Source organism: Haplochromis burtoni, unplaced genomic scaffold (genome assembly GCF_018398535.1).
Source record: "Haplochromis burtoni strain Fernald_Lab_line unplaced genomic scaffold, NCSU_Asbu1 Contig_209, whole genome shotgun sequence".
NCBI lineage: Eukaryota > Metazoa > Chordata > Actinopteri > Cichliformes > Cichlidae > Haplochromis > Haplochromis burtoni.
The window spans coordinates 351,780-414,293 of record NW_024582570.1 but is presented as its reverse complement, the minus strand read 5'-3'; the positions used below and the strand labels follow the sequence as shown (position 1 = coordinate 414,293).

At 41.9% G+C, this 62,514-nt stretch overlaps 4 protein-coding genes across 10 annotated transcripts in view; all 4 read left to right on the top strand.

The window, feature by feature from the left end:
• Nucleotides 1–6,575: 6,575 nt before the first annotated feature.
• LOC102311098 (galectin-3-binding protein A) lies at nucleotides 6,576–11,217 on the top strand. Of its 2 annotated transcripts, XM_042226373.1 has the most exons (7): nucleotides 6,576–6,677; nucleotides 8,176–8,244; nucleotides 8,422–8,526; nucleotides 8,743–8,946; nucleotides 9,112–9,246; nucleotides 9,368–9,659; nucleotides 9,785–11,217. In XM_042226373.1, exons 3-7 carry the CDS (start codon nucleotides 8,442–8,444, stop codon nucleotides 10,839–10,841), a joined length of 1,773 nt encoding a protein of 590 aa, XP_042082307.1. In that variant the 5' UTR covers nucleotides 6,576–6,677; nucleotides 8,176–8,244; nucleotides 8,422–8,441; the 3' UTR covers nucleotides 10,842–11,217. The 2 variants fall into 2 exon arrangements, with proteins under 2 accessions (XP_042082307.1, XP_005936233.1); XM_005936171.3 differs by lacking the exon at nucleotides 6,576–6,677 and having other exon boundaries at nucleotides 7,898–8,244.
• A 6,969-nt stretch (nucleotides 11,218–18,186) lies between these two features.
• Nucleotides 18,187–25,716, top strand: timp2b (TIMP metallopeptidase inhibitor 2b). The gene is made up of 5 exons (XM_005936170.3): nucleotides 18,187–18,549; nucleotides 23,616–23,716; nucleotides 23,806–23,914; nucleotides 24,038–24,162; nucleotides 24,309–25,716. The coding sequence occupies exons 1-5, from the start codon at nucleotides 18,420–18,422 to the stop codon at nucleotides 24,504–24,506; spliced, it is 663 nt and encodes a 220-aa protein (XP_005936232.1). The 5' UTR covers nucleotides 18,187–18,419; the 3' UTR covers nucleotides 24,507–25,716.
• A 653-nt stretch (nucleotides 25,717–26,369) lies between these two features.
• Nucleotides 26,370–41,929, top strand: usp36 (ubiquitin specific peptidase 36). 2 transcript variants are annotated; one of them, XM_005936169.2, is made up of 20 exons: nucleotides 26,370–26,506; nucleotides 30,222–30,487; nucleotides 30,642–30,863; nucleotides 31,306–31,416; nucleotides 33,754–33,856; nucleotides 33,934–34,001; nucleotides 34,609–34,679; nucleotides 34,787–34,869; nucleotides 35,420–35,531; nucleotides 35,629–35,769; nucleotides 36,290–36,390; nucleotides 36,488–36,626; nucleotides 36,737–37,099; nucleotides 37,390–37,614; nucleotides 38,074–38,189; nucleotides 38,351–39,046; nucleotides 39,323–39,531; nucleotides 39,763–39,948; nucleotides 40,045–40,160; nucleotides 40,628–41,929. In XM_005936169.2, the coding sequence occupies exons 2-20, from the start codon at nucleotides 30,235–30,237 to the stop codon at nucleotides 40,757–40,759; spliced, it is 3,447 nt and encodes a 1,148-aa protein (XP_005936231.1). In that variant the 5' UTR covers nucleotides 26,370–26,506; nucleotides 30,222–30,234; the 3' UTR covers nucleotides 40,760–41,929. The 2 variants fall into 2 exon arrangements, with proteins under 2 accessions (XP_005936231.1, XP_005936230.1); XM_005936168.2 differs by having other exon boundaries at nucleotides 39,320–39,531.
• A 3,158-nt stretch (nucleotides 41,930–45,087) lies between these two features.
• cyth1a (cytohesin 1a) overlaps nucleotides 45,088–62,514 on the top strand; it is a 40,337-nt gene continuing 22,910 nt past the window's right edge. Inside the window, exon 1 of one of the 5 annotated variants that reach the window (XM_014338033.2) lies at nucleotides 45,088–45,358. In XM_014338033.2, coding sequence (XP_014193519.1) covers nucleotides 45,340–45,358 — 19 coding nt within the window. In that variant the 5' untranslated portion in view covers nucleotides 45,088–45,339. Of the gene's footprint in view, nucleotides 45,359–49,988; nucleotides 50,505–58,245; nucleotides 60,347–62,350 lie in introns of those variants that run through there. The other 4 variants (XM_042226375.1, XM_005936165.3, XM_014338032.2 and 1 more) reach the window with 4 other exon arrangements.

Sequence of the window (62,514 nt, the reverse complement as noted above, 5' to 3'; positions counted from 1 at the left end):
ATCTGAAGCCCTCCTGGACACCGGAGCCGCTGAGAACTTCATCGATCAGAAACTGGCCTCTCGGCTTCGCATTCCGTTGACTTCCGTCGACCGATTCCTCCCGGTGACCTCAGTAGACGGGCGACCACTCCAACCCTACCCGATCCAGTTCCAGACCCAGCCAGTCCGCATGTCTGTCGGGGATCATCAGGAGGAGATCCGGTTTTTAGTAGTCTCGGCCACTTCCTCTCCTCTCATCCTCGGATACCCCTGGTTCCGTCAACATGACCCCCACGTCTCCTGGTCTTCCTGCCAGATCCTGGACTGGGGTCCCCAGTGTTCACGCCGCTGCCTTCTCTTCCGGACTGGAAAGGACTCAAAGTCAGAAGAGGCGTCACCCCCGGAGCCCATTGATCTGGATAAGATCCCTCCGGCTTACCATGACCTATCTGAGGTCTTCAGTAAGAGGCGAGCCTCTGCTCTCCCTCCTCATCGCTCCTACGACATGGCCATCGAGCTCCTCCCGGGAGCGGTCCCTCCTCGTGGTCGCGTGCTGAGCAGGCTGCTCGAGTACCAGCTGTTCTGCAAACTGGAGAAGTGTGCCTTCCATCAGCGGTCCACCACCTTCCTGGGCTTCACCATCTCCTCCAATGGCCTGACCATGGACCCGCAAAAGGTCCAAGCCGTGACCCAGTGGCCTCAGCCCTCCAGCCTTAAGCAGCTACAGAGCTTCCTGGGCTTTGCCAATTTCTATCGGCGCTTTATCCGCAATTTCAGCACCATTGTCGCCCCACTGACATCCCTCACCAAACCAGCTAACCTGCCCAAGCCCTTCTGCCTCCCCCCTGGTGCGAAACAGGCATTCCGAGACCTTATCCGCCGGTTTGCTACGGCTCCCGTCCTGCTCCACCCTGATCCTGCCGGAGATTTTGTGGTGGAGGTGGATGCCTCCGATGTTGGCGCTGGCGCCGTCCTCTCTCAACACGGCCCGGATGGGAAACTTCACCCGTGCTGCTATTTCTCGAGGAAATTCTCTGACACGCAGCGACGGTACGGTGTCGGCGACCGGGAACTCCTGGCCATCAAGTGGGCCTTGGAAGAGTGGCGGCATTGGCTCCTGGGAGCGAAAGAACCATTTCTGATCTGGACTGATCACCAGAACCTGATCCATATTCGTTCTGCCAAGCAGCTCAACCCAAGGCAGGCCCGTTGGGCCTTATTCTTCGAACCGTACAACTTCCACCTCGCCTACCGCCCTGGCTCCAAGAACACCAAGGCAGACGCCCTCTCCAGGCAGTTCGCCCAGGACGGCCTCACGTCAGACCCTGGACCTATCCTACCGTCTCATTGTTTCGCTGCCCCCCTTCGGTGGCCCTTGGAGGACTCTATCCGGGATGCCCTGACCGCCGAACCGCCTCCGCCTGACACCCCGGCTGGGAGGCTCTATGTGCCATCCCGGTGCCGTCAGGAGGCCTTGCTCTGGGCTCACTCCTCCCCGCTCTCTGGTCACCCAGGGCCCGACAGGACCCTCCAGCTCCTCCGTCGTGCCTTCTGGTGGCCCTCCATGACTCGGGACGTCCATGACTTCGTTTCCGCCTGTGACACCTGTGCTCGGGCCAAGTCCTCCACCCAGCCGCCCGCTGGCGACCTTCACCCTCTCCCTGTGCCGAGACGTCCCTGGTCCCATGTCGGCCTTGACTTTGTTACCGGCCTCCCATCTGTGGACGGTCTTGACACCATCCTCACCTTTGTGGACCGGTTTTCTAAGGCGGTGCACCTGGTCGCCCTGGCCGGCCTCCCCTCCGCCAAACGGACGGCCGAGCTCCTCCTGGACCATGTCGTCCGGCTTCACGGATTCCCCAAGGACATAGTCTCCGATCGGGGGCCCCAGTTCACCGCCAGGTTCTGGAAGGCCTTCTGCCGCCTGATTGGAGCGTCTCCCAGCCTCTCGTCCGGCTATCACCCTCAGACCAATGGGCAGGTTGAACGGACCAATCAACAGTTGGGGCGCTTCTTACGGTGCTTCGTCTCCGCCCAACCGTCGCTTTGGCCTCGTTACCTGGTGTGGGCTGAGTTGTCTCATAACCTTCACGTCTCTTCCGCCACCGGTCTCTCGCCCTTTGAGGTCTGTCATGGTTTTCATCCTCCTATCTTCAGCCATCAGGAAGCGGAGGTCGACGTGCCTGCTGCTGAACGGATGGTCCGCCGCTGTCGTCAGGCCTGGATCAAGGCGCGGGCTGCCATTTCCCGGGCCAACGCTCTGTACACCCGGCAGCATCGTCGCCGCCACCGCCCGGGTCACCCCTTCCAGCCGGGGGACCGCGTCTGGCTCTCCACAAAGCACCTGCGGCTGCGCGGTGAGTCCAAGAAGCTCACTCCCCGGTTCGTCGGCCCGTACGAAGTCACTGCCCGGCTCAACCCCGTGGCTTACCGTCTCCGGCTTCCGCCCGCCATGAAGGTCCATCCGGTTTTCCACGTCTCGCAGCTCAAGCGGCACGTCGCTTCCCCGCTGGCGCCCCCCTCCCGGGCCCCGCCCCCGCCCAGGATCGTCGATGGGGGTCCTGTCTACACTGTCCGTCGGATCTTGGACTCCCGTCCCCGGGGCCGGGGGGTCCAGTATTTGGTGGACTGGGCTGGCTACGGCCCTGATGAGCGCTCCTGGGTGCCGTCCCGCTTCATCTTGGATCCTTCCCTCATCTCGGATTTCCGTCGCCGCCGTCCTGGCCCGTCGGGTGCCGGTCCTCGAGGGGGGGGTCCTGTCAGCCGGTGATCGGCTGTGATCAGCTGATCACGGGGCCGGGGTTAAACAATTCAATTCAATTCAATTCAATTTTATTTATATAGCGCCAAATCACAACATAAGTCACCTCAAGGCGCTTCATAGATACAGAGAAAAACCCAACAATCATATGACCCCCTATGAGCAAGCACTTTGGCAACAGTGGGAAGGAAAAACTCCCTTTTAACAGGAAGAAACCTCCGGCAGAACCAGGCTCAGGGAGGGGCGGCCATCTGCTGCGACCGGTTGGGGTGAGAGAAGGAAGACAGGATAAAAGACATGCTGTGGAAGAGAGACAGAGGTTAATAACAGATATGATTTAATGCAGAGAGGTCTGTTAATACATAGTGAGTGAGAAAGGTGACTGGAAAGGAAAAACTCAATGCATCATGGGAATCCCCCGGCAGCCTATGTCTATTGCAGCATAACTAAGGGAGGATTCAGGGTCACCTGGTCCAGCCCTAACTATATGCTTTAGCAAAAAGGAAAGTTTTAAGCCTAATCTTAAAAGTAGAGATAGTGTCTGTCTCCCGAATCCAAACTGGAAGCTGGTTCCACAGAAGAGGGGCCTGAAAACTGAAGGCTCTCCCTCCCATTCTACTTTTAAATACTCTAGGAACAACAAGTAGGCCTGCAGAGCAAGAGCGAAGTGCTCTAATAGGGTGATATGGTACTACAAGGTCATTAAGATAAGATGGGGCCTGATTATTTAAGACCTTGTATGTGAGGAGCAGGATTTTGAATTCAATTCTGGATTTAACAGGAAGCCAATGAAGGGAAGCCAAAACAGGAGAAATATGCTCTCTCTTTCTAGTCCCTGTCAGTACTCTTGCTGCAGCGTTTTGGATTAGCTGAAGGCTTTTCAGTGAGTTTTTTGGACATCCTGATAATAATGAATTACAGTAGTCCAGCCTGGAAGTAATAAATGCATGAACTAGTTTTTCAGCGTCACTCTGAGACAGGATATTTCTAATTTTAGAGATGTTGCGCAAATGGAAGAACGCAGTCTTACATATTTGTTTAATATGTGCATTGAAGGACATGTCCTGGTCAAAAATGACTCCAAGGTTCCTCACAGCGTTACTGGAGGCCAAGGTAATGCCATCCAGAGTAAGAATCTGGTTAGATACCATATTTCTAGGCTTTTCAGGGCCGAGTACAATAACCTCAGTTTTATCTGAATTAAGAAGCAGAAAGTTAGCGGCCATCCAGGTCTTTATGTCTTTAAGACATTCCTGCAGTTTAACTAATTGGTGTGTGTTATCTGGCTTCATGGACAGATAGAGCTGGGTGTCATCTGCATAGCAGTGAAAATGTATGCTATGTCTTCTAATGATACTGCCTAAGGGAAGCATGTATAATGTAAACAGAATTGGTCCTAGCACTGAACCCTGTGGAACTCCATAATTAACCTCAGTGTGTGAAGAGGACTCTCCATTTACATGCACAAACTGGAGTCTATTAGATAGATATGATACAAACCACTGCAGTGCAGTACCTGTAATACCTACAGCATGTTCTAATCGCTCTAATAGGATATTATGGTCGACAGTATCGAATGCTGCACTGAGGTCTAGCAGGACAAGCACAGAGATGAGTCCACTGTCAGAGGCCATAAGAAGATCATTTGTAACCTTCACTAAAGCTGTTTCTGTGCTGTGATGAGCTCTGAAACCTGACTGAAACTCTTCAAATAAACCATTCCTCTGCAGATGATCTGTTAGCTGTTTGACAACTACTCTTTCAAGGATTTTTGATATGAAAGGAAGGTTGGAGATTGGCCTATAATTAGCTAAGACTGCTGGGTCTAGAGATGGCTTTTTGAGTAAAGGTTTAACTACAGCCAGCTTGAAGGCCTGTGGTACATAGCCGATCATTAGAGATAGGTTGATCATATTTAAGATCGAAGAATTAATTAATGGCAGGACTTCTTTGAGCAGTTTTGTAGGAATGGGGTCTAAAAGACACGTTGATGGTTTGGAGGAAGTAATTATTGAAGTTAACTCAGAAAGATCAATTGGAGAAAAAGAGTCTAACTTAACATCAATGGTACTAAGAGTAGCTGTAGATAATATTACATCTGTGGGATGATTACTGGTAATTTTTTCTCTAATGATAAAAATTTTATTTGTGAAGAAGTTCATGAAGTCATTACTAGTTAACGTTAAAGGGATTGTTGGCTCAAAAGAGCTCTGACTTTTTGTCAGCCTGGCTACAGTGCTGAAGAGAAACCTGGGGTTGTTCTTATTTACTTCAATCAGTGATGAATAGTAAGATGTTCTGGCTTTGCGGAGGGCTTTCTTATAAAGCAGCAAACTATTTCTCCAGGCTAAATGATGATCCTCTAAATTTGTGACACGCCATTTCCTCTCCAGATTACGAGTCATCTGCTTTAGGGTACGTGTTTGAGAATTATACCACGGAGTCAGGTACTTCTGATTAGAGACCTTAGTTTTCACAGGAGCTACAGTATCCAGAGTCGTACGTAGTGAGGAGGTGAAATTATTAACAAGATAATCGACTTCTGTTGGGGTAGCGTTCAGATAGCTGCTCTGCTCTATGTTGGTACAGGGCATTGAAGATGATAACAGTGGGTGGATTATATTCTTAAACTTAGTTACAGCGCTTTCAGAAAGACATCTACTTTGATAAAGTCTACTCTCCACCGCTGTATAATCAATAATTGTAAATGTAAATGTTATCAGGAAATGATCAGACAGGAGAGGGTTTTCAGGAAACACTGTTAAATGTTCAGTTTCTATGCCATATGTTAGAACAAGATCTAGAGTGTGATTAAAGTGGTGGGTGGGTTCTTTTACATTTTGAGAGAAACCAATTGAGTCTAATAACAGATTAAATGCCATGTTGAGGCTGTCATTTTTAGCATCTACATGGATGTTAAAATCACCCACAATAATTATTTTATCTGAGCTGAGAACTAAATCAGATATAAAGTCTGAGAAATCAGACAGAAACTCTGTGTAAGGCCCAGGTGGACGATAGATGATAACAAGTAAGACTGGTTTCTGAGTTTTACAGCTGGGGTGGACGAGGCTAAGCATCAGGCTTTCAAATGAATTAAAAGTCTGTCTTGGTCTTTCATTAATTAATAGGCTGGTGTGAAAAATTGCTGCCACACCGCCCCCTCGGCCTGTGCTTCGAGATTTCTGGTAGTTAGAATGACTCGGGGGTGTTGATTCATTTAAACTAACATAATCATCCTGCTGCAACCAGGTTTCTGTAAGGCAGAGTAAATCAATTTGTTGATCAATTATTAAGTCATGTACTAACAGAGACTTGGAGGAGAGAGACCTAATATTTAATAATCCACATTTCACTGTTTTACTCTTTGGTTCAGATGTGGATACTGTATTGTTCTTTCTTTGTAATTGTTTATGTTTAAGTTGTTTGTTGCTGGTTTTTAGTTTGTTTTGTCTGTTTGGAAGCTGACACAGTCTCTATGGAGATGGGTTTTTGGGGGGGTAGCAGGAGGAGAGAAGCTGCAGAGAGGTGTGTAAGACTGCAACTCTGCTTCCTGGTCCCAACTCTGGATAGTCATATTTTGGGGGGTTTAATAAATTTGTCCATATTTCTAGAAATGAGAGCTGCTCCATCCAAAGTGGGATGGATGCCGTCTCTCCTAACAAGACCAGGTTTCCTCCAGAAGGTTTGCCAATTATCTATGAAGCCCACATCGTTTCTGGGACACCACTCAGACAGCCAGCAATTTAAGGAGAACATGCGGCTAAACATGTCACTCCTGGTCTGATTGGGGAGGGGACCAGAGAAAACTACAGAGTCCGACATTGTTTTGGCAAAAGAGAGACGCCACCCACCTGTTCGCCGCTCAGACATCATTCTCTTCGTGTCAGGAGCTCCGAAACTCTGCCGACGTCAGTCTCCGCCTGATTCAGCAACCGTGAGTGTTTTTCCCTTCAATCCTTTTTCTCTTCCCGGCTCCGCTCGCTCTCTGTCTGTAACGACAGTTCCGAAGCCACGCTTCGTGCACTGATCGTTACTAGAATAACTGCGTGTCTGCTCCAAACCCACCGCTAGCCGTAGCCGCGCTTGGGTCTAGTCAGCACGCTACACCGGCACGCCGAGCTACTGTGCGTAGCTCGCCCCGCCGTGACAATAGGTTTTGGGTCTGGTCTCTGTGTTAGCCAGTCCATGCGTGGAAATGATATCTTATGCTCACTGAACCACTCTCCCATAATCTGAACCTCACATTCTAAAGCACCCCAAAGCCACCAACCTGGGTTGTTCTTGTAGACCCCAGACACGATGGGTGCATCATTTCATCTGCTTGTCTTTCTGACAAGTAGGAAGACAAATTTACTGTGGAACAGGGTAAATTTGGATTAGATGTCCTTTTTTCCATAACTCCAGAGCCCTATCTTTACACTGTGTTGCAAACTGAAGCCTTTAAAAAAAAAGAATCCTCTCTGGCAAGTGATTTTCTTATGGCAACTGTTTAGTCCTGATCCCCAAAACCTAGCCTTGAGTTCTGCTGTTTAATTTGATTTGACCAAAACTCATTTCCAAACACGACCATCAAAGACACAGCCACATTTCTTTCTGGAAGACAAAGTTTCACCACTGTCAGTTTTTGTAGTTTCAGCAGTCTCTTTAGTTGTTCTCTTTATTTAATGCACGCTAATATTTCGACCCTTCTAAAACAGAAAGATGTGTTTTTGCATGGTTGTTTGAGAAATGAGCAGCTACTCACTCCATCAGTTACGTTTAAATAACCTCAAACATTTATCACTGCAGTAAGTCTCCAATGAAGCACTCTTACCTATTTGCATGGTGGTGATTTTTTTGTATTATTATTATTATCGTTTTTCTTTTTTTAATCTACGCACCCCGGTTTGTTTATCTGTTTACTCTTGAAAACTGTAAAACACATGACTCTAACAGTTACAGAAGTGTAGTCCCATTTTATTCTTCACTTGAAAATACATGTCAAATCGGAGAATGCAGGGCTGTATTGCGATGGATCACTTTCTTCACAGGTTAACTGGTGAAAATTAAACATTAGTGTTTCCTTTCTTATACAGATGAATGATTTTTCAGATTATAATTATTTCCTCTAACTTTTGGGGCTTTACAATCTCAAAGTCAGTGGTTGTTTCTTTTCCATTACTTGTCTGTTCTTTCTGCTTTTCTGCTGACATAGGGATCTTTATCCAATCACGAGTTCAAGTAAAGTGCAGACATTTTTATCCGACAAGTTTCAACTTACCCACAAAAAGTTATGCAACCGGTGTGGTCTTCTGCTTTAATGAGAAATGAAACTTAGGAAAGGTGCTTGGAAAAGAGGAGTTTAATGTGAAGTGAAACTCACAGAATCTGGAGGAGTGCACGTTCATTTAGCCCCCTCTTCCCCTCTTTCCTTTGTCACGGGACTTTAAAAGGAGTGAACCTTGGGCAAGACACACTCAGGAGCACATTTGCGGACAGCGCAGCTCGATAACACAAAAAGGGTAATGTGGCTTTATTTTTTGTAAGGTTTTTAGATTTAAGTTTGACTTTTTTTTCATGCACAAATTTGGTCGAGACATTTAATTTGAGTAGATTTTGCAGTGCGCTGTACTGAAAACAAAAGCAGCTGACGGAGCAGATTTCTCACATTATTTCTTTCTTGTTAATCACTGTGTCAGTCCTACACCGGAAGTCGAAAATGCTCACGCATCAAAATCTACGCACTCTTTGGATTCTTCTGCTTCTGCACATGTCTGCAAGGGCTTACAAATTTGACATCTTAAGTGAGTAATCACCAGTTTGCATACGAAGCAGTTCAAATAAATCCTATAGCTGCTATGCAGTAGATATGACTATGTGAGTATGATATGTGAGTATGAAAGTGAATTACAAATAGATTTTGAGAGTGACCAATTAACTTGGAATGAAGGGCTAGAATATGTGGTTTCCATCATCATGGTCTTTGCTCACATAACCTATTTTTATATATATTTCAATAGAAACACACCACGAACCGCAGGAAGGTGATGTGAGGCTGTTTGGCTCTAAGAACGTGTCAGAGGGCCGTGTGGAAATCTACCATGATGGGAAATGGGGAACAGTGTGTGACGACAACTGGGACATGGCTGATGCCCGGGTGTTGTGTCGCCAGCTCAACTTCCCTGGTGCCAAATCTATTGTGACTGGGAAGGACTACGGACAAGGTGGCTTTTATTTCATTTATATAAATGATCCTCCAGCAGAGGGCAGTGCAATGACTGTACAGAAAATAGTTGAGATTAGGCTCAACATAACAACCACTACAAATCACAACTCTGTCATAGCTAGAAATGTAAACAAATTCCCTTCCCTTTAAATTTCCATTGTAGCACCTGGACCTATTTGGCTGGATGACATCAATTGTAAAGGCACAGAAACACATCTCTTCACCTGTGAATTCAAAGGCTGGGGAGAAACTGACTGCACGCACAAAGAGGATGTTGGAGTAGTTTGTGAAACAGGAAGTAGGTATCAAAACTCTTAAAAAACAAACGTTTTGTAGAACCCATAGAAGCATTGGTGCTGAATATGGCTTGATCACCGCTCATTCCCCCTTTGTTCATTACATTAATTATTCTTTTTCAGGCATTAATGTGGACATCAATGATTCTACTCACTCCCTGGACCACAGTATCGGTCTGTCTGACTTTCTCGGCCAAATCTTTGATGATGGAAATAGCTGTGACTTCCTGATCGTAGTGCAGAGTCCTACTGGGAACAAACAGGAGGATGGGACCCCAGAGATAAGTGAGAAAACCATCTGTGCTCACAAAATGATCCTGTCACAAATCCCATTCTTTAATACTTCAGTGTGGATTACTAACATCACAGTCAACCTCAGCTTGCCCTGCCAGCCACATTTCACCTCCTTCATCAGGTATAATGAACGTAATGTTTTGCTGCATTTGCAGTAGATGACTTATTCTTTAAAACATCTAAATGTTTTGCAATCATCTACAAATGTGTACAAATTCTAATATTCGATAATCTGATCTTCATTAGGTACATTTACACCCGTAAGATAGATGTGACCCTCTCCTCTGCACTGTGTCTCCACCAAATGGCTTCTGATTTTGGGTTAAAGCAGCTGATGGAGGACATTGGCCGACTGTTTTCTAAAATCCTCCCAGAAGACTCCACCTTTCACAACCAGGTGTCTTTTTACAAGTATGCAGTGGAGACCAAGGACTTAGTGCTTGAGGAGAACTGTGTCCAGTACATGGCCTGGAACTACCAAAACCTGACCAGGTCTCCAGCTTGGTCCGGCCTCTCAGTGGGGCTTCTTAGGGCTCTTCTTACTCGCTCAGATTTGGTGGCGCCAGATGAATATTTTGTGCTGCAGTCTGTAGAGAGATGGATCAGTGAGAAAGGCGACTCCATCGATTTGGAAACGCAGGCTGATCTGTTGGGACGCATTCGTTTTCCTATGATTCCTGCTGAGAAGCTGTATGTGATAGAGTCCAGCTCTCCGCTCTACAGCACTCACAAGACCGTGTATCGTGATAATATGTTGAAAGCTTTTCAGTTTAATGTGCTCCTCTTCAGTAATCTGACAAAGCAAAAGTTCGGCAAAGAAAATATTGATTACCAGCCCAGGATCTACACTGCTGAGCCCTGGAGCATCGTTTTAGAGGTTTCATCCTCTGAAACCCAGTCCGGACAGTACAACAACCACTATAACAACTATGGCTATAATCCTTACAGTCAAACCAGATCCAAGTCATTTACCACACCTGTCCACAACAGCCTCATCTTCAAGGACACTGTAAAGAGGTGGCAAGCAAATATTCTCATGAACAGGCAGGAATGTTCAAACCATGGTGTGAGATGTGAGTCTTTTCCTGTGGCAAAGCTGACACCCCAAAGCTACATCAGCCAAAGTGAAATCCTCTTTCGTAACCGGATCTTGCTGGTCTGCCAGGGCCAGTATGTTTGTCAAATCCAGGACTTCAAAAGCAATATGGCTTCCGTCTCTGCGAATGCTACTCAGGTCCTTCCTTATCCCTGTGCTGGTGACCAGTTCACCTACCAGATTGTAGTGACACCAGAGTATGTGTGATGCAGCGTCAGGTCCAGGATCTTTGTTTCCTTATTATTTCATGGAGTGAAATCAATTGGCTTCATTATTATCCATGCGAGTCCCAATTGTTTTGATTACTGATATTTCTGACATATATATGAAACATATCTTCTTCACATTTAAGAATCATAGCATCATTTATTAAAAAGGTGAAAAGGGGTTTCTGTGAAAATTGTATGAGTCATCTTCTTTTGAATGATTTGTTCCTGATTAAAAGAAAATCCTGGTGACTTTGTTTCCTTATTATTTAGTGTGTTGCAATAAGATGCTTTCATTACAATCCATGTGAATTTTCTTTTTCTTTTTTATTACTGACAAATATTTTTCTGGCAAATAAACAGTGATTTCCGCATTATTTTTTTTGTGCATTCGTCTTATTTTGAAAGATTTGTTCCTTACAAGAACAAATAAATCATAATGTGGAATGTAATAGGCAGTTTAGCCTGATATGAAACACAAGACAAGTCTAAATGTTACATTAATCACCAAATTGATTCATACGTTCATTCCACCAGACATAATGCATTCCGATTTATTAATATTATAAGTTGTTTCTTCCACAGGTTTTAGCCAAATTCTAGCAAATACATTACAGATCCAGACATGAACACTGCTTAAACGGCATCTGCTGTCAGACAGTTTGTTACAGTCCAGAAGGAGAAGGAAGTATGACACTGATATGAGTAATAAAATGTCTTTACGGCAGATACTGCAGATACTCCAGTTGTTCTTTCCAAAACTAATCAGCAATTTTGTGTCATTTGTCTCACTGAAGCCTCGCCTCCCTGCAAGCTGGTTGTAAATTGTAAAGCTGTAAAGTATATGATGTATACTCTTATATAAGTACATGAGTGATTTATACTAGAAGCTAGTTTGAAAATGCTCAGGAATGACTTTGTCATCATTTTTTAACAAATATCTGAAGATGTATTTGTTCATACAGATGACATGTGAATGCAGTTCTGCACTCCACAACAGACTTTTGGCACATTTCTCAAAAACTGACAATATTTTTAACTGCTCTTCACAGGGGGTGTGCTTGAGCCAATGTACCTGCACAGATAACGGCAAGTAAGATGATACAAGCACCCTCCGCATGAAAAAGGTCAAAGGTCACACTTAAAGGTCTTAAAAGTTAAAATGAATAAAAACAACAGCTGTTAAGCCTGTCAGATTTATCTCCCGGTAGGACACCGAATACAAAACTGTTTACAGGGCTTTGATGAAAGGTTATTGCAGTCTCACGTCATGAATCATGAAATTTTCCCAGGTGATTGTTTTTACCACCCTCCAGACTGTCTTCAAGTCTTCCTGCATTTCATCTTCACACAACTGAGAGTCATTCATGACAGCAGCGCCCCTACATGCCCGGGCAGGTGGGAAAAACAACAAGAGCTGTACCGAACCAGTCGATCAAACTACGCAATCTGCGTGGGCTTTAGATTTAAAGATTACCAAATACTTAATCTTTAGTCTAGTATAAACTCAGAACAACCGTTTGGTTGATAGAAAATAGATCAATTCACAAGTAGCCCCATCCTAAGGCGATTGTTTAATGTACTCTAATATATACTTACAAGAAGGAAAGGTTTGCCTATTTCATCATAAGGGCAGACTTGCTTTGTGAGTAATATCTGGCAGCTTTTTCATTATTGTGTCACTTAACCCACCAAAAAATTAACCCCGCATGTCATGACATATTCTGTTTGTTTGGTCAGCCCCAGAATTTTGAAATTCCACATGGCTTTTATGAACAATGTTCTTCTTACTATGTAATCTTCATCATCTGAACATCCTCCAGAATTTCCCAATTTCCACCGATGTCAGATGCAACTAAGTGTGTCGTTATGGCAAAAGTGCACAACAACATAACAAACCAAGTTGCAAACATGCCGAGAATTAAGCATCACATTAATACTGAAATGTTCCGCAGCAAAGGGTCTCAGTCTCACAGCATCGCGGAGGGTTTTTGCCCCACTTTTCTTTGCAAATGTGAAGGTTCAGCTGTGTAGAAGATAGATTGCGCATCCAAATGCAGGAGTGAGGAGATCAAAACGGCGTTAATGCTAACAGAAATACAGGAAGTTCAAAATGTCACAGAACGGGAACAGGGAAGTGGCAAACACAATGTGACAGAGCTAAAAGAGATGATAGGACAAAGGCACAGAGGTGGCACATGGAGGCACAGAGGTATACAGAGGAGCTCAAGCTGGTTTGAGGTATTTGTGCTAATACGCTGTTTGATTTCACCAAATGTGGCCAAACATCTCCACTTTGTTCCAGAAGTCTCGTGGTTTGTTCAGATGCAATTTTACAAACGCAAGCTGCGTGAAAGAAGACACTTTCTCCTGGCAACCCTCACAACCAACATTTCTTCAGTCTTTTTCTAATTGTTCTGTCACGAACTTTAAAATTTAACCTGCTAACCGAGGCCTGTAGATCCTAAGGTGTAGCTCTCGGGTTTTACACAATTTGTCCGAGGATAGTCTGACCTTAGGGTGAATTTCCTGGAAGATTGCGACATTATATTAACACATAGCTAAATGCCCCAGACCAACAAAGTTCAAAATCTTCTGCTTTTCAAGGAGTGCTCACACTTAGCTGATGCTCAGTTAATTGAGTATATTTTATTAGCAGCACCTGACTGCTACTGACCCTTTTCATTTCTATGGAATAAAGGGTAGCAGTGAAGGTGTTCTTAGCGTTTTAGATGTTTCACGTGACTTTTTAAGAAAAAAAAGAACTATGCTAACAACTACTGGAATACTGAAAACACATTTCTGATTTCCTCTGAGTCTGTTGGATGTAGCTCAGAACGTAGCAGCTCATTTACTAATGAGAAGGTTGGTAGTTTGATACTTGGCTGCTCCAGTCTCTGATGTGTTCCTCACAGTATGAATGTGTTTGAATGTTAGATAGAAAGGTGTAGTCACTATATTCGAACCAGTCCCATGTCCCAATTCCCATGTGTAAGAGGAAACAGCTTTCTAGTGGATTTGGATTTCTGTGGGAATTAGCAGGTTAAAAAAAATTGCACAACATCTATTCCCCTCTTTAAGTTGCTCATCATTTAAGGAGCTGCCCACAGTACCAAAGTCACGAAATGGTAGTGCCTTTGTCTGCAGAGGAAATGACTGTACATTTTGTACAAACTTGATATTTTACAAGTCTGTGCCTGTTAGGTAAAAGTGAAAGTTCCTGTAAACACACTCACCGTAGTTACCCAGAGAGGCACCACTTATTAAAATGCACTGAAGAGACTAAGAAAGCTTTTTGGATATTATCAGCAGACTCATGGTGACTAACATCTCAGTTGCTAACCATCTGTGGATGTGGACATTTGACCTCAGAGTGCGTGGAACTTCAAACAGATGTTTTCTTCCACATCGGTGTCCCTGAAGCAGTTTCCTAATGCTGATTCACTGTCTTCCATTGTCACCGGTGAATTGCGAATAGCTGCAATGATGGATGGAAAGTTATTGGAAATACCCCGTGGGTTGTGGCTGGGGGTTAAAAGAGGGGCTGGACAGTTGGAAATCCGCGTGGCGGTCAGGTCATGTGCAATGTGTGCAGATAACAGGCGAGGGGTCTGTTTGGGAGTCAGAGGATGTGGGTCAGTGCCACAGCACCCACCAGTACCCACAATGAAAACCTCTTTTTTATGCCTTACTGGGCACTTCCTTTTGAGAGTATTCCTGGCCTTGCAAGTCTGTAATTTAGGGAATGGAGGTTCAGGCCATTTTTAAGCCCCTTTTGGCATTTGTAGCTGGTAATGTACACAGAGGGGGCTGCTTACATTGCACTTCTTTGACAAATCCGCCCTCTTTCAACGAATTAAAACCAAATGTTGATACAATCATCCAGATCTCGACTGGTGGATAAAACTCTGTTCTAAAGAGAGAGTCGTAGTGCGGGAAATCGCTCAGAATATACCCAGGAGCTCAGGACAAGGGTGTGATATGTGAGCAGAGCGTATCACATCAGTCAGCATATGAGTGTAAAGGAAGCAGACTGTTTGGACAGGAGGCAGCAGGCCTTGCCTTAAAGAAGGCATCTGGTGTTCCCCAGTGCCCCTGGTAAACAGTTGTATTAAACAGAAGCATATTTCTGGCAACTCTGTCTCAGATGTGTCACTTCCTTTTGTATGTTTGTCTTGATTTTTCTCACACCCATCTTCTGTGGTATTGTCCCTCTAAGGTCTATTGTTTCTGGTAAACTGCACTCTGTTTACGAGTCATAACGACTTACCAGAGTTCAAACAGTTTGGGAATTTTTCTTATCTAATTGGTGGTGATCTCACTCCAAAGGTACATGTAAATACAACGGTAAAATAAATGTCTGAATTTAACAAAGGTAATGAGTTACGCAGATGACACCAATTTTGTCATGGTTGGCTGTGTGGCAGGCGGGCAAGCAGGAGTGGTGGATCCAAAATGCAGGACTCAGACACAGAAGTTCAACTTAAAGCGCAGCTTTATTGCTGGAAAACCTCTAACTAAACTCACCAAAAGACAAACAAAAACGCTGGTGGACTAAAACACTGAAGCAGAAATACTGAACTGGAACTAGAGCTGGAAACAAAACACTGGTAACACAGAGGCGAAACACACACAGCTTGTTGAGGGTACGACGCAACACTGACACAGAGAAACACAGGGTCTAAATACACTGGGAAGTAACGAGGAGAATGAGACACAGAAGGAGAGCACAGCTGGGGGAAATTAGAACTGACGAGACAAGCAAAGCAGGACACATTCACATAAGTCACGGACCTTCAAAGTAAAACAGGAAGGATCACACAGAGACGCGAACTTAACACAGTGGAGACAGCAACTAAGAAACACAGAGACATAAACCATAAGGCAGAGGACTCTGAGAACCGAGAGACACAGAGGGGAACTCAAACATGCAGACACAGACTTACACAGAACAGAGGGGACATAGAGAAACATGAAGGGCAAGGGATTGAAACTAGAAACCATAGAAACTCACATCAAGTACAATAACACAAAACCCACAAAGAACTAAAACGCTGGGTCAGGAGACCCAGGACCCTGACAAATTTGGTTGTACCATTTTGCTTTCTTCCTCTCCCGCCTGTGTTTTTTTTTTAAATTTTCTTTAACACAGCCATCAAGTAAAAGACCTGTGGAAAAGAAAAACATGCAAAAATTGTTCAGCCATGAAAAACAGTGGAAATATTTGCCGGAGTGGCCAGAGGACTCACAGTCAGTGGCCAAATATGATGTCAGGGAGCGAGGCAGCCACAGCAGATCCAGTCCCCTCTCTGGCATTCTTCTTCATTCATCATCAGCTCTAATCGCTGAATACTGTACATCATGCCCTCGCTGTGATCTCGCCCTCCTGTGCCAGAATCAACACAAGAGGCCGCAACCCTAAAACTCTTAAGATCCTCAGTTTCCAGAATCAGCGGTAAACTTTCCATTTATTTCTGTACATGAATACGGGATGAGGAACGACTCAGGAATTCGACTATAGCATAATGTTTCTTTCTCGGCAGGCTGGGGGTGGGAGCTGCTGAATTGCTGCCAGACTGAGCTCATTAACTTTAAGGGCATGATGTCACTTCTCTCCACCGTGCCACACCTCCTTCTGTCAGACAGTGTTTTAGGAGTTCCTGAAAGTGACTACAAGATACATAAACACTCTCGCTAAATTCCAACCTCAGATAACTGCGCAGCGTGGGCTACGGATTACTCAGCCTGACCCACGTTAGGATTTACTCATAGGCGAATTATCATGTGTGCAAATGTTTAAAGCATCTAAAATCAATATTTTTGTGACAGTGAATCAAATGTTGCCGTGACAAGACCTGGCAAAGGGAAAGGAGTTGAGCGATGAACCTGCAGGGGATTGTGGCCTGAATTTCCCGCTACCCACAGCTTAAGTGAGATTTATAGCAATTTTTAGTAAATTGTTTGTCTGTCCAGGCCACAGCTTTGCCAAATGGTTTTGCCCTCACAGGAGTCTCATTGATTTTATAGGATAGTTTTTTAGCATGATAGAAGAATTATTTATGCCAAGACAGAGATTTCCTCCAGGAGTTTGTTAATGCAAAAAACTGGGCTAAAAGACACTAAATATCAGTGTTGCTCCATGATTGCTGAATGTGTTTTTAAAAGGTACGGCAACAAATGGCTTATATAGTTGTTGCTGTACTGGGGATTTCTCTCAGGATGTGATAATTGAATCACTTCGTTTGATGAGACTATACAGACTTTTTTTAAACTTCCACAGTATTTGCTCCTTTTGGTTTCCTGTTAGTGGAGAAATGTAGTCACAAGACTATTCTGGTGTGCTGAGCCATTGCCTCATGGTGTCCAGTACAGAGACTATAATGAATATCATGTATTAACAATAGTAATGCATTGTAATACGTCATATTTATTATCATTAAAACAAACAAAGCTCCTGTCCTTATCTAACAATTTAAATGAGTAACACACACACACACACACACACACATACACACACGTCCATCTAGAAAGGCTTTTCATTCCAAAGTTGTATTTTAAGTTAGTAGCATAGTTGTAAACGTCAGTAAGATTTAGTCTGACGCTTTCTTACCTCTGGAGTTGAATCCAGATGTTCAGGTTCCAAGCTCTTTGATGCCTTTTGTAGGTATTTATATATAATCCACTGAGAAATTGTTTATTATGATTAGAGAAACAAATGTTACCTCCGTGGCAGGAACCACACAAACTGAAGAACAGATAGTTTTTTTATGCCAAATTTTAGTTTTTACTGCTCTACCGTATTTCGGGGGGAAATATTGCACTTTTTTATTTACTATTTCTTAAAAACCTTCAGATAAAAAAATGATAAAATATAAAATGTTGCTATAATTAAAACAACGCGAGAGTTTACACGCGCGAAACCACACAAGGTATAAGTCAAATAATTAGTTAAATGAAAGAAGGGGCCTTAAAAAAGTACAAAAATTAAACAATTAAAACATTTTAAAATATTTTAGATGCCCATTATTTCCATGGTAATACCTACATACTCTCACTGCAAGACTTGTACTTTTATGGAGTGGCGTGCAAGAGTGAGGAAACACTTCGCGTAAAACTTACGAAAAAAAAAGGGGAAAAAGTCACAAGTCCCAAAATACGTGTGTCACAGGGTGATGCTGTTTGTTATCACCGTCGTTTCCTAAAAACAATTATCCGCCTCCTCATGCATCAGCCTGAGATTTACGTAGTTTAAGGGGTGCGTGTGTAAAGTCGGCAGCTCCTGACCTCTGTCGCGCTCTTGCGCTCTCTGGCCACCGGAGGGGGGGAGGAGTTTGCTGCTGCTGCCTGCTAATAAAACGTGGCTGCTGCTGCTGAGGGTAGTGGAAAACAGACTTGGTGTGCAGTCTTTAGCAGGATTACATTTTCTCTCGTGCCCTGTGCATCATTTTATGCACAGCACCGTCGTGCGTCGACTTCTAGCCAAGGACAGCGACTCGTTTCCTTTAAACCCGACAGGCAGGTCTATATCTATACCCTCACTCACTTTTCCAGTTTCAGTTAGAAAGCGTAGTTTTCAGAGATGACCTGGACGATGAAGAGATGTTTTGTCACTCTGGCCATCCTGTGTCTTTGGCGAGTGCAACAACTGGCAGAAGCCTGCAGCTGCTCCCCGAGGCATCCCCAGCAGGTGTTCTGCAACTCAGACGTCGGTAAGTTGATTTTTAGACTAACAATCAACACATCAAGTTGTGTTTTTGCCATTAATGTATTAGTTAGCAATGTCTAGGATAAATTGGTTTGGGGTTTTTTTTTCCCCCCACAAGGAAACCATCGTATTCTGAGAGGGAGACTGCCCAGCTCCCGTGTTTACAGTTGCAGTGGGAGGAGGATGGAATTTTCTGTCCCCCAGTCTTTCTTTCCACTGCCCTCCTCTTTTTCTCTAATCTTCTGTTGATAGTTTCAATGCTCTTTCATAGACACATCAATATACTGTCTGGAGTTTTGTCTTCTTCAATACCATTTTAGGCTTTTTTTTAATCTACAGTAAACCACATTATTCCTTGTTGTTGCTAAGGAGACTTTAAACAAAATCATTTGTGTTTGTGCTTGTTTATGACAACATGAATATAACTTCATTTTCTTTCACCAGTATCACCTCAGTGATCATATAGTTTACTGAAAGGCAAATTCATTTAATCCTACTCAAACACTCCTGAGGATAATTTCCCTTTAATTTCGCCTGTTACAAAAAAGTACTTGTTGCTGCCTTCAACACAGACCTTAAGCTAACAGGACTGTTTACAGTGACCAGCCTGTCCAGCTCCGGGTCTTTTTTCTTGCTTCTGAGATGGCTGAGTGTGTGGCATGTGGACAGAAGGTGACTTATTCAAAGATTTTTACTCACTGGATTCCATTGCTCAAGAGGATGAATAAACTTTATTATGCTACCTGAGAATGTACACAAATGGAACGTCAGATACCGCATTAAAAGGGAAGACAATTTTTCTTTCTTTTTACCCTATTTTGGTGCTTTAGGCTTTACAAAGTGAACCTATTAAAATAAGTTCAGTTTTTTGATTAGGCAGATTGTGCAGAACTCTAGAAAAACGAAGATGCTGGCAGTCATCTCAGCCTCACAGCTGATTCACCTCATTTCCATCTCTTAAGTCAGTTTCTAACATGACCTTGACCCTCCGCTCCTGCTTCAGCACCATGGATAGACCCTCACATAAACATAAACCACCATAGAGTCTCGGGGAATCTGTTTCTTGACCAAATATTCTTGAGTTTGTGTCTTCGGGGGTTTAGGCAAAGTTTAAGAGTGGGCTCAAGCTAGTTGGAGAAGAAAAGCGCCAGCAAAACTTCACCAAGTTGCTGGGTCACAGAGAGGGCAGTCAACTGTTGCACACTTGCACAACTTATTTAAACGTCAGAGAGAAGTTTCGGGAATTTACGAAATCGTTGGCAATCTGCTTCACCAGCCCATGAACTGACTGCTACCTCAGTGGGTTGATGAAATTTTGCATTAAGCAAGCTCATTCAAAATTCTTATTCTTCTTGGGCTTAAAGTGAAGGTGAATCATGTTTTTCTTTGAACCATGGGCCACTTGTGTTATAATAAATGATGTGTGTGTATTAAATACAGCATTCTTATGTAGATTAAAATAAGTCAAGATACTATCTTAATAAGTGCCAGATAGCTAACTGACTTGGAAGTATTGCTAAAGTATCACATAGCTAGTGCTGGTTTTGGTTTTTGGAGATTACAGATACTTACTGAAGAGCAGTTCATTTCCACAGTGCAGGAAGATCATTACACCACTTGTGATGTCATTTTTAAAGGTGGGCCTTCGTATAACCTGAAAGTCGATATAAAATGAAAATTCCAGATGCAAGTTTGATACTAAGATTAATGGAGGCTTAAGCCTTGAGCCAGAGTTTTTAATCTCATAACAGTGGTTCTCTTTTTTTTTTAACCTCAGTTGATCGCCATGGTAACTTATGCTGCAGACTTAACCAGCTTATTTTCAGAGATTTGGATAAACATGGAGATGGGTTGGTTTGATGTCAGTGAGCAGTGATAGTTAAGGATAAGTAGCACCTTTTAATATCTATTGCAACTCCTGGGTGCTACAGGAACAAAAAAAGCACACACACACACACACACACAAAATCAGAGACTTCTTTTATCCTTGTATCTGGAACAACAATGATTTTCAATTCAATTCAGTTTTATGTCTACAGGACCAAATCACAACAGTAGGAAACCTCGGGCAAAACCAGAACCAGGGAGGGGCAGCCATCTGCCATCATTTTCCTATTTACTGAAGTCAGCTGTTGGTCAACTTTGTGCAGAAGAAGAGTCTAATGTCTTGTCAGAACCCCCCTTAACTGGGAGTCAGCACAGAGGCTGATAGAGAAAATGTGATTAGGAGAAAAAAGTAACTGCCACTGATTGGTGTATATGGTTTTATCCAGCAAAGTAAGTCTGGCTTTGTAGAGCCTGGTTTGTAGTGCACGCCTAGGATCAAGTTTTGTTGTAAACAGTTCCACTGTCAAAACAGTCAGAGCAATCTTTCCTCATAAATGGAAATCTATCTTCTGGTTCCTTGGCGGAGGCAGAGGAATGTTTGGTATTCATAAACCGCACTCATTATTCTTTACTTTTCTTTTTCTTTTTAAATTCAAAAACTATCTGTGCTGCTTTTTGTGAAGAAAGAAAGTGAGTCATATTGGTTCTTGAACAGAAAGTTAACATTAGTGGGTACGACTTCTGGGACAAAAGCAGCTCATAAATTGCAAGCTGTGCAAACACAGCTGATATTAAAACCAGATTTCCGTCCTTTGAGCTGGACAGAATTTGTGCAAATAACCACAGCAGCTGCCTTAAGCTCCAGCACCACTTGCAATAGCGCGCTGGATTGATCCGTGCAGTGCGACACTTGCAACTCCCCTTTAGGAAACTGCATGTGAACGTTATGTCCATGGCCTCAGTCACATGCAGACTGTAAAAAAAACAGGAGAAAACGCTAAAAACGCTACATTTTTTTATGCAAGGCATAACAAAACTAACGGCTAATGTAGATGATGAGATTTTAAAGTTATCTTCGTCCATAGCTTCATGTGTTTGCGTTTTACATCGGATGCTCTTCCCTGAAGGCGATTTGTATCCCTGGCTGGAATCGTACCGGGGACCTTTTGCTTACCACACGCACACCGATGAGGTGATGAGTATTTAAACTCTACAATTGTCCGTTTTTAAAAGGAAAACAAAGGATTACCTCAGATTAGTCTGTATCTCTTTGCACAGGATCAGCAGGATAGTCAGTTTGAATTTGTACTTGACTTTTTCGCACTCTGACCGCTTTGTGGCTCCTCGGAGAGGAAGACGAGGGCACATGCTCTTCAATTACATGACATGCATTTGCTTTTTTGTTCTTTGTTTTTAAAACCCTCCCATGACCACAATACTGCATGCAAAATATTGTGTTTATTGTTTGAGTAACTAGAAAATTAGATGGTTCCTTCGGTTTCCAGTTCTGTGAAACTTATGATTTTTAAAGGGCTTTGTCAGCCTGTTCCAGTAAACATCCAGGCTCTGGCAAGAACTTGCATACACACTATATACCAGCACAGAGAATAAAGTTGTACTTCTAAACCGCTCGAACAGTTTGTGGAGGAAAAATCCATCAAATCAAATAGGTGGCATGTCAAAGGAATATCACATTAATTAGCTTAAAGATCCTTTTTTCCCCGATAACTTGCCTTATTTTCTCATGTACATGTAACTCAAGAGCTACACCTAATTCTAAAACATGCTAAGATTATATATCAGTATGCGCATAAGACCCCATTTTCAGTATTTTTCACTTTATGCCTCTTTAACATCCTGTGGTTATTTCCACCTGCTCTAATTCCTGCTTTTAGGCGTAGAAGAAGAGGTCTCTGTTTGATTCGACACATTGGAGCAAAGGGGGATTACCGCTAATACACTCTGCTGAGAAGTTGGAGAGTTTCTCGGCACGGCTACCTCACTCTGCATCAAAGCGAGGGAGGGAGGGAGGGAGTTTGTGATATGTAAACAACAAAAAAGAAAAAGAGAAATCCGGTGACTGGTGTAGATTATCCCTAACACAGCTTTTCTTTTGTATCCCTCTTGACTTTAAAGGGCCGTCTTCTCCTTGTATACACAGCACATTGTTACGCTAAGAATACTTCGGCAATGTGACTGCCTTCCCGTGCTTGCTTCAGGACCCATCACTCCATCACTCCATGTGGGCGCACATTCTCCTTTTTTCTCTTGCTTCCTTTTGTCTGGGATTGATGCTTTAGACCCTTAAAAGGAGATGTTCTCTAAGCCTCATGAATGAGGGCACATATGGCTCACATCTTCATAGCTTCATATAAAAAAAGGCAAATGAAAGGGCTTGATATTATTTGGCAAGGAGCGATCAGAGACAGTCAGTAGCTGCCACCTTGGGAAAGCAAGGACTGAAGTGGAACTTGAGAGAGAACATCTGGTTAGTGTTAGCTCTGTCGCTTGCTTCCTTGCAGTCCTGTGAATATACAGTAACTGCCGGGTGTCTGGTTGCAGCTGACATGTGATCATACTGTACTGCACTTCCACATTTTGAACACACATGGAAAGAGCAGCAACTTTGAAAAACACAAGTTGATTTGGGTTTTATTTGTTTTTGTTTTTTGACTACTCGGGATTTTAGCTCAACGGCTCATTTGTATGGCTCTAATAGTAATTTTCCATTAAAGCCTGTTTTTTTTCCACATGAGCTCTTTTCTTCCAGCTTCAGAGTGCAAGAGAGAAAAGGAGGAGGCTACATGTGAAAGGAGGAGGTTGATTTGCATGTCAGCACCTCTCTCCAGACAGAAAGGCAGGCTGGCTGAGAGGCCTGGGGGCGGGGGGCACTCTAGTTCAGCTTTTTCAAAGACTGCTGACTGGCTTCCTCCTGTGTCGGCCCAGGAACCTGGGAACAGGCAGCATGCATTCCTCCCTCTGATTGCAGCTGATGAAACACTCATGTGCCTCTGTCTTCCCAGGACCTGGCACATGCAAACTTCTCAGATTCAAGCCACAGCAATGTGCTGCGGCCAACTCCAGCATGCCAAACCTGGGCAGGGCTCAGATCAGATACAGATAGATGCGGATTCATTTCAGTTTTAACATAACAAAGCAGCGTTCCACTTACAAAGCTGGCATTCACACAAAATGAATGTTAATGCAAGTTGTTTTTTCTCTTTTTTTCTTGTCTTTATCTAGTTATCAGGGCAAAGGTAGTCGGAAAGCAAGAGGTGGATGTTGGCAATGACGTCTATGGGGATTCCATCAAACGGCTTAAGTACGACATTAAACAGATCAAGGTATTTAGGACAAAGCTATTGCATTTATCATTTTTCTTCCATGTGTAAAAACTTCAGTGGAATCTAAATGTTTTTGCTTGAATTCCCAGATGTTCAAAGGTCCCAGCAACACTATTGATGCCTTCTACACAGCTCGCTCTTCTGCGATGTGTGGAGTGTCTCTGGAGACTGACGGCAGGAAAGAGTATCTAATCACAGGTATGACTTTCAGTGCAGTGTAAGGCACATGTTGTGTAATATAACAAACATGTTCTTTAATGTGGCTTCATGTAGATTCTTATATATCCTCTAGATTTACACTTTGCTCTCCTTCCACTGTAGGAATGCTGGAGGCTGATGGGACAATGCACGTCACTCTGTGTGGCTTATTTGAACCCTGGGACAACCTGACTACCACTCAGAAGATGGGTCTGACTGAGCGCTATCAAATGGGCTGCGAATGCAGGGTATGGAAAATTTATGATTAAAAGTCTAAGGGAGTAGTTAAAGTTTACATTTACCATGTTAAGATGATCACTTCCCAGTTGCATAAAACAAATCACCGCTAGATGCACGATGTTGTAACGATCACTGTGCTTTTTCTGATCCTCAGATCACCTCCTGCAGCTCCATCCCCTGCATGATCAACAGCCCATCCGAGTGCCTTTGGTTGGACTGGTTGATGGAGAAGACTGAAAATGGAAGACAAGCTAAACACTATGCATGCATCAAGAGGAGTGATAACTCTTGTGCCTGGTACAGAGGCTCTGCAGCGCCCAAAAAGGATTTCATGGACATCGAAGACCCTTAACTTTACCACTGTGCACATGTCTGCAGTTTAAATATGCCACCATAGAAATATCAAAAACAAAAATAAAAAACTCATCAAATTCCCCTTCTTTTAATTATCAAAAAAGCTGTAGAGTGGATTTTTAAAAAAGGAAAAAAAAAAGGTTTTAATTGCAGATCTCATGTTTTCACTTATCATTCCTATGAGCTCAGCGCTTTTTGCCACACCGGCCCCTGAATCTGAAGCACATCCTCATAAACCACTTCTCCTCCAGCTGGAACAAAGGGGGGAAAACACCATAATTCAATGATACAATTTCTTCCTGAGCTATTAATCTGTAATTCTTTATTCAAGTTTTAAAGGGTTCTATAATTAAACTAACATGTACCTACTGATCAAAGTTCTGTGAATCTGCTTTGATAAATAACACCAGGAAACAATCATCCTGGCAGAGCTATCACAGGGAACAGGAGCATGCTTTTTAAATGTGTGGCAACTGATTTGTGTTAAAGCACGACTCTTTAACCACAGTCGCTGCTTTTCTTATACTATAATCCTGAATAGACAAGAAGGCACTTTGAACATAATTATATCGCAACATTCATATTGTCTGTAATGAAAAAAACATGTTGGAATTAAAAGAGGATCAAATCCTCCATGGTTTGTTGTTTTGTTTGTTTTGTTTCTACATATATAGATCACAGCTCTAGGCACTGTTATACTTTAGTACGTGTGAGCACATATTTTATTTAAGGTGCTACATATAATAATTATTGGGAAAACACTTAAATTCTCTTTTTTTGATAAATAAAATATGTAAATGTAAGTGTATGTATATACTGTGGGAAAAAAATTTAATGGCCCATTGGCTTGGTCAGTGGAAAACAACAAGATCATTGAATTGTTCCCTTAATTTTTGTTGCAGTATATTTAAATAAAGAACACCATATATTTTCTTAACATTAGTAAAATACATTTTTGTTGGGAATAACAGATTGTAACCAATCATTTTTCTCGCACTGACGGTACTAAGATTGCCGTCAGTGTGGCGCAAATGTGACATGAATAATTAATATGAGAGTGTAAAAAGATTCGTCATTTGAAACTGTAGTCAAGTATGATGTGCTGGTTTCACATGGGACTTTTTTTTAAAGATAAGATGACTTTTGTATGCATAGCCATCTGAAACATTACTGTACATTTGACCCTTACAATTAAATTCATGAACCTCTTTCGGTGTGCTCAGTATTTTCATACCAGTACATGCAGCAAGCACACTTTGCTGCTAAATCTAAATGCCTAGGAATGTGCATTTAGTGCAGATCATCATGCATCATTTTAGCTTACTAAATCTGTAATTTAGAGACTCGTTTGAGGCAATCTACTGCCGCCTACTGGAGACAACAGCAACGTGACATTCACGAGCCAATCCATGTGCCCAGATCAAGCAAACATGAGTCCATTCAGCATTTCACAGCATGCAATCCTTTTTCACTGTAGATTTTAAATGCGTTACTATTCTAACATTAAAATGTCCTACTCTTAGGATAACACTGCTGGTCTTTGCAATGACAATCAAATGAAATGCAATCTTAGAAAGAAAAGCAAATGAAACAGCATAATTAAAAATGTAAAATGGGGGGGGGGTGTTTGTTTTTTTTGCCCTCCTCTGGGAATTTTCATGAGCATGAGTAGCGGTGTGATTCAGGCCCTGCCATGTTTCCGCGCGTTTTTGTTGTTATATAAAAACATAATCAGGTATCGCGCATCAATGGTAAACAGCGCTGGCTGGAAGTCACGTGTAGCCCTCTCCCGACAGGTCGACGTCACGTTAAGCGCCGATTGGCTGAACCTTTCGGCTACAGCGTGACCTGTGCTCTGATTGGTCCGTGATTCCTGTCAGTCATTTTTTTTCTATCGCCCTCTCATAATGCAGCATGGGCGAAAATACTAGATTGAAGAGCTTCATCTGAGGAAGCAGAGGCTTCTAGTTTAAATTATTTTGTCCCGTTGAGTGAAAGGTAAGTGAACGGAAAGGCGTATTCGTGTAATATCTGTTCGCTGCTTGTTTACGTGGTGCTGTCGTTGGGCTAAGAGGCGAGATGTGGCGGTTAGGGAGGTTTGTTAGCTACCTGGGTGCTGGGATGCTAACCACATTGCAGCACTGAGGGAGGCTGGCTTTCGCCACGTTAAGCTAGCTTGGCTGCTAACCGCGTTGCTCCACTGTTAAACGATTGAATAGCAGAACACGAATCAGTCGACAGCAGGGACAGATAAACGATTAAATATCGAGCAGTTGCGATATTTAGCGACGCTTCCTGTATAAATTTTAAACGGTTCAGGGCGAGATTAGCTGCGGCTGTAGATAAGCAAACTAGCATTCAAGCTTTGGTGATTGGCCCATAGTGGTGGGACCAGTAGGTGAGCAGCTACACCGGCTACTTCATGGAGCTCTTAACGACATTTAGAAAAAACAAGACCTCAAAATAGCTTAAATTATGCGTCCAGGTAGATTTATAAGCAGGTCAAAACAATAAGCTGTGGGATTTAAGAAGTGAAATCTCTACACTTTGAGTGTGCTTGTGGGAGTGTGTTGAAGCGAGTGGGTAGCTTTTTGTAGATCTATATATTAAACCTGGAGTAGTCCAGTTTTGGGGTTTTTTTTTTGGTGTCATTAGACAAACCTTTGCAGCAAGTTCTTTAAGAGTGATCTGAACCCTCAGTTTTAAAAACATATAGGATGGCAGATTTTTTTTAGAGCAATTCTTGCCTGTGGGAAGCACCATGTGGTGTTGCAGTGGGTTTGACCCAATGCTCCTCTAGTGGTGGTGGGTGACTTAGAACAGATATGGGAGAAGGTGAGGGCTGAATGCATGTTTTCATATTCTGGTGTTTTGTTTTAATAGTTTATGGATTTTTTTTTCCTCTGTCGTTTGAGTAGTAGTTGAGAATTAATTATTTCAGGGATAAATTATGCTGAGTAAGTAATGTTAATTATCCAAAGCTTCTGTGGCTCAACAAGACAATAAATAAATAAAACATGTAAAGCTACCCGCTGTGGTGACCCCTTGTAAATAAATGCCCTTTTTTAATGATATATTGCCTCATATATATATATATGCCTCCTATATATTCAAAAAGAATCTTTTTTTTAAATATGCCTCTAATACCTCATATTAAAGATCTTTTTTTTGTTCTATAGTTGTTGTTCATAATTCAACATTTTTGGTAGCCTTGAAGTCACCTGCATCCAGCAGTAGTTTAGGCAGGATATGTACACGATCTATGTATACATAGTTTACGAAATGCAAATAAAGAGTCAGTATTGGGTAATGCAAGTATTCACTGGAGGGTACTTGAAAGTAATCCCACTGTCTCTACATTTTTTTTTTTTTTATTCTTTGTTTAAATATTAGTAGCTAACATAATCTGCTATTGACTGTCCATAAAAGCACTTAATAAACTAATTCAGCTGCAATCTATCCTACAAAAGTAAAAGCTAGTTTTGGTTGCTCACTTATTCGGAAACGATCGCGCCGCATGTTTACACAGGATGCCCTTCGTGATGCAATCCCAGAAGGAACTCTCAGGATCAAACTGAGGTTCTCCGAACTTTCACTGTGTAATATGGAGTCAATCTATCCTTTACAAGTCAGTTTTCTAAACATCTAAATTTAAGTTCAATATCAGTTGTGTTCCTACAAATTGAATAAAATATTTTCATATCAGTGTGAGGATTACCTTTTAAAATCGGAAACAACCAGGTTATAAGTTTTTAAACCCCTGTAAATAGGCTTTAAGTCGTATTGTTTAGTTTGACATTGCACTACATATTGATTACATAGGCAAAATGTCTTAACAAGACCTTACGCTTAATGACTGTCTGCCTGTGTACATCCCTTCCTTCATTGAATGGAATAGCCCTTTATTGTCATGGTACATGTACAACGAAAAAGGCAAAGGGCATTGATGGAAAGTGGAACAGAAAACAAAGCCGTGCTAACATAAATTACCACATAAAGTGGAAACTTATTAAAGTTGGCTTTAAGATATCTGAAGTACTCTTAACATTAAAAAGCTTTACCAGTGTAATTTTATGCTTGATGTAAGCTTGAGTTGACAAGACGAGGAATTGTATTTGTTTTATTTTTGGATTTAATCGATTTTTTTAGATTTTTCTTTTTTCAAATTAAGCATCGGTGTAAGTAATTATTCCCAGATTATCACTGTTTGTGAAAACCTTCACTCACCTTAAAATGACCCATCTCTTAAATAGCATCATTTGTTAGTTATGCAACCAGCATATCCCAAACAGCAGTCAGAAAGTTTCTGTGTTATCAGTAATGTGACACAATCGGATTAAACATCCGTGTTTTGGTCAGCGCATCAGCAGAGCTGCCTGTTTGGACGGTTGCATCACTGCAGTTAGCTCCCTCTCCCTGTGGGCTCTGTGCTTCTTAGTTGTATCAGTATCAGCAGCACGTGAAGGTCAGCATGCCCTTGTGCATACAATGCATGTTCGGCCCTCCTTCCCTCTTCATGACGTCACTGCCTACTCTGATGAGTAAGTCGTAGTGCTGTATTGTCTCTAGGATGTAGCCTTTGCTTCTGTTTGTTTTTTTTCCCTTAGATGTTTTGTTGTCTTTATCTGGGGGGGACGGTATCATTTGTATGGGTAAACTGAGAGAAGATTGAATGTTTTACACACTCACCATCAAAATATGGCGTTGCTATGCTGTGTAATAATAGCTTACTCGTAAGTTTAAAAAGTAAGTCACAGGTTCAGCGATTGATAGTTGAATGTGTTACTCGAGAGGATTGCAGGTCACCTACTCTCCGACCCTCTAATGCTCCAGTAGTTTGGAGTTTCTCTCTGTTAACTGCAATGATCAGCTGTGTAAACAATGTGTCACTCTTTCCTTTGGACTTTGATCTCCTCATTTCTTCCCGCTGCAGTCAGCCGGCCAGTCAACTTGATCGACTAACACCCTTCATCAGCTGTTTAGTTTAGCAGCCTGAATCAGAGCTCCTTTACAGCTGCCTGGTGTAAAGCAGCAGTTCTCAACACTAAAATGGTCTTTGTGTACATTAAGCTGCTTTTTATGTGTAGAAACAGTACGTGGAAAACACTTTTAGGTTTACTGTTATTACTTGTTAATGTAGATCTCTAACTGTTGTGACAAAATTTAAGGAGCTACATTTTTACTGATTATGCACTCACTGGAGTCGAGAGGATGACAAAAAATTTGATTAGGTCAAAACGTGACTTGTATTGGTTGTATAAATGTAATTTGACAGTTAACAACAGCTGCTCACACCTTATGTGTAAGCATAAATGCTCTCCCTCTCCTATCCCATACACTCCCCCACCCTATGTTACATCTGATGCCTTGCATAACTGCAGGGACAGCTGCCAAGACCCAGCTGGAAGCACTCAGTCCTTATCTCTCTTGTAAGGTGATGTCAGAAAATGTGCCTAGAGAGGTACCCACTGGAGGGCAAACAAACGAGCTTAATTTATTAGCTATGAGAGCAATTTAACTTGTATTTGCAGGTTTAATTTTGCTCATGTTTAACTCTGAAACAAAGTAATTTTGTGTGAGCATTTTTTGCAGATATAAAAAAAAAAGGATGGCATGTCATTGATATCATTGAAATGGTACATTTTTATTTATTTTATTTTTTTTGTGCAGTCTTGAGAAGTGATGCTGACACCCAATCTGTTTGTCCCCACAGTGATGTTCCAACAATGCCGATAGTGGATAAACTCAAGGAGGCTTTAAAACCTGGCCGAAAGGACACAGGCGATGAGGGTGACCTCAACAAGCTATTGGCCTCTTCTGCCAAGAAGGTCCTTTTGCAGAAAATAGAGTTTGAGCCTGCCACCAAGGGGTTCTCCTATCAGCTCGACAGCCTAAAGAACAAGTATGTGATCCTCAATCCTAGGACTGAGGGTGCTACAGCACAGAAAGCTGCAGAGCCTGCTCAAATTAAGAGGCAAGGTAAGCTCTCAAAATGAACTGAAAATTGAGCAGAATTTGATGGCCTGACATTTTCCATGTTTGACCTTTTGTTCTTTGATGCTTACCCTGAAAGCTCAGTTCTGGCGTTCTGTCCTCGGCTAATGTCACAAAATTGCCTGTACCCCTTCTTTAGTCTTAGAGAATGTGGTCGGGGGCCAGAGCGATGGGATCCCTGCTCCGCAGAAGATGCTCTTTCCGGGGAACAAGATCACCCTTAAGTGGGAGCGTGTGTACAGGGTGGGAGCCGGCCTCCATAACCTTGGAAACACCTGCTTCCTCAATTCCACAGTGCAGTGTCTCACCTACACGCCGCCACTTGCCAACTACTTACTCTCAAAGGAGCACAGCCGTGTCTGTGAGTAGATTTACTATCCCATTTACTACTTCTTCTTTTTTCTTTTTTTTTTTTTAAACACTAACAGTTTCTCACACAGTTTGGGGAATTACTTTTACCTGGCCTATATCCCTGTGTGTGCCTGAAGAAGGAAAAACAAGAAGTGTAGCTTCATTTGGTTCAGCTAGTTTATTTTGAGCTCCCAATCATCCAGGGATTTCCTTACCTGGATGATTGTGCATGCATCAAGACATTTATTATTTGGAGCATTTTTGTTTTTTTTACTCGTTTTGATCATCTCATTCAAACAGACTCTATATAAAAGATTAACATAGCAGCAGCTGGTTTGTGGAATGCCTTTTAACCCTTAAATTTGAGTTAAAGGTATTGTTTTTGTATTTAATGCTAACACCTGCTTATACTTTTATGTTATGTGTAACTCCTCTTCCTCTTTGTTGTTCAGGTCACCAGTCAGGCTTCTGTATGATCTGTGTAATGCAGAACCATATCATCCAAGCCTTCGCCAACACAGGCAACGCCATTAAGCCCGTCTCCTTCATCAGAGACTTAAAAAGTAAGATCGCCCTCCTTTAACAGTGCCTGAGCAGTTTATGCCTTCTAGGTTTATCTCAGACGTCACATTTATTGGTTGGCTACTCTCAAGGGTAATGTGTTGCAACAGTGTCCCGTATGACAACAATGGGCAGTAACTGCAGTATAGAAGTGGAGCAGTGAGACTGCAGTTAGTGAATGAATCCCACGTAGACAGTAGCGATGAGGTGTGAGTAGTGCCCTGACACGGCGAGTTACTGTGCTGTAGTTTCATTGCACCCTAGTCCCCTCCCTACCTGGCTGCTTCCTCCTTATGTGCTGCTGCAATCATGTCTCCACCTCCTGTGCCTCATTTTCTCTGCCTCCCTCCTTTCCCAATGCCCTTTCTGTCTCCTTGTGACTGCGGGCTTTAGCACAAAAATGTACAGGCCACCTGCTTTCTCCCCCCCCCCCCATCAGAGCTCAGGATGCGCTGTATGTGTGTTCAGGTTTTTTATACATTGATTTAGCTAGTGGCCTCCTCTGTAGCTTAAAATGTGCCGCTAATGCTGGAACAGTTTAAATGCACACATTGAAATATCAACCTCGGTATTTCTAATCCAACTCTAAAGCCCATTAATACAGTGCCATATCACTGCACAAAAACAAAAGAGCTTACTGCTGCCGATTCCTGAACTGCCACCAGATCTCACAGCTGAGGTTTCACAAACAAAATAAAAACACGACACACCAGTATTAATGCCCACAGCTTTAATGTCTTCAAGATGTTGCCTCTCTCCTCTCCTGGAAGTGCCTGGAATAGATCATTAGTGCTTGATGTATTATATTCCTTTTTCCCCACTCTCGGGTGACTCATTGTTGTGAATGTGCAGGGGTGCTATGCTGGGAATATGTTGATGACCACATTCTATTAGCTCATCCAGTTTTCCATTAGGAAATAACAGTAGGGTACATTATCTCTACTATGAGACTCTTACTGCAGATTAGACGCCGCTCTGTAACCATAACATGTTTATTGGGTCATTATGCCTTGGTCTGGGTGAAAGCTCTAGTTTGATTGGCTGCAGGGTGTACTGTATTTCCTGATAAAGGACCTTTATGTAGTTATAGTGAAACAGCCAGCCCACTGTTTGAAATGAATGTGCTGACCTAACCTGTTTCTATAATAGTTACAAAAAAGTGTGACTGTTAACCTGTCTGGGGAAAATGACAACTTGGATGGCTGGAGTGTAGCTAAAGAGACTGGCCACAAAGGACAGGAGGTGCTAGTTTCTAAAGGAAGAAACAAAGGACTGCTAGAGTTTTGTACTGTCCAGTTTGCCAGTGTAGGAAGAGTATAGTGCCAGCCTATAAAAGGAGTGGTATTTATCATATTACCTCGACATGCATGTATTTCCTTTGAGTGCCGAGAGAGAGCCGATGAATCGGCTCACTGATTGTTGTACATCACTACTATCTGTACTAGCCATTCACTTTATAAGTGTGCACATGTGCCGTGTCATATTTTAATAGTTAAATGACTATAATCAGTTATTCTTGTTATGAAGACTATAGAGGGAACCTAATTTTACGTTGTGGGCCAGTTCAGTTAAATCTCAGTGGGTCAGACAAATCGGTCAATCACCTAATGACCATTTAAAAAAAACCTGATGTGTTCTCCTTAAGTCTCCATGTTTCTGCATTGTAAAGAAATGCTGCTGTAGTAAATGAAAGTAAAAAGCATTGCTGTTAGACTGTCTATAAGAAATAAAGTTGTAAACATTAAAATCACTTGTAACTCCTTCCTGATCTTTGACGTGTAATTAAAACAACAACAAAAATAAATAAAAAAATAATAGAAAAAAATCTTTGAATTAACAGCAAAATTCAGTTTTTACATTTTGTTTGTGTATAAATAAAAACATTTCTGTAGAAAATTATGGAAAACAATAACTTTTCTGTTATTTAACAATGAAAATATTACTTCAATTTGTGACCTTTAATGGTTTACTTTGGTGTCTATCAGTGATAAGCTGTCATGCTATAAATAAGAAATGAATTTTTTGTTAGGTTTTTTTTATTTTGAATGAACCTCTGTTTCTTGCTTTGCTTTCACTTATTGTCAGAAATCACGATATGTAACAAATGTCTGTGGCCTCAGTCAGATAATCTGGGTAGTCAGTGGTTGATCTATTTCTTTAATGAGCCTGTGGGTCATTGCAGTTCATCAACATTTTATCAAATACAAGGAACATTATTGACAAGTTGGAAAGTGAGAGACGCCTTTCTCTGAGCCTCCCTGTCTCAGTAAGTGCGAGGCTAGAGGAAAAATGTAACTCTGGTAAAGCATGAAATCTGACGGGCTCTTTGTCGTCCACAGAAATTGCAAGACATTTTCGCTTTGGTAGTCAAGAGGACGCCCATGAATTTTTGCGGTACACCATCGATGCCATGCAGAAAGCCTGTCTCAATGGCTATCCGAAGTAAGGATTTATGCTTCTTATGATATTTGTTTAGTCATTAGTCATTACATGACTAACTTTTGTCTTTGTGTTTTTAGGCTTGACAGGCAGACCCAGGCCACGACACTGGTTCACCAGATCTTTGGAGGTTACCTCAGGTCAAGAGGTATTGACTGATGAATAAACACGCAGCTCAGATTAAGTCTTAATGGTTTGATGCAGGTTAATACTCAATATACTAAATTAGGCTAATATAATCTTTTTAGTCATGCATGGAAAACAGAGAGGTGTCATATGTGTGTATCTTACCTTGGCTTAAGATGCAGGTATCCTGTGTAATTATTTTATTTATTTATTTTTTTAGAGAAAAAACTATATTGAATAGTTAAATTTTGACAATCTCTGTGTTTTACTTAAGAACCCACTGCTCAAATATTCTAATTTAAATTGAATTTAAATCTTATTAAAAGAGACATTCATTATGATTAACTTTCATATTGAAAGTGAGAGATTAAGGAGCAGCTCGTGTAATTTTAGGGCTCTCTTTTGTGTGGGTTCAAGAGTTTCGCTTGTTCTATAATGGAAAAATAGAAACAAGTTAAAATGTAAAAGGAATTTCCCCTTAAAGTTTGCTCTAATAGTCAGATGAGGTTGTTTTGAGGTGCCTGACAGTTTCATGTTTACAGGAAATTGAACTGAGGTTGCTGCAGCTTCAACAGATTTTACTTACAAGTACTGTCAGAAGAGTGAGACTTGTTTTTTTTGCCTTTCAGTAAAATGCTCTATTTGTAAAAGTGTCTCAGATACGTACGATCCTTACCTGGATATCGCCGTTGAGATTCGGGTATGTTGCACGATATCTCCTTATTGTATAACGTTTATTTTCATGGAAATGTTCATGTTTCTGTCTTTGGAAAGTTTGGTAACGTAATTTCTGTTGTGTTGTTTTAGCAAGCAGCAAACATAGTGCGAGCCTTGGAACTGTTTGTTAAACCAGATGTTTTAAGTGGAGAGAATGCCTACATGTGTGCCAAGTAAGTTCCCCTCTCGTGTAGTCAGAAATGATTCAAAATACTTTCACCAGACACTTCATTAGGTACACCTTGTTAGTACTGGGTTGGACCCCATTTTGGCTTCAGAGCTGCTTTGATTCTTTGTGGCACGTATTCAGCAAGGTGCCTCTTGGGCCATATTGACATGATGGCATCACACAGCTGCAGATTTGTTGGTAGCACATCCGTGATGCAGATCAGTATAACTGTAGTAGCTCAGTAGTTTCCGAAATAGACTGGTTGTTGATGGCAGACGGGCCAAACCACGTTCAAAGTAATTTAAATCGCCTTTCTTCTCCATTCTGATGCACAGTTTCAACTTCAGCAGGTCGTTGTGACCATGTGTACGTACCTAAATGCATTTAGTCGTTACCATGTGAATGGCTGACTAGATGTTTACATTAAGCAGTTGAACAAGTGTATCTAACAAAGTCAGTGGTGAGTGTAAATCTTAAAATTTTGGGGGAAAAGGTCTTAAAATTAAAAAAGATTAAAGAGTGTCGTCATAATTTTTATTTTTCGTCTTCTTCAGGTGCAAAAAGAAAGTGCCGGCCACCAAGCGCTTCACAGTGCATCGAACATCCAGCGTACTCACCCTTTCACTGAAGAGGTTTGCAAACTTCAGCGGTGGAAAAATAACAAAGGTTAAAGAATTTTCACGACACGGACTGATTTTTAGCAAAACTGCCTCATTCCTCTATATATCTCACACCTTTCTGTCATTTTCTTCTTCTTTTTCAGGATGTTGGTTACCCAGAATTTCTAAACATCCGCCCTTACATGTCTCAGAGCTCAGGCGATCCTGTCATGTACGGCCTCTATGCTGTTCTGGTGCATTCAGGCTACAGTTGTCATGCTGGACACTACTACTGCTATGTGAAGGTAAGACGGTATAGATAAACAATCTTTTTAGTGTGCGTGTGACAGGAACGTGAAGGAAAATTGGCTTTAAAAATCCTTCCACTCCGTCTTGTGGATTCCGATGGGGAAAGGTGACAAATTAGGTGTCAGCGATCTGAATTTAAAGTTCCTTTTCTACACTGTTTGTGAAAGCTTGTTGTGAAACTTTCCCATTAATACGTCAGTTTTTTGGAGTCAGAAGTGACTATATGTGGACAAGAGAGTGGATTGTTAATAGCTTACCATAGCAGACCTGGATAACAAGCTGTATCCATCGAATATACCAGTACAACACATTTACACAGATAGCTGCCAGTTTTTGCCAAATATCGATCTTCACCAAAAGTCAGGGTCACATTGGTTTCTCTCAGTTCCTTTTTAAAAGCTAAAAGTAAATAAATCCCTTTCACAGCTAAACTAGTGATTAACATTTGAGAGCTTTAGTTATCATTACAGGGAAAATGGCTTTATTTTATGTTTCTTCTCTCTTTTATCCTCACAGGCAAGCAATGGACAATGGTACCAAATGAATGATTCAATGGTGCACTCAAGTAACATCAAAGTGGTCTTGAACCAGCAGGCTTATGTGCTTTTCTACTTGAGGTGAGACGGTAGCGAGTGATGCAAGAGATCAAAAAAGATGTCTGTACCTCCTGGATGTGCAGTCCAACAAACTAGAGTCTGTGTTTGTGTGTTAAAGGATACCTGAAACCAAGAAAAATGCAGATGGGCAGACCACCAAGCAGGGGATGTTGTATTCCGGGAAGAATACGGCACCATCGGAACAGATAAAGAGGTCCAACTTGAACGGGCCTCTCTCTTCCCCACAGGTGAAAAAGGTATAAGAAATATTTGGCTTTTTGTAAAATAGTAAATGTATGTGTTAAACTTTCTAGCTTTTAACATTCTGGATAAAAAAATGTAAGAAAAGTCCTCGTTTTCTTGATAGAAACTTGAGCCAGCCCAGCTGCGCAAGATCCAGTCGATGGACGGTGGTTTGGGTTTGCCCATTTCCAGGAACGGTGTGAGCACTCAGCCACAGCCCCGACTGTCCAACTGGACATCCTCTTCCAACGGTCTGCCAAAGCTGCCGGGTGGACCCGCAGTTATAGAGGAACCTTTCAAGAAGGTGAAGAAGCCCTCTTCGCAGAGCCAGCTGCCATCCCGCAGCAGCACTCCGACCCCTTCCAACAACGGGGTCAGCAGAACGGAGGGAGATAAAAAACAAGGTGGAGAAGGCAGAGGCATGGCAGCGTCTACCTCATTTAAGTCTTTGTCTGACTCCTCCTCTGCTGACACCACTGAGTCAAAGGTACGGTATAAAGTCAACAAGCATGAATACAAATGTTACATTAAGGGTGAAATCTTGACAGGGATTTTTAATTTTGATCATCAGGTAATAAAAATACTCAAAATATTTGAGTGCTGTGAAAAGCAGTGGCATTTCTTTAGGGAAACATGCTTTCCTACAGAGATTCAGTCTACAGTAGCATGAAAACAAGGATTCTCTCACATTTCAGAAGCCATGTTTGATGTAAAAGATCAGATCTGCAGCTTCACAAAAACATAACCGCCACCTGTGGTTTTCTCTCTCTGGACCAGGACTCCGTTGGTCCCAAAAGTGCACCAGTAGGAGAGACTCCCTCCACTCCTCGGAAAGGCTCCAGCGGCCTGGCGTCTCCAGCAAGGAGCGTGGAGCGCTCTCAGAGCACAGAGGAGCAGAAGACGGCAAAAATTAAACCCCCGGCTCTCGGCAACATCACATCTGAAGCCACCAGCACCATGTCACCTCCACCTGCCAAGAAGCTTGCCCTGTCGGCCAAGAAGGTGAACGTCATCCCCATCCACAGCAGTTGCCTCACTTCCTGTCTTACTACAAACTCATAATAATTCTGCTTCCTGTCGTGTAACGCCACACCTGCTGTCACAAATTGCACCGTTGATTTCAATTAGTCTTTTTTATTCAGGCAAGTTAAAGAGTGGTGTTGTGCTACGTTTTATGCCTTTTATGTAATGTCTTATTTCTCCAGTGTACTGTCTAATCAACCACATGTTAGCACTTGTTTAAAGTTTGTCTTCTTTTCCTTTAGTTTGTTCTTTTTTCCTAATCATTTCTAATTCTTCTCTGCCATACCCTTTCCACTTTGTTTTCCTCTCTCCACCCCCCCCCAATCATCCTTTTAATCACCCTGTTTTTTTCCTTTATTTACTCTCTTCCTTATTTTTGTCACACTCATGGCTATTTTCTTTAGACCACCAAGTTTTTATTTATGTCGATAACTGCAGGCTCGCAGCCGGAGTCCGAACAGCATTGATGTTCTGCCCCGTTTGCCGTCCAGTGACCCCATGCGTCAAAATCAACTTAACTCCCTCACCCTTGCCTCACCCACTCCCACTCACAGGTATGTATATGGAAACCTGTTTCGTATTGCGAATACTCACACTAGGCATGGTTGAGTTGTACAGTCCTCTGCCACTTAGGGGGTCAGTATACTCTTAATGTGAGTGTATCCATTCAAATTTTGACACCCAAAAACAAAGACGATCCTTATTTCTTTTCCAGAGCTGATCCATTCCATTCATGTAAAGTCCAATCATCACCTTTAGCCCATTCAACTGGATCCTTCAAACTGCAGAGTCCTCAGAAACAGTCCCTTTTCTCCACACTGCAAAAGCCAAGCGTGAGCCTTCCTCCTAAAACAAACGGTCTTCACTGTCCAGGCCCAAAGAGTCCCAAGTCTTCCAACAAGCTCAACTCAGTGGTTCAAGAACCAGACCTTGACGACCCTCCCGCTCAAAATGTCAAACACAAAAAGAAGAAGAAGAAGCGGCGGCATTCTGAGGTGGAGAGCGTCCCAGAGCCAGTCACATCCCCAGCTCCACAGACACAGTGCACTGCAGCAGAGTCCGATGGCGAGAAGAGGTGCAAGAGGAAAAAGAAGAAGCGAAAGCGGCTGGACGAAGACGGAGAGAAGGCGAAGGAGCGGGCGTGTGTCTCGTCTCATTTGGACACGTCAAGCCAGGAGGAGGACTGGTGTCAGAGTGGCATGTGGAGCCTGACCCCTCAGTCCAGTGCAGAAGAGTCTAAGAAAAAGCCTCAGTTATCCGCTACAACTCCATCGCAGTGTGAGTCAAACCGGAAAAAGCAGGAAACGGATTGTGTGTTGAAGAAGAAGAAAAAGAAGAAAAAGAAAGACAATGTGGGTCAGTCAGGAGACGCTCTGCAGGATACAGCGTCTGCACGCTCTACAACAGAAAGGTTGGTTCGAGTCTGGTTATGTTTGTTCTTCACCTGAAGTTGAGTTCGTGTGTAAAGCTCTCAGAAAGTCTACATTACTGGCTTGACTCTAGGAATCAAGAACTTTTCTAAATGTGTTATCATTATTCATAACTCTCATAAAGGACTTGAAATAAGATTCTTTTTCATTAAATATTTGATCTTCTCACCCTTAAGGGTTAAGAGTGAGACAAAGTAGTTGCTTCTGCTATATGCCTTTCATTACCTCGATCTCTCATCTGCTTTTCCCCCCAGAAGCAGTTCTGAGATGAAGCCCACAGGGAGCCAGAAAGATACAGGAGATTTATTAAAAGTAAAAAAGAAATTAAAAGTGAAGAAGAGGCTAAAAGAAGAGATGCAACAGTGGGAGGAGAGCAAGCATTGTCCTGATGCTGAGACTGAAGCATCGGAGCCCCTGTACAAAAAGAAAACGATGGAGAAGGACAGAATAAACAAAGAAAGCACAGGTGTGTGAGCGAGAACTTAACATTACATCGATTACCTGTGGAGTGTCAATGTAAAATTTTGATTGGAGTCATTTGACAAAATCACTTTGCACCTCTGCAGCCTTTCAGCCTTTCTGTGGAGTGACCAGTTATTCTACTTTTGTGCAGAGTGTGACTCATTGCATTTTGAGAATGTCAGATTTAATCACAGTTCTGTGATTTTGTTTTGTTTTGTTTTTTCTCAATTCCCAGCCACAGTGGTAGTGTGGGACAGCCAAGTGAAGGACGGCTACAAGCGCAGCGTGGCACCAGCGGCTGATGGAAGTACATCAGATGGCTCGACCCGCGCTGCACCCGTAGCTTGGGATGGGAAAAAGACGAGTAGTGTGGTAGAAGAGCTGCTCAGGAACGCTTCGGATAAAGCCTACGGAGCCAATGGTGAGATGCAGAGTCGTATTTGTGTTTTTAAATGCAATTTTAAAGAAAATGTGTTTTTAAAGACCCTAAAGGGTGTCAATGTCTTGTCTTCACTAGTCCTCAGTTGGGATGGTGAGGTCTCTGCTGTCAGCAGAGATGCCATTGAAGATGCCCGCGATGCCAGGTGTGACACTGTGATCGACGAGTGGGATGAAGACTTCGACAGGGGAAAGGTGAGGGGTGAAATGCAACATGAAAAAAGTCATTGTCTGTCTGTTCAGTTCACAAGAATCTGTACTGCTGCATTAGAATTCGTTAGATTTCAGTGAAACTTGCACACAGTGATCACCTAATGGGTCTTTACTCAAAACGTGCATGAGGTCAAGGTTACATTTGTCATTTCACAGGCAAATTTAGTGCCACTAACCAGACACGTTGTTGCTCTTGGGACCTAAACAGTTACTTGTGACACTTTGCATGTATATTGTGCAATCAAGTACGATCCCTGGAAAGATTGTCTAAAAATGTGTTGTTGTAATCTCTGTTATTAAACAACACAGCGTCCCTATTTCTCTCTATGATGGCCAGTTTTTACCCTGCTTTCCTGTTTAGTATTTTGATTATTAACAACTAAAATACTTCTCCGAGACGATATGCAATTATTTAATTTTAATTTGTCCCCTTTTCCTCTTATTAACAGGTGAAGAAAGTAAAGCAGTATAAAAGAGAGAAGTGGAGAGGGGCCAGCAGCATGTTCCAGAAGATTCAGGACAGGCGGAACAAGTGGTCTGTAACACCCGGAGGGAAGAGAGTTTTTGGAGTCCGACGCTGAGAGTCCAGATTGCTGCTGAAGTCTTGCTGACTTGAAATTGAGACAGAAAATAGTTTTCTTACCAAACTCATTTACCCAATCTCTCCCTCTCTCTCTTTTTTCTTCTGTCTTTTGTTTGTTTAATCCCCCATATTCAAGAATAAGATATGTGCCAAAAGCAGTACACATTACTGCATCAGCAGTCTGCCAACACAACTTTTAAACTAACCAATGTGAAATATTGTTTTCAGCAGACAGCTGAATTTCACTATCTCCCCTTTAGATGAGCAGCTTAAAGTTTTCTATGCATTCAGTATTTAATTGAAAATCCTTACATCACGAACATCACGTCAATATCGCGCTAGATTTGTGTCCTTTGAGCCCCGATTATTTCCCTGAAAATGTGCTACCATGAAATACAAAAAGCTTTACCGTAATTGTGAAAGGTAGGCTGTGACTCATTGGCCTCGCTGAAAACTGCGCTGAAAACGCAATCTGAGCAAAAAAAGTGACCTTTTTAACAAAAAATGAAATTATTCTATGTCAAATAACAAAGCTGGACTCATTCATTATTCTTGTTTTAGATTTCTTAAATATTTTTATGTTATTATTATTTTTTTCTCATAAGTTGGGATTTTATTTTGTATTCTAGTGTCTGTACCACACTGCTTCTTTTTAAGGACCGAGTTTTGCCTGCATATTGTTGGTAAAATTGAGGTTTAAAATAGCCACTGTTTCCTCATTACGCATGCCTAAACTGGTTCAAAACCCATTTTAAATGAAGGGTCGTTTGTAGTTGCGCAGTTCTTGTTACACACGTGATTTTTCCCTTCCTTACTAAGTTCAGCTTTAATGTTAATACATTAATAATACAAAGGAATGCTCGGGCGATGTCATCGATATGGAGGAAACTCATCGGATGCTGTTAGTTTTATTTTTTATTCATGAGTTATTGTTTTCTTACAGCTCGGTGCAATCGTTGTGTGCGTCGTAGAGGCGGCGTTTCTGGAGGAACTCTCGTTGGCGCAGTTAATTTTCTACTGTGCAGCTATCCAACTATGTAGCTCATCTCATCAGTGCTTCATTTAGAGATGCTCAGTTTGGAAACATGTTTTTGTTTTCTGTAAAGAAGGAAAAAAACTCCACAATGGGTCCTTCACCACTATACTGCAATTAAAGGGTTACATTTTATACTTCTGGCACTGTGTTATGATGCGATAACTACATGATGAGATCTTCTTGTCCCCTTGTATCTTATACCTCTATGCAATTTTTCTGACAGTCATGCTCGCCGTCTAGAAACTGGGCTGAGACTCAGGAACCCAGAACCTCCTGTATTCCCATCTCCACCCTTGATCAGACCCCATTTCATGTAGGAGTCATCCCTGGACCTAAGCCGCCTCGTTGCATCCTGTACATCCTATAAACAACTGTTTTATACAAAATATATCAGGTGTGGAATCCATCTAATCATCTTGCACCAGTTTGGGCACAGATGTGTAGAGAAACTAAAGTTAAATAAACAAATGCTTTGCCAGTGTAGATTGTACAGTCCATCTTGTGCTACCAGTGTTTCCCCCACCCCGACAACGCTGTAAAGATTTACCCACGCATTTCTTTTCATTCTAGAGATGTTGCCTTGAATTGGCTATAAAAAGCATAGGTTTTAATGTTATAAATATGTAATTTAAAGAAGATCTTTACTGTGCTACTAAATACTCAGAGTAGTCGGTGGGTGTTGAGAATTTATCTACAAGTGTGTTTGTTCAGTTGTGTGTAAGAGAGACATTTGTTTTTCATGCAAGTCCTTCCTTATGTCACTGTAATGTGTACAGTACAAGAGGGGCAGTGTCATTTCCAAAGGACAGCTGTGAAGTGGACTGGCAGACTGGCAGATGAACATTTACTGGCGTGAATGGACAGTCCACATGTTTGCATTGATGGTTCCATATTTTGCACCACCTTTTCTGACCAGAGAAGAGAGCTTTCATAATGAAAGTAGCTCTTACCTCGTAATAGCTAACTGAAAAGGTGCAATAAAGTTGTGACTTTTGTGAGCTGATTGTGGGGTTTTTTTTCTTCTTTGTCTTCCTCTGCGTTTTCCAAATATACAAATGGTATGTGGGTAAACAGCACAAATAGGGTCAGCATCACTGTTTAAGAAGGGTTCTTTCTTTAAGAAAGTCTGACTTACCAAAAGAGGTGCATGTATGTTGTATTGCCTTTATCTATGGAAGCTGAACCACTTACTGCACTTTCTTGTTAATACAGCATGCTGCTGGTTGGGTTACATTTAAAATGGACCTCAAAACCATTTGTGTACCATTTCAAGGAAACGTGGTGCTCAATGCAATTGCAAGAAATTGTGCATGATGTTCAAATTTTGATTTAAACAGATCTGACGAATTAGGGTGAGCTCTGACTGGGAAACCAAAAACTTGTAACCCACAGGCAAAGCTCTAAAGTATACACTGCTTTCTTGTCTTTTTTTTTTTCTCTGTGAAAAGGACTCTAATCTACAGGATGAACAACCTAACAAGTCCTAAAACTACAGATGGAGACCAGATCTCATTAGCAGGACGTTTACTGTGGGTGATAGATCAAGTTTGCACAAGTCTCTCATTCACTTTTGTATAATCACTTATTTTTGTAATAGGGGGAGATGCTGCTGACCAACTAAGTTGGGGAGTTTTTGGTTTGTTTGTTTTTTATTTGACATTTCAGACCAACCCATCTTTTACCTCCAGTCTGTGGCTATGATGTATGAGAGATACCAGTTGGATTTATGGATGCCCAATCCCTTCCAGATTTCTAGGGCTTCCTGAGCAGACTTTGCATACTCTTCCTTTGCTTGGGCGGGATTTTTCCAGTTACTCTGGTTTCCTCCTGAATTACAAAAATATGTCAACTGGTGATTCTCAGTTGGCTGCAGGTGTAAATGCAAGGTAGCTGAAGCATGCAAGTACAGAATAAAGTGCTGTGTGAATATGTGTGGCAAAGGTAATGTTGCTGCAGTATAGTGTTTTGAGTGGTTCAGCAGCTTCTTAATGCCAACAGCATATAATCACATAGCAGTAACCCAATGCATTTAGCCATGTAGAGATGGTCAAGATCACCTGCTGAGAAACAAGGTAAGCATCAGAATGAGGCAGAAATTAAGCTTAAGTGTAAGTTCAATAAGGAGGGATCTGTAGTCACTCATCTGTCTGTTTTCCTGTGTATTCAGCTGCTTTTCTGTTGTTTACAGGACTACTGCTTTCCCATGCTGTCAATCTCATTTCTGACATCATTACTCTAGTCCAATCAATTCTCGCCTGCCGCCTTTGAGCCAAAAGCCTCGGCTTTGCATGGTTTAAATCTGTGCTCCCTGCCATTCTCCCTTTCAGATTCTCTTTCATGCAACCCACCTCCTCCCCATCTCCACTTCAGTTACCTCAGCCACAGTTCTATTCAAGCCTCAGTCTTCATCTTTACCACCATTTGTGGAGGTCCTGTCTTAAATCCTATCACTGCTGGGATTCTGTTCTGCCATGATGGGTCATTTGGTGTCTAATCGCCCAATACGCTGATTTCTTTATCTCAGTAAATCATGTTTAGCTCTCTCCTTATTGAAATGTGATTTAAGTCATTTTGAACATGACATGTTGGGGTCAGACCAGGGGTCCAAGGTTCACAGAGAACGGTCAGAAAAACAGCAAATATTTATGAGTGGAAGAAGTAAGAGGAAAAGGACTGCTTCAAGCTGATAGGAAGGCAACAGTAATTCAAATAACCACTCATTAGCTCCAGAGGAGCATCTTTAATTGCACAACATGTAGAGCATGTTAGCAGATGGGCTACAGCAGCAGAAGACCACACCAGGTGTCACTTCTGCATCGTGTTCACTTTATGCCACAAAGGATTATAGTTAGCAGCGGCCACTGAGTTTGTTCTACTCCATCAGTGTTTTTCTCTTGGAAAACAGGGATGAAGTTGCTCTGGTGAGCAGGCAAACTTAAGTTGAAGCTGAAGTCTATTCATTAGCTCAAAAGGAAGATTTATTTACGTCTGGGAGCTAAAAGAGACTGAATAACGCTCCAATAAACAGAGGATCACCTAAGTCTGTTTTGCTTCTCGCATTACATTTAGTAATTTTCTCATATTTTCACTGGACGTTGTATTTAATGGATTATATGAATAGTTGTATGCACACGTTACAGGGCCCGTCAAATAAGCAGCAAGTTATAAAACCTAGCAGCAGGACATTTAGTAAACTTGAAGCTAAGTTAGAGCGTGACATCACATCTGGGATGGGAGGGGCCAGCATGTGCACCGGCTTTTCTGGAGAGCTACATAACAGCGGAGCAGCCAGGCATCGGCAGCACACACCTCTGAAACGGCAAAAAGAAAGGGACAAACAGAAAAGCAACACGCTAAGAAAACAAAAAAAAAAGTAAGCTTACGCCTGCTTTCGAGGTGAGGCGAAGCCAGAGAAGAGACGAGAAAGGGAGGGAAGGAGGGCGGCAGGTAACGGAGTTGCTGCGGGCGCTTCGAGAGAGACATCCCCGGACAGAGACGCCTTCATCAGGCGCAGAAGCAGCAGCAGCATCAGCACCACCGGGATGGAGGGGGAGAATTACGGTTTGTCCTCATCGCACTGTTTCACGCATGTAGCAGACGCTTTGATCCAAAGCCTGACACTGCATGAGCGCATGCTTTTCAGCACTGCCGTAGCGTGTCCGTGTTCCTGCTGTGCCAAGAGATTAAAAAAAAAAATGCAGCCCACTGAGCTATGTCCACACTACTGCCTGTCTGTTTGGTGAAAGTGTTAAAAAATGACAACGTGTCACACTTCAAAGTAAGTCCTAGTCCGCAGCAGGCCTGTATGCCGTGTTGTTTTCATCCTACACTTGCCCGTGTTTATGTAGTCTAAGCGCATACACAGGAACAGGAAGAAGGATGCAATCTAAAGCCAGCTTTAAAACAGGTGGTCTCTGTGGTATGCACACATATAAAAAGGTCGACGCAATTAATTATTTAGCATCTCACTGCAGCTATGACAGCAGGGTGACAGCTGTGAAAACAATAATAATAATAATAAATCGGATTTTTACACTCAAAAACAACAGCAGGGAGAAACAGAAAAGTTCCTGCTCTTTTGGGAGTTTACATGATCCGGACTGATTTATTTATAGGATATCAGGCTGGGATCTATTTTGAGGCTGACATAGTTTTTCTTTTCTTTTTTCTTTTTTTTCTTTTTTCTTTTTACAGAATGCCTTCTTATACAACTACTTGTGTTGAAAAAAATGTGAGTCATATTTACTGGAAATTCAGCATCATGTCATCAAGTGTATGGTGACATCCCTGATGATGTCAGACCGGGATGAGCTAGCTGGTGGCTCAGCTTAGAATATGATAGAGCCTTCGTCTCAATTATTTAGTAGTTTAGTTTTTTTTTTTTTTTTAGTGAGCTTAATGCATCTCAAAATAGAACCTCCAGCAATGGCCTCATTGCAAAAAATTCTACTGATGCTCTGCTGAAGGGAGAAGGAGGGGGATGATGCTTCTCATCTCTTTTCCAAAAATGAGGGGAAGTTTTAGTCTAATGGAAGTATCACAGCTCCTAACAAAGGAGCAATTGCTATAAAGAGTCCATAGGTGGTGACTTTGGGTAGCCCGTGCAGGGTGTTTTCCTGTCAGCCCCAGAACAGGATAATGATATGCCGTCAGCGACTTCCTATTTGCAAAGGAGCTGAAAGAATCAGTTGGTGATTATGTAATTATCTGCTGAAGTGTGAGGCATAAGAAAAGAGACACGCTGAAGCACCCAGCGCATTCAGATAACGCTCTCGCTGTCCCCGACACCTTCTTAGTCAAATCGACAGCTTGAGAATCTGAATGAAGAAGTGCAAAGCATATCATCTCCTCTGTGAGCAAGAAGACGGGAAGCAGATGGAAGTAAAAGTGGAGATGTCGTTTTATTTTGGCACAATTTTTTCCCCCCCACTGCAGTTTATTCTTAGTCTGGACTTATATAACAAAACACAACATTCGTCTGGAGGCTGCCTATATTTCTAATGTAATTTGTATAATTTATTGCGTCGTGGCTTCACCCGCGTAGCCGCCTTCTTACATTTACAGCAGGATTATCATCGAAACAGGTTTCTGAACTGTGTTCCAGTGATGTTGCTAGGTGCTGGCGCCCTAAATCAACTACCTGGGGATTCACGAGGCGTGGCTGGGTTTCAAGACTTACTTAAAAGGCTTTGAGCTGCAGGGTGTCAAAATGTTTTTTTTCTTTTGTGTGCACCCCCTCCCATCTACTTGCACCTGTCAGCGCAGTTCGGTTTCTCTTTGCATAATAAAATGTGCACAAAGGAAACAGTGCAACTGCTCATAGGTGTGGTGCGCTGGTGCTCTAGGGTGACAGGTATATGTGGTTTCTGTGGTTATGGGTGTCATCTTTCTCTCTCTCAGTTTGACCTCTCCTCTTTATCTGAGTGATTTCGTCTGAGAAATAGAGATGCTTCTGCTGGTCTTAATGCTGCGTGTGTGTGTATTTTTTCTTGTTTTCTCTTTGTAGTTTTTTTCCCTTAAACTGTCACTCTTCAGCCATGTGACACGTTTACTCCAGCTCTAAGCTCCTCTCATGTTCAAAGCATACTGACACTGTCACGGAAGCAGCAAACTCTCAGCGGGCTTATGCAGACACAACTTGTTCTTAATAACAAGAAATAAGTAGTTACATAAAAATCACACCAAAGATGCTACAGCTGTTCTACTTTCTTGATCGTGTAATAACTCCAGAAATAAGAAGCGAAATGAATTTAATGGTTTGTTTAATGGGATTACATTTGCACCGATCAAAAAGAGACGCAGATGAAGAGAAGTGCTCAAAGCTGAGCAACGAGTGCTGCATGTTGCTATTTTGGAGATATTGTGAAGCTCATTCAGCCTGTTCAGGTGTAGAAGCTCTAGCCTTCATATTCACTCTGGTTGTATCAGCAGAGACACTGGCTCTGCCCCCACTCAGCCAGTTGTTAGTCACCAGAGGTGATGCTATCATTAGGCTGCCATGTAGGAGTTCCACCAACACAGATCAGGAAGCTTCCTGTAGATTTTATCTTCCACCTGGGAAATGATTGTCTCGAAAAAGAAAACACGTTCACCTCCGTAGCTGTCTACTCGTTTACTGATGACTGATTCACATCAGAATCGTGTAATCTTCTGGGGAAGTTATCGGTTTTCTTATTGCAATTTTTACTCATGACTGTTGCACTCAGCCCACATAGATTTCATAGTTAGATTAAATCTGGGTCTGCTAACTCCAGAAGACTTGTAGCCTGCTTGGGGAGGTGAAAATAAGAGTTGTTGTTGCATGCAGTGTCCACATGATGGCATGCCATGCTCAAGGAAGTGGTTCATCTGGGGCCAGTTAAACGCAAAAGGCCTTCATGCTGTACGTGGCAAGACTTACATATCAAAGCAAACTGCTTCAGCTGTTACGAACTGGCTCAATAGCACAACATAAACTGGAGACTGACACCAGATCTGGTTTTATTTGGTATTATTTTGATTGACTTCAGCTAAAAATGACAGCCCAGAGAGCATGAGGCCAAGAAGTGGCATCCATACTTTGTTGGATGAACACAATAAGCAATTAAGCCTTGACAACACCCAGACTCTTGCACCGTCACTATAAGACAAGTAGGGGTTGGATCGGGTGTGACAGAGTACAGTCGTTAGCCTCCTAGTGGTTTAATCACTTAGGAGTGGATGCATTAAATTATTTGTATAATTTAAACTCTTTTGATTTGTTTAGGGAATTCTTTTGCGATGCCATCCTACATATTGCAGAAAAAGTGCAGTTTACTTTGTAATCAATGCATTGCTGTAGATTTTTAGTTTACTCACATATTTGAGGGTCATTAGATGTTTTCTCCCATTTGGGGTTCATGAGGAATCAATCAGTGACTTACCATGTGCCTTTTTGACTAAAGCAATCTAAAGTGTGTTATATAACAAATCAGTATTAGCATTTAAATTGTGACAGTTTGGGCATCTTGGGGATCTCTCTTTGAATGACTGCATTTGCAGCTTAATTGCGTGTTGCACTTGACGTCCTCATTAGTCCATAATAAACTGCAGTGCAAAAATAATTAATTCAAATGAACTGTTGTTGATTTGGCTAATTGGCTTTTATGAGTTTCATTAGAGCACTTAAAGTTTGCTCTGTGGACTAGAATAGCTCCATAAAAGTTCAGTGGAATACACAGATTTAAACATTTTCAGTGTGTTTGTGTTGTGCTGTCGAGCGAGCGGGGAAGAATATGCATTTAGAAAAAGAAAAAAAAAAGAGGCGGAAGATTTGTGCTGACTTCACTGTGTGCCGTCCCTCTGGTGACAGAGCTGTTCTGTCTAGGTGATGTGCAGCTGCAGCATTTAAAGTACCCAGAACTGACTTTGCAGTTCATACAGAGGTCAAGTTGAAGCACTGTGCCCTCAGATAATGAACTCGGCAGTGCTTGTTAGATCATAATGATTTCCATAACCACGAAGCACGTCTTGCTTTATTGCATTCCTTATCGAGTCACCCCTATATTGCTTTTCAATGGAAACATGATTGACAGAGAGGGCGGAGTTGAAGGATTAATGAATGACTCGCAGAGAAGGAGTAATTAAGGAGTGACTGACAAGTGGGGTAATGCAGAGTGGCAGGTGACACGAGTTCAAGAGGGAAGCTAATCGTTTGCATTTTGTTCCACGAGAGGAAGCGAGAATCTGAAACAGATCGTTGACGAGCACATTTTTGTTGCTGTTGTTGTTGTTGTGAAACCCATGTGCGTTATACAGCCCCAAAATGCGATCGTGTCACTGCGAATAACCCTCACCGAGTGTGAGAATAATCTAATCAAAACAAATGGCTCACAGTGTTTGGCCCAGGAGCTAGTTATTTCTTCTATCCTGTTGCCAAGCAACAATGAAATCTTGTCTCTTTTTTAAATGCTTTTCAAGCCAAAAACCAAGAGTGACTAAAAGCTAAAAGCAGCAGAGGGTGGAGATGGAAATAAAAATCTGGAGTGGACAAAAAAAAAGCATACTGCTGACTTTCATCTATTTATTTATTTTTGCCATAATTTCCATGAAAACAACAGAACTCCATCCCTTCTTCAAGCGACTTTTCAGATTGAACCAGTCGTACGCGGTTGCTGCAGCAGTCGCAGATACGTTAATATATTTTGTGTGCAGCCTGTCAAGAATTAGTATGTGAGGTAGCTAGTGGGAGAGAAAGAGAAAGGGAGAGAGAGGGAGCAGAGGAGGATAAGAGCGAGGCTCAGATACCAACGGAAAAGGGGAACGGGGGAGAAAGCAGAAGTGATTTTAGCATCCGATAGCAAGTTGCACATTCTCAACAAAGGGGAAGAGAAAGTAGGTTAGTGTAAGACATTGGCCGAGGAGCGTCATCCAACTTGGGGTGGGGGGGGGATTAGGTGAAGCAAAGTGACACAGTGCAGGATCTTACAGTTGGAATCCTTCCATGGAGGGAACAGCTGGGAGCAAGGAGTGACAGGTGCACTGGGGAGACTGGGATCTTCACAACTTTTCTTTCACATCACAGTCATAAGGAGGGAGGAACTCAGGACGATACACAGCTGCAGTCTGAGACATACACTCAGATACGGAGATTAACACGCCGGAGCTATGGGGACAGTCGGTGAACTATGTGTGTCCAGTTTTCAGACCTTCTTGTGCCCTGCTGTGAAGCCACTCGAGGAAGCTCCAGGTAAAGTAAAAGTTGTTTTCAGGAAGATCATTTTTCATTTTGCTGGCTTTTGGCATCATTACTATAAACCTACAGTGTTGAAACTATCACGAGCATTTGTTTTTTGAATGTGTTTTCAACCTGTGAGCGTGGTCATGTGTGCTTCTGTGACCACTGGCACGAACACATGACTAAACCAGAGATGAAAACAAACAGTCGGACAGAAATAGAAGGAGCTTCTCGAGGCTCAGGGAGGCTCTCATTTAGCACAGCTTAAACCTCTGCCCTGTGCGTGCACGCACACTAATAGAGCGTGAGCTAATGTTATTACTCACTCAGCTGATCGAATCTGCAGCAGGGCTGCCTCCTTCTTGATGACTTCACATTCCTTTTTCACACATGTACATAAAATCCTTATGTTGGCCGACAACATGTGAAATCTCAGCTTGCGAGCCAGACTTTCTCAGCTCTGCCAAAGACTTGTGTTTCCGTCCTTTAACAAAGAGGACTGGCAGTGTTGTGCTTACTGGTGATCGCCTCCTAAAGCTGGGTAAAATGAATTTTCTGTGCTTCTCGGTTTAATTACACACAGAGAGACACAGATTAAGATGTTGGTTTCTTTAGAAGTTTGCTACTCACCATCTGGACAGCGATGGAGCTGATGTGTGCGTGTTTGTTGTTTTGGATTGGTTGCTAAGCGCCGGGATGACATTGCACTGCAGGATGGTGTGCAGGTTCCCATTGGGGGTGTTTAAACTGCGTGTTGACATGACTTAAAAAGCTTTGTTGGGTGGCAGTGAATCAGCTGACTTTGTGCGAAGCATGTGGAAGCGTTGCTGCCTCAGTCATTTCAAAATATCCACATCAGCACCAGGGCTCTGCCTGTCGATTTGGATATTCAACGGGGAAGTAATCTGGATTGTTCTGGTACTAAATGTGATGACAGCAGACTTTTGCTGATTTTTTTTTTTTTTTGTCAAGCCAACAGAACTGAATGGCATGTTGGGTGTTTCTAGTCACTTAGATAAAACACTGGCTTGCATTTGTACATTCAGCCTTCCCTGCAATTTGTGGGCAGCGTATTACCAAAGCTGCCAACTGCCTGCCTTGTGTCACGTTTTTTGATTAAACGGCAATAAAACGAAGTTTGTGTTGTGATGGCAACTGTTAAGAGTTTGGGCCACTTGTGATGTAATGACATTGGCTGATACTGTTAGTGTTGGTATTTCTGCTTTTAATGGTGAATCACGAATGACTCATGTGTGGCTCATCCAACTGTTGTTAGGCAAGTTCACGTTGTGTCATCTAAGCTATCACTGTAAACCACTCCTGAAATAAGTTGGGGAATTATTTGATTTCTGTACTTGCGTACAAATTGCATCACATGTCGCTGTTATGACATCTCAGTAGGAAATGGTGTACTTTTATCTGGTGGCTTTACTCTCTTGCACACACAACATATACAGCTCTTAAAAACTGCTTGACGGAAACTATAATTTATCTACTGACTCACTGGTCACATTGTCAGTTAAACCTTTCTAGTACTGGGTTACATTCCTTTTACCTTCACAGTTCAACAAGTTGCTTGGAACATTCCTCAGAGTTTTGGTCCACATTGAAATCACGGCATCACAAAGTTGATGTAGATTTATCAGCTGCACATCCATGATGCGCATCTGCCATTCCACTGCATCCCAAAGGTGCTGTATTGGAATGAGATCTGGTGATTGTGGAGTTCATTTGAATACAGTGAACTCAATGTCATGTTTAAGATGATTTGAGTTTTGTGACACGAAGCCGCCATCAGCAAATGGTACACTGCGGTCATAAAGGGATGGACACGGTCAGCAGCAACAACACTCAGGTAGATGGTGTTTAGATGATGCTTTGTTGGTACCAAGTGGTCCAAAGTGTGCCAAGAAAATATTTCCCGGACCATTAAACCCCGGTTGATGGAGCTACTACTACCTGCCTGAACGAAGGCAGGATGGATCCATGTTTTCATGTTGTTTACTCTAACTCCTGACCGCACCATTCAAAGGTTGCAGTGAAAATGGAGACTCATTAGACCAAGCAACATTTTTCCAGCCTTCTGTTTTCCAAACATGCTGCCCATGCAAATTGTAGCCTCAGTTTTCTTTTTTTTTAACTGAAAGGAATATCACCTGGTGTGGTCTTCTGTTGTTGTGGCTTGAGTCAGTCCATTCTGACCCAGAGAACTGCCACTCGATAAATGGCTGTGCAGGAAAAACCAGCTATAATCTAAAAAAATTGAAATAATTAACCTTTCTTCTCCATTCTGATGCTCAATTTGAACTTCAGGAGGTCGTCTTGACGATGACTTCATGCCTAAATGCAAGGAGTTGATTGGCTGACTAGATATTTACATTAACAGGTGTATCTAAGAAAGTGGTTAATGAGTGTATTCTGCCCACAATAACTGTTTACATCAGATTTTTCTAATAAGACATGTTAATAATACTTAATGCTTTTATTTAAGAGGAGAATGTATATTGAAATTAAACTGGTCTTGTCTTTTGAAGAAGTAAAAAGAAATTACTTCCTTCTTAGTCTGTTCTCATGTAGTAATATCAGACTCCAAAGTAAATACAGACTTTTATTTTATCATTTATTTTCTTCAGTTCCCTTTTGCATCTAAATTACTGAGTCACACGCACACTGTTTTGCACCTTTCACAATGTAATTGTTATTGTTAACCAAACGCTCACAGTGACAGTCACTGTGAGTCGGCATGCTTAAATAATCATCATAGCCCACAGAATGACAGCGATCCCAAGTACTGTGTTGTTTATAGAAGACATGATAGAAATTTTCTCCGAGTGATATTAGCACAGCTCCATCAGCCATGCTTAAATAATCATCATAGCCCACAGAATGACAGTGATCCCAAGTACTGTGTTGTTTATAGAAGACATGATAGAAATTTTCTCCGAGTGATATTAGCACAGCTCCATCAGCCATCTGTGCAGAGAGCCAGGTGTGCCCCGGATTTGCCGAGGCTCTCTGACGCGGAAATTACTCTCGTGGGCTCCAGGGACAGCTGAGGACACACTCATCTGTGCGAAAGCACAACAAGGCCGTCAGCAACAGCGTGTGTTTGAGAATATTTGCCCTATCAGCTTGTTATATATGAGACTGTAGTGATGGCAGCAGTTACCAGCCTTTTTTGGTTTGGGAGCCTTACACTGTACTGTTATCTATTTTAACAGCTCTTATATCAGTTTATTATTGATTATTAAAATAATGAGATATTTCACAAGTCAGATAAAATCAATAGTTTTTTTGACGGAAAAAAAAGGTACAATGAACAACATCCAGAACCACTACAGGTTGAGCTCTTTTTGAGCTAGAACTATAAATGCTGTCATCGGCCACTTCATTAGGTACACCTATTCAGCTGTTTGTTAACACAAATATCTAATCAGCCAATCACATGGCAGCCACTCGGTGCATATAGGCCCTGTTTCAGGCAGGCAGCAGTGTAATGGTGCAAAATGTTCTTGGTACGCGTTGGAGGACTTAGTACCAGTTGAGCATCTTTTAAATACCACAGCCTAGAAACACAAGTAATGCTGTCCATCCATGTCCATCCCTTTATGACCACAGTGTACCCACCTTCTGATGGCTGCTTCCAATAGGATAGCGCGCAATGTCACAAAATTCAAATCATGTACAGTTCACTGCACTCAAATGGCATCCACAGTCACCAGATCTCAGTCTAATAGAGCACCCGGAGGATGTGGTGGACAGGATATTCTCAGCCGACAAATTTGCAGCAACCGCGTGATGCTATCATATCTATATGGATTAATATCTGTGAGGAGTGTTTCCAGTGTTTGTTAAATCTGTGTGAAAAAGAAGTAAGGCATTTCTGGAAGCAAAAGCATGGGTTGCACAGAGTACCCAATAAAGTGTCCTGTGAGTGTTTATGCTGAGTGAGTTTGACGGTGAGAAGTCTGACAGGAAGTTCCTTCAGGGAAGAGTGTATGAAAACATAGAGAGACTCACAAAACCTAACTAAGTGGGTTCCTTTTGGTGTTATGGGAGGATATGTCTCAAGATATTTTTTATGTCTTGATAAATGCTCTAGGAAAGAACAAGCAACGGATAGGACAGTAAAGAATTGATGTTCATAATTGTGCTATTTTGGCTATATCTGACATGACCGTCAGTTTTCACCTTTAACGCTAACTGCTTAGCAGCATGCACCTGCTGTCCTCGATCTTTTAGTTTTTATGACTCAGATAGAATCCTGTTTATAAAGAGCAAAATGTATATTTAGTTATTTCTCTGGAGTGCTTATTAGTCAAACTCATGAATTTTTCAGCAAAGATAAGCAGTCGCTTTGTCACCGTGTGCCATCTCTTGTTGGGGTCACCATGTAAATGTCAAAGCTTTGTGCGGTGCAGAACGCTGCACGACTAGCATGAGATGAGTACGTTTTCTTATGCAAACAGGTTCTCAACTGTCATGTTTTATCAGAAGCTCTGGAAATTTTGCATGCTCCTCCTGAAACAGTTTCTGGCAGCAGTATTACTGCGTGTAGGTGGGTCCTGCTGTAAGCTGTGTAGAGTTCTCTATTTTAATTGCAAATTGATTGGCCGCCCACAGAGTTCTTTCTGACATGCAAACATCAGAAAAATAGCACCAGAGTTAGATGTATTCTGCTATTTATTTATTTTTTTTGCACATGACTCATGTCAGTAATTAATCGTTCAGTCCTGAATTCCGTCTAACCCAGAAAATTACAGAGTGCATAGAACCAAAGGTCTCATTACCTGTGATTGCACCTGTAAAAGGAAAGCAGTGGTTTCAAAGTCAACTTGTGCAGTGACTCATGCGTCGAGCAGCAGATCACTCGAGCCATGTCTAATGCCAAAGAATATTTGCCGTGCAGGTTTGTAATTGTCGTGGTGGCAGAACCATTTTTCATGCCTTGTTTCGAGCTCGTCTGTGGATATTAACCTCCTGTTTCTCAATAAACCTCCTGTTTGCATGTTTTGTAAGTTAGAAAAAAGCAACATGACTCTGTACAGTGACCCAACTTCAATATGACGCAGTGTTGTTAATTTTGAAATGCTTTTGGTTGAAATCATTGCTGTTTGATAGTAAAGATAAATTTCTCTAAAATTTTCCTTTGTGGTTTTCTTTCTCCCCTCCTGCAGCTGTAATTAATACAAATGATCAGCAGGAGTCACTCTTGGTACCTTTTGTCTTAATGATGGGGATTATTTTCTCTCACACAGCAATTTTCCATCTAATTCAGGCTATTTAAAGCCTAAAATAAAGATGTATTTTTAGTTCAGGAGCTGCCAGGATATTGTTTTGACTCTGTGGTTTCACTTATAATAGCCCCGGCACACCCACAACCGATTTTACACATATACACACACACACAGAAACACAAAAAGCAAAACATTATTTTGCTTTCCAACTTCTGTGTTTTTGAAGACTTTTTTTGATGTTTGAAAACGTATTGCATCAGTGTTTCTTGGATTAGGAAGCTATATTTTTATGGCAAGCCTGCCTTATAAACTAGGACTTTGGTTTTGGGCCTCTTCCAGGGAGTCGCAAATTGTAGTTTTTGTGAAGTGGAGTGTTTTGGAGCTCGGTCAGACATAAAATAAAATTTGCCCTCTGTTGGAATTATCTTGACAATCTATTTCTTTCACATCCTGCAACCTTGATTCATATTTTGAAATCACTACTTACGAAACTTTATATGGTGTCGCTGAATACTAAAAACCTGGTACCGTAGTGACCTGCACATCAGTAATGAATGCTAATGATCGAAGTCAAAACATTCAATCATGTGTTCATTACACTCAGCTGAGGGCACCTTTTAAAACCACAAGCTTTTTTGAGACTCGCACTTGCAATCACACTTTAATCCACATTCTTAACATAGCACCGTAAGACTGAACAACAGCTATTTCACAATACGAGCCAGACTTGTGTGAGGTCAGAACATTCCTAGAGGCTAGAGAGCTACAGTCACCTTATGTAGATTTAGAGGGTGATACCAGAAAGCTGTCAGAAAAAGCTTTGCTACAAATCCAACACAGCCTGATTTATATATAATGTGTCCTGCATGTACATCTTGCAAAATGCTGCATAAAATGTAATCTTATGCCTGCGGCAATAACGCATGCGTAGGATATCTAGAAGTTATAAATAATTAAGCAGTGTTAAAGTAAATGTTTACCTTTGCTGTAGCAGCACTGTTACAGACACCATGCAGTTTCTTGGACAAAGCCAACAACTTCACACAAACTTACTGACATGAAGACAAATTAATATTGTCTTGTGGTCTTCATACATACATGCTCTAAATAATATATTAATAAAATTGTAATAAAAAGATATCCTCAGTAAATGTGTCATATCATCAACACCAATTCATATAAATCTTATTGCATTTACTGGAAAATAATATTGTGTTACACAGGTAAACCTAGTTTCCCCATTTGGTTGTGGCTGACCTCATAGTTGAGACTTTTATAGGTCATAGTTAAAGGTTTTGCGGTAATGGTATTTTAATTTTAAAACTGAAAAAAAGAACTAACGTCCTACAGATTCTAAGACGAGCGGACCTTTGTCTATTTGAGGAATTTCTCTTTTCCTTTGAAACTCAAAATCTGCTGCACCTTTTAGCACAGTCTTTATTCTTTTTTTGGTCTTGATTTAAAGTTTGCATAAATCCTCCATTTATCTGCTGATCCGTTCTACTTTAGCTCGTTCAGGAAGCTGTGGATAACTGTAATCTTCATGTGTCTATGTCATCTCATAATCTTTTCATTTAAAGGTCAGGCAGCTGCCTGTGTGCTCTTGTTCTGGGTCCTTGAGCACAGATTTACAGCATTGCTTGGGGGAATGGATGCACTTCTAACAATGAGTTGAAACTTTGTGTGTACGGGGGTCGCTACACACAGGCTGCATTGTCAGCTGTTGAGTTTGCGCGACACAGCTGAAGCATTCATGGGTCACAGAATGAAGTTGAGATCCCCCCTAAATGAAGATTCAGTGCAGACTGTAGCACTTTACCGTAGTCTTCTTAGTAGCTGTGTCCTGATTCCTGGGTCGGTGCTCAGAATCTTTTTAAAATGCAGCTCGACAGCTCATACATATTTTTTCTACCGTACGTCAGATAAACAAAACAGATGAGCTGTTTTCTCCCCTTACCTGGCCTCTGTCATTGGCTGTGAGTGGAGCATTCCTCTTGGCTCTCAGGTATTCATCAACAGGCAAGGACAGGCTCAATCCTCTGCTATCTGACAGCAGTATGGCTGTGCAGGTGTTATACAAACAGAAGACTAATTTACTCACTTTCAACAAGGGGCTGTAAATCCCTCATAGTTTTCTTAAAAAATGCCGCCAAGAAATATCTCTCTACTAGGAAAAAACGACCTTTCAACAAACCTTTGATCAGCCTTTGATCACAGGGGGGGGAAAGGTGAAGGTCATGACATCAAAACTCTAAAGCTGCATTAGGCACAAACATTCTGGTGAGTATCACCAAGATGTAGCCAAACCTGTTTCATCGTTACTGGTAGGCCCCTACATTGTTGTGGTGTAATCATAAGAGTGCAATGAAAATCAGCTGTTTTTCAGAATCACTCAATCATCCCCAATAATAATAATAATAATAATAATAATAATAATAATAATAATAATAATAATAATAATAATAATAATAATAATAACAAAAAGGATTATACAGGATAATGTGGGAAATAAATCCAGAGCCATTGTAGCACTAGACTGAAACATTTTGATTTATTTGTTTATTTATTGCAATAATATCATGTGAGAATAGGCTGTGCAGCGAGTTTGAATATCCAACAGGTGTTCACAAGTGTTTGTCTGTGCAGGTGTTGTTGCTATTTTCTAAAGAACGGTTTAACATTTGTTTCTGAGGTAAACGTTTGACTGCACACACACGTCTACTCTCGGCGGATGTGGTGAATCAAAAGCCTTAAAAAGAGCAAGATCAGCAGCAGTAAACTGCTCTGCCTCGGTGAGTCTAACTCACTCCCTGCCCCCACTCAAACCCCAACACATGTGTGTGTGTGTGTGCGTGTGTGGGAGAGAGCCGAAGGCAACAGGGTGGCAACACAGTGGGGGCAGACGCGTCATAGGGCACGTTCGCTGCGCTCTAATCAGTTTGCATAATCAGGAGACGGAGATAGGCAACGAATTCCTTTCAAAATAAGAGTCTCACATACAATTACAAAGTCCAGTATATGACAACTACTCACACCTACCTTACTTTTTGTAAGTAAGTAAAATTTATTTATTTAGCACTTTTCACAGATAAAAATCACATAGTGCTTCACAATAAAGAGAAAGAAAATGAAAAAGAATGGAAATACAACAAATAACAATGTAAAACAGTAAAAGACAACATAAAACAACAAATTAGTTGAAATCTTGTCTTCAGCTGCCTTTTAAAAGAATCAATGGAGTCTGTACAGCGTAAAACCAGTGGAAGAGAATCCCACAACCTTGGTGCCACTGCCTGAAAGGCCCTATCTCCATGAGTTTTAAATCCAGCGTGTGGGGCCACCAGCAGTCTCTGAGCTGATGACCTTAGAGCTTGGAAAGATGAATGTGGTTTCAGCAGGTCAGATATATACTGGGGAGCTTGACCATGTAGGGCCCTAAAAGGTTAAAACTGAAATTTTAAAATGAAACCTAAAACTTATGGGCAACCAGTGAAGGGAGGCCAAAACTGGAGTGATATGAGATCTTCTGTTGGTGCCTGTTAAGAGTCGTGCTGCAGCATTCTGCACAGTCTGAAGACTATGCAAAGCCAATTTGTTAAAACCAGTAAAAAGACCAATGCAGTAATCCAAACGGGAAGTCGTTTATGCTGAAGAACTGAATCATTTAAAAATGTAATATGTACATTATATATTTATATGCACATGTATATATTTATATATTTGTTTATTTTTTCTCATCTACTCACTGGCATCGTAAAGACAAAAATCAAAATTGTTGTATAAAACATAAACCTGTAGGATCCTGCAGGATAAGCCTAATTTGAAAAAAAAAAAAAAAGAAGAAAGTTATGTGCTGAAAGTTATGGTCTGATTATACCAGCACCAGCACATATGCAAACAGGAGTTTTGAGCTCTGTAAATTGGTATACCTCTCCAAGTTTATGTGGCAATGCTGCAGGGCAATTCCAAACTAATAACTGACAGTTATTCTTTGAAATTATTTGGATGTGAGGATGACGGGGATTTAGCCAGTTGAATGCTTGTTTGGGTGCCACAATGTCTTGAGTCAGTCTCATTATACACCTCAATATTCAAATCAATATAAAGTTCTTGTAATTTAAGAGTAGTATTTTCTTGAATTTATATTAAGTTTTGTACTGTCCTGAAGATAACTGGTTTGGCTAATGGTGCCTTTATGAATACCAAATCACAGAAAGAGTCGAAACAACAAAAATTTGTAACTGTGTAATCCAAATAAAGTTTTTTGTAAACATTCTTTAAAACGTGTTTTAATTTGAAAGGCACAACCGGAAGCGCTCCTCTGTGCCGAGCCTGCTCCTCTTGCTACTTTCTCGCTCTCAGGAGCAAAAGCTGGTTGGTCAAAGTCCGTCACTTCAAACCACTCCCTTGAGTCGTGGACCGAAACAGTCTTGTTTTAGGCTAGAAGTCAATCCTCGGAGTAACTTTTAACTCGCCAATTGAGAGTTGAAAAGCCAATAAAGCTGTCGTTAATTGTATTCGGCGAAAGGTTTGACTCTCGGAAATCTTCTAGAAACTTTTCGGACTCGAAACCTTGAGGCACAGACATCATGGTGTTAAAGTCGGAAGACGGCGTAGGTGAGTGAGCTACTCAGGGAGAGACGTTTTACTTCGTGTGAAAGTAATTTAAATGGCACCACACGGCCTTTAAAATATACATATATATATCAGCGATAATAACTTGACGGTATGAAAATGGAAAATCTCAGTGGACTGTAACTGTCCTTGGCCTTGTTGACATTGTTTATTCTCCTATTGTTGCTTTGCTGCTTGTGTAAGCGCGGCACTTTTCTGAGCCTTATATAGCAAAAAAAAAAGGACAAATAAAAAATATGTATACACAATCATTTGGGTTTTTTTTTTAAAGTCTATTTTTGTTTATCCATATCATATTGACTGATCCTTGTCTACAAAATTCAGCACATTACCACATATTTGTACACTAAATCAAAGAGCTGGCTGTATTTTCACATTTAGTTTTGAGCAGTGCTGGTGTCAACATTATCAAGCACTTTAGTAGTAACACTCTGTAGACTTAATGCAGACTCTAACACGGTCAGAGTAAATATCGTCGGTGTCATTTTTCACTGAATACTCAGCAACAGGTGTGAGAGCAGACCGCGCACTCCTCCAGCAAGCTTTACATGAGTCATACTTCATCATTCCAGCCTTTGGATGGGCCACCTTTAGTTGAAATTATGCCAGAGAAGCCTTGCTAACTGTTGCAAATTACATTTGTGGCTGTAATTCCTTTACATCAGTTTGATGATGTGCAGTCATAATGAGCCAGTGTGCAACCTTTGGTGTGAGACAGAAAGCCTTTGTTGCTGAGCATCATTCTTTCATCTTTTCTCTTTGACTTGGTTAGCCTGGCAGCATTAATCAGGAACTTTGCCTTGCGTCACTAATAATCCTGTTAGAGAACAGTGGCTGATCCTGTTATATGCTGCTGCTCCTTTATTGTTCTTGGGAACTTGCACACTTTGCCCCCCTCTCTCTTTTCCTTCCATAGCCTTGGCTGAACCTGGCTGGCACACACAGCTGCATTGTTTTTTGGAGGCAGCGAGGTGAGAGAGAGGTCCATTCGATTCCTTTTGAGTCCATTTGTCTCTGCCACTTAGCGGTGGGTGGTCTGGGAAATTAAAGTAGTTGTCACTAATGGTTCCCTAATGAGTGGCGCTGAGAGCTCTAATGGGGCCTCTGGTACAGTGTACCCTCCCTGGCACTAATGCCCCCGTGGTTTGATAATCGTCATCATCTCGCCATAATCATATTTTAGCTCTCTTTCTGCATGAGTTGCAGCGCTCCTTTCCACTCAGACCATCGTTCACTCTGCGTTGTTGGTGCTGAAATGGAAAATGTGTTTAGAGCAGAGAGCACTAGTGAGGTGTTGTTGAAAGTCTGTTTGGTAGCTCAGCAGCACTTGGTTGGCTGTTTTCGCTGATGTTGATAGTGATCTCGCAACTGAAAGAGGAGAGAAAATGAAGGGTGTGCAGATTTAAAACTATGACCTGTCACATGAATATTGCAATGGTTTCATGAGAGTCTGTGCTGAACAAACTTTTTTTTTCTTTCTAATTAGTCAAGGCGGGGGGGAGTTTGTTTTGGATTGTCATTTACCTGCATTGTTATTATGGTCAACTACAACTGACTTTCTATTTAGTACTGGGCTTGGTCTTCATGTGACATCATGTGACGCACATCATGATTTCGTAACGTCACGATGGCGAGCTATGATTAGTTGGGGAAGTCTGTCATGTCTTGCGGTCAGGTCATTATTATAATCCCAGATAAATGAAGTCCAAGTCTTTCTGGCCAAGCATTTCAGCTATCGTAGTTTACATTTATTAATCATAAATTGAGCTCCTTTTAAAAAATTTCGCAGATTAATCAAGAAAAGTATTGTGTTCTTGTCCACATTTCGTGACATCTTGTCATGATGCTGAGAGTGCAGATAAGGGTGTAGCAAGACTTGAACTGCTGTTTTCACTTCCTTCTCGGTTTCTCAGAAAGAAATGTGTCAAGTTCTCTTTTTTTTTCCCTTTATTCTTTCTCTAGGAGTGGAAATCACACTGCAATCTCAAAGCTTAGCAGTTTGTTATTCCTCGCCTCTCTCAAAGTTACTGACTTTTAGTGACACTCAGCTTCGTCTGCAACAGGTAGAGACATGCCTGGAGTTGCTGTCTTATTACGGGAAGGGGAGGAAAAAAAAGTCTGACTTCTGCTGGTAATGTGAAAGAATCCAA

Excerpts from the sequence above, each read along its gene's own strand:
- LOC102311098 (XM_042226373.1), top strand. The coding sequence starts at position 8,442 with ATGCTCACGCATCAAAATCTACGCACTCTTTGGATTCTTCTGCTTCTG. Across the intron at positions 8,527-8,742 it reads TTACAAATTTGACATCTTAA|AAACACACCACGAACCGCAG; the intron begins GTGAGTAATCAC and ends ATATTTCAATAG. Across the intron at positions 9,660-9,784 it reads CATTTCACCTCCTTCATCAG|GTACATTTACACCCGTAAGA; the intron begins GTATAATGAACG and ends GATCTTCATTAG.
- timp2b (XM_005936170.3), top strand. The coding sequence starts at position 18,420 with ATGACCTGGACGATGAAGAGATGTTTTGTCACTCTGGCCATCCTGTGT. Across the intron at positions 23,915-24,037 it reads GAAAGAGTATCTAATCACAG|GAATGCTGGAGGCTGATGGG; the intron begins GTATGACTTTCA and ends CTTCCACTGTAG. Across the intron at positions 24,163-24,308 it reads AAATGGGCTGCGAATGCAGG|ATCACCTCCTGCAGCTCCAT; the intron begins GTATGGAAAATT and ends TCTGATCCTCAG.
- usp36 (XM_005936168.2), top strand. The coding sequence starts at position 30,235 with ATGCCGATAGTGGATAAACTCAAGGAGGCTTTAAAACCTGGCCGAAAG. Across the intron at positions 35,770-36,289 it reads ACTACTACTGCTATGTGAAG|GCAAGCAATGGACAATGGTA; the intron begins GTAAGACGGTAT and ends TTATCCTCACAG. Across the intron at positions 39,047-39,319 it reads GCACGCTCTACAACAGAAAG|AAGCAGTTCTGAGATGAAGC; the intron begins GTTGGTTCGAGT and ends TTTTCCCCCCAG.